This window comes from Salvelinus namaycush, chromosome 1, assembly GCF_016432855.1.
Source record: "Salvelinus namaycush isolate Seneca chromosome 1, SaNama_1.0, whole genome shotgun sequence".
Classification (NCBI taxonomy): domain Eukaryota; kingdom Metazoa; phylum Chordata; class Actinopteri; order Salmoniformes; family Salmonidae; genus Salvelinus; species Salvelinus namaycush.
The window spans coordinates 3,821,588-3,893,676 of NC_052307.1; the positions used below are offsets into that span (position 1 = coordinate 3,821,588).

At 42.4% G+C, this 72,089-nt stretch overlaps 2 protein-coding genes across 3 annotated transcripts in view; both read right to left on the reverse strand.

The window, feature by feature from the left end:
• Positions 1–2,703, reverse strand: part of LOC120065265 (scaffold attachment factor B2-like) — a 16,177-nt gene extending 13,474 nt beyond the window's left edge. For both annotated transcript variants that reach the window (XR_005478736.1, XM_039016528.1), the window contains exons 1-2: positions 2,551–2,703; positions 2,350–2,376 (exon numbers count right to left, since the gene is read on the reverse strand). Coding sequence is in view for 1 of the 2 variants with exons in the window: in XM_039016528.1 (XP_038872456.1) it covers positions 2,350–2,371 (22 nt within the window). In the remaining variant the exon portion in view is untranslated. The remainder of the gene's footprint in view (positions 1–2,349; positions 2,377–2,550) is intronic.
• A 23,679-nt stretch (positions 2,704–26,382) lies between these two features.
• On the reverse strand, positions 26,383–57,698 carry LOC120050119 (trichohyalin-like). Its single transcript, XM_038996771.1, has 6 exons — positions 57,677–57,698; positions 55,278–55,607; positions 27,118–27,645; positions 26,864–26,932; positions 26,663–26,737; positions 26,383–26,390 (listed from the first exon to the last, which is right to left on the reverse strand). The coding sequence occupies exons 1-6, from the start codon at positions 57,696–57,698 to the stop codon at positions 26,383–26,385; spliced, it is 1,032 nt and encodes a 343-aa protein (XP_038852699.1).
• Positions 57,699–72,089: the final 14,391 nt, after the last annotated feature.

Sequence of the window (72,089 nt, forward strand, 5' to 3'; positions counted from 1 at the left end):
ACACCCCAGCCCTGTTACCCCCATGCCCTAACCCTAACACCCACATGCCAATACCCTCGAATCTATACAATCAAGTACAGATACAGGCATATCCTGGCCCTAAATGACCTGTGTGTTACTCAAGACCCCAGTTCCTTTGCCAATACACCTCATCCCTGTTACTTTCCTATCTCAGCCCTGTTACCCACTTTCCTTAGGCCTGTATTCCCCAAGTCACCAACAGTAACCTATATCCAGCTATTCACTGCACACCCCAACCCTGTTATCAGCATGTTTTAGTCCTGTGACATCTGACCTGTATACACTAATCATTTCATAGATAAACTAATATTACAGTGGTATAACACATGTGACCCAGCCCCAATCTCTTGTTTCTACCACAAACGTTGTTGCCAGAAAGGATTTGATTGGGCAATAGACGTCCATCCAGCCCCATTACCTGTATGAACCTTGTGTATCCCTACACCCCATTATAAACCATTATAAGCCACTTTTATGTTTACATACCCTACATTACTCATCTCATACGTATATACTGTACTCGATACCATCTACTGCATCTTGCCTATGCCGTTCTGTACCACCACTTATTCATCTATCTTTATGTACATATTCTTTATCCCTTTACACTTGTGTGTATTTATTTTTATTTATTTTTATTTTTTTATTTTTTTTATTTCACCTTTATTTAACCAGGTAGGCTAGTTGAGAACAAGTTCTCATTTGCAACTGCGACCTGGCCAAGATAAAGCATAGCAGTGTGAACAGACAACAACACAGAGTTACACATGGAGTAAACAATAAACAAGTCAATAACATGGTAGAAAAAAAGAGAATCTATATACAATGTGTGCAAAAGGGTAGGCAATAAGTCGAATAATTACAAAGTATAAGGTAGTAGTTGTGGAACTGTTAGGTTAGATTACTCGTTGGTTATTACTGCATTGTCAGAACTAGAAGCACAAGCATTTCGCTACACTCGCATTAACATCTGCTAACCATGTGTATGTGACAATAAAATTTGATTTGATTTGAAATCCATGGGCATACTCGTATAAAACAGGTCTACCCCAGTGTCCAAGCCTCAACATTCATACTAACCAGGTCTACCCCAGTGTCCAAGCCTCAACATTCATACTAACCAGGTCTACCCCAGTGTCCAAGCCTCAACATTCATACTAACCAGGTCTACCCCAGTGTCCAAGCCTCAACATTCATACTAACCAGGTCTACCCCAGTGTCCAAGCCTCAACATTCATACTAACCAGGTCTACCCCAGTGTCCAAGCCTTAACATTCATACTAACCAGGTCTACCCCAGTGTCCAAGCCTCAACATTCATACTAACCAGGTCTACCATTGTGCAAGAGACAGTAAACAAACCTAATAACATTAAATATCACTTCAATTATTATACTAATTCAGTTTATGGGTCTATACACGGCCAATTCCCCCTGAAATAACAACATGTGATGTTTTACAGTAAAAATCTCTGATTTAAACATCAGTAAAGGTAATGGATAATGGTAAAATCATCTGTAACATCAGAACAAGTAAATCCTGAACTGAACTCAACTTAAATCTACCGAAGAAAGAAAAGGATCTGCTATGACTAAATATATAGAATAAATTAGAGGCACTGTATTTTCCCATTAGTCAGACATGTTTGGCAGGTAGCCTAGCACTTAAGAGCATTGGGCCAGTAACCAAAACGTCGCTGGTTTGAATCCCTGAGGAAACTAGAAAAACATTTGTTGATATGCCCTTGAGCAAGACACTTAATCCTAATTGCTCTGGATACATATTTTATATATTTAACGAGGCAAGTCAGTTCAGAACAAATTCTTATTTAGAATGACAGCCAACCCCAGACGATGCTGGACCAATTGTGCTCCCCCCTTTGGGACTCCCAATCATGGGCGGTTGTGATACAGCCTGGAATTGAACCAGAGTCTGTAGAGATTCTTCTTGCACTGAGATGCAGTGCCTTAAACCGCTGCGCCACTCAGGAGCCCAACTTATTTGTTGATATGTACAACTTTAACTTCTCTAGAGCCAGTAAAGTACAAAAGGTTTATTTTCTTCCATATTGTGTCCGACTGGATTAAATGTGTTCTATAATAAAGAGATGTTTGGAGGGAGAGGTCACTGTGGAGCAGTAGAGCTGTTTCTCACAGACACAAACTCAGCTACAACTCCTCATGTTACAAACACATTTCATCCAGACACACATTTACACATGAAGAGAAATAAAACCACAAACACATTTCATTTTCAATAGTTGGTTTAGTTCTGTTCTCCCAAATACATGAAGGAAAAGTTCATCATTAATTATAGCATGGTGACTTACTATGAACTCTGGACTCTGCCATTTTAACTGCAATAAAAAGAGAAAACATTCATATTTACATCATTACCATTCACCAAATTCTCTCTTTTGCTCAATCACACTGATACAAACATCACTTCCTCTTTCTCCAGTCCTCATTGTTTTAAAACAGGACTGTTGTGTCTAGTTTGGAAAGTGAAATATACTGACATCTCCTCTTACCTTTACTGGTCTTCACGTCCTCCACTTCACATTCAAAATAGTTGATTTAAATCCACAACAACTCTAATAGTAACTATATGTGCATATCTACACGTTTTTACAGAACAATCTACACCTCAGGTCTATACTGAGACACAACTTTCACCTTCACCTTTGCACATGTACTTGGAGTAAACTCCTCCCCCCAGCCTCTCTGGTTAATAGAAAACCCAGTCACAAAGTCCAAATTGTCTATAGGCCTATCGTAACATGTCATTAAAACAGAAATGTACATTTCTGATCTTAGTTTAAGGTTAGGCATAACGTTAGCAGTGTGGTTTAGGGTTAAAATCAGATTGTAATACTGTAGCTCAGTTGGTAGAACATAGCGCTTGCAATGCCTGAGCTGTGGTTTCAATTACTAAAAAAGTAAGAAAATGGACTCAGTACAGAGAATCTGGTAAAATGTAAAAATGGGCGGGGTTTGTGACTTTGTTAACTAGTGCCCAACATTAGAGGGTTTATGCTATCATACAGCATGGTGCCGTCTTCTATCATCATATTTTAGTTTATCATCTCTAAAGTTCTTAAAACTGTTTCAATTCAAATCAGAAGACCGATCCAGCCAGCAGATGGTAGTGATGTTCTTTAATTATAGTCATATTATCCTGAGCTGTAAAGATTTAACAGTGTCTATCAATATTAGCTTCTCTTATCTCTTTGGACCCATTCACATGAGTAAATGAGTGAAATTGCTTCCATGACAAAAAGTCTCAATGCTTTTCCATCCCCTCCTAACAAAATAAATGTAGCTGACTGGTGGTCATTTACTGTCTGAGAAGAGAGTATCATTGCCACCTGCTGGGCAATGTTGGAAACTGCAGTGAATTTACAAATCAGAAAGTCAGACATACCATATACGGGACTGGGAGTAAAGGCTGAGTTTGGGTTAGGGTGTGCAGGGGACAGAGCTGGGGGTAAAGACTGAGTTTGGGTTAGGGTGTTTAGGGGACAGGGCTGGGGGTAAAGGCTGAGTTTGGGTTAGGGTGTGCAGGGGACAGGGCTGGGGGTAAAGGCTGAGTTTGGGTTAGGGTGTGCAGGGGACAGGGCTGGGGGTAAAGGCTGAGTTTGGGTTAGGGTGTGCAGGGGACAGGGCTGGGGGTAAAGGCTGAGTTTGGGTTAGGGTGTGCAGGGGACAGGGCTGGGGGTAAAGGCTGAGTTTGGGTTAGGGTTAAAGTGGACAGGGCTGGGGGTAAAGGCTGAGTTTGGGTTAGGGTGTGCAGGGGACAGGGCTGGGGGTAAAGGCTGAGTTTGGGTTAGGGTGTGTAGGGGACAGGGCTGGGGGTAAAGGCTGAGTTTATGGGAGGCTGAGTTAAGGCGTCTGCATGCTTCCCAGCCAAAACAATCTGAAGAGTTCTTCCATATTTATGACGATTGTAGTGGCTTCCTTTCCTCTTGACCAGAACCACTGCTCAAGCCTGAAGCGAGGTTGTTTCAGACACATACAGTCCACATTCGAAGTTCCCACTCCCGAGTCTAGCTTGGACTCCCCCTCCCCCGAAGGCCCAACTTCCTGCCTTTATCCTGTCACTAACACACTGACCACAGTACAATGAATGGTCAAGAGGGGGAGCTAAAAACTAAGGTGCACTTATAACAAAGGAATATATCTCAATCAGGTCAATATAAATCATCAAGGTGCCTGATATTTCATCATAAACATTCATATTTCATATATTTACACACACGTACATGGAGCTCTGTATGTTCTGTCTTTTATACAAATATGTCCACATCGGCTCTAACATACCGGCCCCTAATTGTTAACTGCACTGAATACATAACAGTTACTTAATATTCCAAAAATAGAGCCAATTCACAAAACATTCTATACCAGAGCACTATTACGGTTCATGGCTACACCACCGTTCAAAAGTTTGGGGTCACATAGAAATGTCCTTGTTTTTGAAAGAAAAGCATTTTTTTTGTCCATTCAAATAACACCAAATTGAAAAGAAATACAGTGTAGACATTGTTAATGCTGGAAATGACTATTGTAGCCGGAAATGGCTGATTTTTTAAAATGGAATATCTACATAGGCGTACAGAGACCCATTATCAGCAACCATCATTCCTGTGTTCCAATCGTACATTGTGTTAGCTAATCCAAGTTTATCATTTTAGAAATGCTATTTGATCATTAGAAAACCCTTTTGCAATTGTGTTAGCACAGCTGAAAAATGTTGTTCTGATTAAAGAAGCAGTAAAACTGGCCTTCTTTAGACTAGTTGAGTATTACATTTACATTTAAGTCATTTAGCAGACGCTCTTATCCAGAGCGACTTACAAGTTGGTGCATTCACCTTATGATGTCCAGTGGAACAACCACTTTACAATAGTGCATCTAACTCTAAGGGAGGGGGGGGGGGGGGGGGTTAGAGGGATTACTTTATCCTATCCTAGGTATTCCTTAAAGAGGTGGGGTTTCAGGTGTCTCCGGAAGGTGGTGATTGATTCCGCTGACCTGGCGTCGTGGGGGAGTTTGTTCCACCATTGGGGTGCCAGAGCAGCGAACAGTTTTGACTGGGCTGAGCGGGAGCTGTACTTCCTCAGAGGTAGGGAGGCGAGCAGGCCAGAGGTGGATGAACGCAGTGCCCTTGTTTGGGTGTAGGGCCTGATCAGAGCCTGAAGGTACGGAGGTGCCGTTCCCCTCACAGCTCCGTAGGCAAGCACCATGGTCTTGTAGCGGATGCGAGCTTCAACTGGAAGCCAGTGGAGAGAGCGGGGGAGCGAGGTGACGTGAGAGAACTTGGGAAGGTTGAACACCAGACGGGCTGCGGCGTTCTGGATGAGTTGTAGGGGTTTAATCGCACAGGCAGGGAGCCCAGCCAACAGCGAGTTGCAGTAATCCAGACGGGAGATGACAAGTGCCTGGATTAGGACCTGCGCCGCTTCCTGTGTGAGGCAGGGTTGTACTCTGCGAATGTTGTAGAGCATGAACCTACAGGAACGGGTCACCGCCTTGATGTTGGTTGAGAACGACAGGGTGTTGTCCAGGATCACGCCAAGGTTCTTAGCGCTCTGGGAGGAGGACACAATGGAGTTGTCAACCGTGATGGCAAGATCATGGAACGGGCAGTCCTTCCCCGGGAGGAAGAGCAGCTCCGTCTTGCCGAGGTTCAGCTTGAGGTGGTGATCCGTCATCCACACTGATATGTCTGCCAGACATGCAGAGATGCGATTCGCCACCTGGTTATCAGAAGGGGGAAAGGAGAAGATTAATTGTGTGTCGTCTGCATAGCAATGATAGGAGAGACCATGTGAGGATATGACAGAGCCAAGTGACTTGGTGTATAGCGAGAATAGGAGAGGGCCTAGAACAGAGCCCTGGGGGACACCAGTGGTGAGAGCACGTGGTGCGGAGACAGATTCTCGCCACGCCACCTGGTAGGAGCGACCTGTCAGGTAGGACGCAATCCAAGCGTGGGCCGCGCCGGAGATACCCAACTCGGAGAGGGTGTAGAGGAGGATCTGATGGTTCACAGTATCAAAGGCAGCCGATAGGTCTAGAAGGATGAGAGCAGAGGAGAGAGAGTTAGCTTTAGCAGTGCGGAGCGCCTCCGTGACACAGAGAAGAGCAGTCTCAGTTGAATGACTAGTCTTGAAACCTGACTGATTTGGATCAAGAAGGTCATTCTGAGAGAGATAGCAGGAGAGCTGGCCAAGGACGGCACGTTCAAGAGTTTTGGAGAGAAAAGAAAGAAGGGATACTGGTCTGTAGTTGTTGACATCAGAGGGATCGAGTGTAGGTTTTTTCAGAAGGGGTGCAACTCTCGCTCTCTTGAAGGCGGAAGGGACGTAGCCAGCGGTCAAGGATGAGTTGATGAGCGAGGTGAGGTAAGGGAGAAGGTCTCTGGAAATGGTCTGGAGAAGAGAGGAGGGGATAGGGTCAAGCGGGCAGGTTCTGGAGCATCAGCATTTGTGGGTTCGATTACAGGCTCAAAATGGCCAGAAACAAAGTACTTTCTTCTGAAACTCGTCAGTCTATTCTGGATCTGAGAAATGAAGGCTATTCCATGTGAGAAATTGCAAAGAAACTGAAGATCTTGTACAACTCTGTGTACTTCACAGAACAGCGCAAACTGTCTCTAACCAGAATAGAAAGAGTGGGAGGCTCCGGTGCACAACTGAGCAAGAGGACAAGTACATTAGAGTGTCTAGTTTGAGAAACAAATGCCTCACAAGTCCTCAACTGGCAGCTTCACCCCGGGATGCTGGCCTTCTAGGCAGAGTTGCAAAGAAAAAGCCATATCACTGTCCAGTATTTGTGTTCTTTTGCCCATCTTAATATTTTCTTTTTATTGGCCAGTCTGAGATATAGATTTTTCTTTGCAACTCTGCCTAGAAGGCCAGCATCCCGGAGTCGGCTCTTCACTGTTGACGTTGAGACTGGTGTTTTGCGGGTACTATTAACTTCTTATGGCTGCAGGGGCAGTATTGAGTAGCTTGGATGAAAGGTGCCCATTTCAAACGGCCTGCTCCTTAGTTATAGTTCCTAATATTTGCATATTATTATTAATATTGGATAGAAAACACTCCAAAGTTTCTAAAACTGAATTATTTCTCTGAGATTAACAGAACTCATATTGGCAGGCAAAATCCTGAGTTGAAATCAAACCGGAAGTCAGAAATCTGAGATTGTCTGTATTCAACAGAGTCTCAAAAGAATTCCAAATGACGTATGGCAGGGGTTGCACTGCCTAGGGGTTCCACTAGATGTCAGCAATAAATAGAAATTCCAGTGAGACTTCTATGGTGTTCTGGGAGAGAATGAGAGCAGAATCAGTCAGGTGTCCATCAAGCACCCATTTCCTGATCATGCATTTTCTTCATGCAAGTCACTTGCGTTCCATGGCTCACGCAGACACGAAGGAATACTCCGGTTGGAACTTTATTGAAGCTATATGTTAAAAACATCCTAATGATTGATTCAGTACTTAGTTTGAAATGTTTCTTCGACCGGTAATATCACATTTTGAAGTTTTTGTCCGATATGAAGCTGACCAGAATTAGCATTTGGATATGTTTACCAAACGCGCTAACAATTGGACATAAATAACAGATTTTTTCGAACAAAACAAACATTTATTGTGGACCTGGAGTTTCTGCTAAGCCTTCTGATCGAAACCAACAAAGGTAATCAAATATTTATAATATATTTTGTTGTTTATAGTGACGCTATCTGTGCAGCTGTGACATGCTAATTTGAGCGCCGTCTCAGATTATAGCGTGCAGTTATTTTTCCTTAAAGTTTTTTTAAAATCTGACATTGCGGTTGCATTAAGAAGAGGTATATCTATAACTCAATGTGTATATCATCTATATTTATGATGAGTATTCATGTTGAAACGACGGGCTATGCAAAGTGACTTGATGTTTTTGCATTTAGTGATTCTTGTAGCCTCAATGTAAACTCAGATTTTTTTATATAAATATGAATTGAATCAAACAAAACACGCATGTTTTGTGTAACATGAAGTCCTATGAGTGTCATCTGATGAAAATAATCGAAGGTTAGTGAATCATTTTATCTCTATTCTGGTTTTTGTGATGCTATCATTAGCTGGGAAAAATGCTATGATTATTTTTAGTTTTGTGGTGACCTAACATAATCGTTTGTAGTGCTTTCGCTGAAAAGCCTATTTGAAATCGGACAGTTTGGTGGGATTAACAACATGATTACCTTTAAAATTATATAAGACACATGTATGTTTGAGGAATTTTAATTATGAGATTTATGGTTTTTGAATTTGGCGCCCTGCACTTGGACTGGCTGTTGTCATATTGATCCCGACTTAGGGCTTGCAGCCATAAAAATAAAGCTGCCGGTTGAGGACATTTCTAAGTGACCCCAAACTTTTAAACGGTAGTGTATATACAAATATACAAGGTCCCATATAGGACAAGAGTCCATTGATCTCAGTCTCAGAGTTCAAGTGTTCAACATCCAAAAATGTCAAGAGTTTGTCATCCAAGAATCAGAGGTGGACTTGACTCAAAGATGGATCACTGTGTGTGTGTGTGTGTGTGTGTGTGTGTGCGAGTGCGTGCGTGCGTGCGTCTCACTCAGCTGCCTCCAGGAGCAGACATAGTTTATTGATAGGTCCCTGTAAGATGTTGATCTTGGTCTTTAACCATGACGCTCCGGACAAGACCTTTGACCCCTGGAAAAGCCTCCACCACATGCCCCATTAGCCAAGAGTTCCTTGGGGCGGTGTCATCGACGATGACCACACGGTCACCAGTACTGAGGTTTCTCTTAGTTTTTGTTCCACTTCTTCCTCTCCTGCATGTGGAATATACTCCTGTATCCATCTCTTCCAGATGAGGTCAGTGATATATTGTACTTGCTTCCATCTCCTTCATGAGTATAGATCTCCTCTCTGGAATAGTCCTGGTGGCAGGACTGGCTTTGTTTTCAGATGAAGCAGATGGTTAGCAGTCAGGGATTCTAGATCATTATGGTCATTTGTTACAGTTACAGTGATTGGTCTGTTGTTCATGATCACCTCGACTTCTGCAAAGCCTCATCATCCAGTACTTGCTCTTTAGGGACTGAATAGAGGATATTTTTCCACCAGTCGGATCAACCTCTCCCACACCATACCCCCCCATGAATGATCATGTCACTCCTTCCTTCAGTAATTCATTTTGAATCTTGTGTTCCAGCTCTTTCAGAGCTTCTTCTAGCGCTCTGTGTGTTCCAACAAAGTTGGTGCCATTGTCTGTTCTGACACTTGTTACTGGGCCCCTTCAACAGATGAACCTGCGCAGGGCATTGAGGCAGGAATCAGTATCTAGATAACTAGCAAATTCTAGATGGACAGCTCAACTCACAAGGCAAGTAAAGATCACACCATACCGCTTCACATGAACGTGGCCTCGCTTCACCTCTATGGGGCCGAAGTAATCTATGCCCACATGGGTGAAAGGCAGCAAATCAGGTGACACCCGATCTTGTGGAAGGTCGACCATCTTCTGTTCTCTAGCTTGCATCGCCTGCAGAAGACACAGCTCTTAAGGATCTTCCTTGCTAAGAGGTTGGCACAGGGTATCCAATATCACTGGTGAAGTCTGGAAAGCATGTGACCTCTCCCAGAGGAGCCAACCTGCTCATGGATGTGGAGTAAGATCAGTCTGGAGATGTGGGAGTCTTTGGGCAGGATCATAAGATTATTTAGTTCTGTAAACATAGCAGCTTTGCTTAACCTTCCTCCCACACTCACGCTTTTCCAAACGTCAGTTTGAACTTGCCAATTTGTTCCTTCAGTGAGTTTGTTTATCTCTGATCTGATCCGGGATCAGTTTGTGAGAACTGGCTTTTCTGGCTTAAAACATGTTTGGGATAGGGGGCAGCATTTTCACTTTGGATGAATCGCGTGCCCATAGTGAACTGCCTCCTACTCTGTCCCAGATGCTAATAACACTCTGAAGTTTCTAAAACTGTTTGAATTATGTCTGTGAGTATAACAGAACTCATATGGCAGGCTAACTTCCAAACAGGAAGTGAGAATTCTGAGAAGGGTCGATGTTAAAGTCATCGCCTATTCAATTCCCTGTAATATATGGATCTGTTTCCACTTTCTACGCCTTCCACTAGATGTCAACAGTATGTAGAACGTGGAATGAAGCCTCTAGTGTGATGTGGGGCCGGATGGCAGCTATTTGAGTCAGTGGTCTGGCAGAATGCTAGTTCCTGGTCACGCGCGCTAGTCATGAAATGGCCATATGTTCCATTATGTATACAGACATGAAGAAATGCTCCGGTTGGAACGTTATTGGATATATATGATGACAACATCCTGAAGATTGATTCTCTACTTAATTTGACCAGTTTAATCGACTGGAATATAGCTTTTTGAAGTTTTCGTCCGAGTTCGCCTGGACCGGCGCCAGAGTTTGGACATGTGAACTAAAAGTGCTAGCAAAAGTAGCTAATTGGTCATAAGTAATGGACATTATCGAACAAAACAACGATTTATTGTGGAACTAGGATTCCTGGCACTGCATTCTGATGAAAGATCATCAAAGGTAAGGGGATATTTATGATGTCATTTCATATTTCTGTTGACTCCAACATGGCGGAGAAATGTTGTGTATTTCTGAGCGACGTCTCAGATTATTACACGTTTTTTTTAAATCTGACACAGCGGTTACATTAAGAACCAGTGTATCTTAAATTATATGTAAAACATGTATCTTTCATCAAAGTTTATGATGAGTATTTCTGTTATTTGACTTGGCTCTCTATAATTACACCGGATATTTTGGAGGCATTTCTGAACATGGTGCCAATGTAAACCGAGATTTGTGGATATAAATATGCACATTATTGAACAAAACAAATGTATTGTGTAACATGATGTCCTATGAGTGTCATCTGTTGAAGATTATCAAAGTTTAGTGATTAATTTTATCTCTATTTCTGCTTTTGTGTGACTATCTTTGGCTGGGAAAAATGGCTGTATGTTTTTTGGATTTGGTGGTGATCTAACATAAATATATGTTGTGTTTTCGCTGTAAAACATTTTAAAAATCGGACACGATGGGGAGATTAACAAGATGTTTATATTTCATTTGCTGTATTGGACTTGTTAATGTGTGAAAGTTACATATTTCCAAATAATATTTTTGAATTTCGCGCGCTGCCTTTTCAACGGAATGTTGTGGGTGTTCCGCTAGCGGAACCCCTGGGCTGGAAAGGTTAACTGTAGAAGAAGTCTCTTCAGTTTCAGCATCCAGGCAACTGCTTTCTTCAAGCTGTTCCATGTTGAATAGTACTCAGTTTGCTGGTCGGACTCTTTTCATCCACACTTGTACTGTTAACGATGATGTCCTTTCTCAACTCTGGATCATCCGGAGGGATGAAGCCAAGCTCCTCGGGGTCTTTCCGCCATTGCGTTTCTGCTTTCTTCAGGAATTCTGGACCTTTGAGCCATCTCTTTGAGTTCAGGAAAGTTTCAGCATGTAACCATCGAGGCGTCGTCGGCTGGGCTGTGTTGGGAGTTCAAATACCTCCACTGTTTTGCTTTCGACAGGTCACGGATCACAGAAACCCTATTAGCCACAAAGGTATGGAATCTCTTGGTATCGTTGCGGATGTATTTTAGCACAGACTGGCTGTCTTTCCAGAAAGTTGACTCCTCAAGTTCAGTCTGGAGCTCCAACCTTAACATCCTGTCCACTCGCACCTCCAATGTTGCTGCATCAAGTTCCAGTCTGGGGATCGTCATCTGCTTGATGTGGAGTCACTCTTGATTTCCCCAGTATGATTGGGATGTGGACCTTTTCCATACTGTTTGTGAACCTAAGGTACCCTTGCCGTGCCATAACCTTGTTCACTTGCATCACCGAAGTGATGCAGCTCTTGACTTGACCAAAGTTCTCAGGCATCATACACCTGTCAATCTGGAATCTGGACAGCTGGTCCAGCTCAGAGCCATTTATTCCATGAAACAGAGTGTTCTTTGGGGATGACTTCGGCCCTTCCACACTTTAGCCTGCAGAGTTCTTGAAGAATTTGCTTTGCCTTTAATATGAATGGGGCGAGGAAACCTAATGGATCATAAACAGAGCTGACAGTTGAGAGAATACCTCTTCTTGTAAGGGGTCTGTTCTTGATAGTGACTCGGAAGGTAACCGCATCACTTTCAAATGTTCCATCGGATTCCAAGTGCTTTTTCAACAGGCAGCTTTTCTCTGTCCAGGTCCAGTACTTTTATCTGCTTGGCTGTGTGTTCATCAGGGATAGAAGCCAGCACAGCGCGACTGTTGCTGACCCACTTGATCAACTTGAACCCACCCGGAGAGCACACATCTGAGGGTTTTCTGTGAGAGCTGTGGCTTGTTCTTCTGTGGCCACTGATTTGAGGCAGTCATCAACATAGAAGTTTGACTTGACTGTTTGATTCACATCTTCATCGTACTTCTCACAGTTGTCTTCTGCAATCTTTCACAGCGCAAAGTTTGCATAACTTGGAGAGGATATAGCACCCAAAAGATACCGTCATTCTGGCCACCGTAGGAATCACAGGAAGTCTAAGTCATCTTCATGGACATGTACTTGATGGAACATTCCTTCGATGTCGGACATCATGGCAATGTGCTCTTGCAGAAATCTTAGCAAGACTCCTAAGAGCGTGTTTGCCAGGTCAGGGCCTTGAAGGAGTTCCCTGTTGAGAGATGTGCCTTTATATGATGAACAGTCCAACACCACTCGTGTTGTTCCTTTGTTCTTATGGTGAACGCCATGGTGTGGTATGTACCATACCTTGCCTTTCTCTCTGAGGAGCTGTTCTTATGGTGAACGCCATGGTGTGGTATGTACCATACCTTGCCTTTCTCTCTGAGGAGCTGTTCTTATGGTGAACGCCATGGTGTGGTATGTACCGTACCTTGCCTTTCTCTCTGAAGAGCTGTTCTTATGGTGAACGCCATGGTGTGGTATGTACCATACCTTGCCTTTCTCTCTGAGGAGCTGTTCTTATGGTGAACGCCATGGTGTGGTATGTACCATACCTTGCCTTTCTCTCTGAGGAGCTGTTCTTATGGTGAACGCCATGGTGTGGTATGTACCATACCTTGCCTTTCTCTCTGAGGAGCTGTTCTTGTGGTACCTTCTCAAGAATGAAGAAACACATAGATTAACACAGACTGGCTTCTATTTACTAGCTTTACTTGAATTGGCACAATTGCACCATCTGTACCGACCTCGGTATCTTCACCAGTTTCCAGTGAAACAAGAGCACTGCTGACAGTCTCCTCCCACTTTACTGCTACACCACTCATATCCTCCTTCAGAGGTCTACTTCTCTCTCTTCCTTCAATGTGCAGGATAGTGGGGTGCTTTCTTTGACAGCTCTGACAGGTCATCTTTCTTTTCATTCTTTGCATTCCTCTCATCAGAGAGGCCAAAACAAAGACCTCTTGATCTTAGAAACTCAACCTTGGATTTGTGTGGCTGTACCTTCACCTGTTGGCAGTCGACCAATAAATGTTCAACAACACAAAATACACATGATACTGGGAGCATCAGAAGGGCGGGAGCATCAGAAGGGCAGGTGTCTGGTCTATTTACTACTGGGAGCATCAGAAGGGCAGGTGTCTGGTCTCTTTACTACTGGGAGCATCAGAAGGGCAGGCGTCTGGTCTCTTTACTTTGAATGTTTGTTCTTTTAGAGGTTTTTCACAGTCGCAATCTGACACTTCATCTACTGCAGTGGCAAAGCTGCTTCCCCTACTCTCGGCCTTGAGCTGCTGTTTAGAGTCTGCTGCTGTTTTTTTATTTATTTTAAAAGCCTTTTGTTGGACAGGGGATGTTGAATATCTCCATACAACAGATCCTGCAATATTTTGGCATGTGAGGGAAGATTTAGCTCTTCCATGTTCTGTAGGTCTTGCATAGCGTTACAGCAACCTCGAAGATAGAGTGCATAGCCACCAGTCCCTTTCCATCATCCGGTTTGATGTATGCAGTGGTGACTTTGATTTCATTGACAAAGTGTTCCTTTAACAACCTCTTAGCCTCCGCGTTGCCTCTTCTGGCTTCCATATGCAGACAACTACGGACCAGATCCTTGGGCTGACCAAAGGTGTACTGTTCCAGGTAATAGAGCCTATCCTGGTGACTGCTGACCAGAGGTGTACTGTTCCAGGTAATAGAGCCTATCCTGGTGGCTGCTGTCCAGAGGTGTACTGTTCCAGGTAATAGAGCCTATCCTGGTGACTGCTGACCAGAGGTGTACTGTTCCAGGTAATAGAGCCTATCCTGGTGGCTGCTGACCAGAGGTGTACTGTTCCAGGTAATAGAGCCTATCCTGGTGACTGCTGACCAGAGGTGTACTGTTCCAGGTAACAGAGCCTATCCTGGTGACTGCTGACCAGAGGTGTACTGTTCCAGGTAATAGAGCCTATCCTGGTGACTGCTGACCAGAGGTGTACTGTTCCAGGTAATAGAGCCTATCCTGGTGACTGCTGACCAGAGGTGTACTGTTCCAGGTAATAGAGCCTATCCTGGTGACTGCTGACCAGAGGTGTACTGTTCCAGGTAATAGAGCCTATCCTGACCAGAGGTGTACTGTTCCAGGTAATAGAGCCTATCCTGGTGACTGCTGACCAGAGGTGTACTGTTCCAGGTAATAGAGCCTATCCTGGTGACTGCTGACCAGAGGTGTACTGTTCCAGGTAATAGAGTCTATCCTGGTGACTGCTGACCAGAGGCGTACTGTTCCAGGTAATAGAGCCTATCCTGGTGACTGCTGACCAGAGGTGTACTGTTCCAGGTAATAGAGCCTATCCTGGTGACTGCTGACCAGAGGTGTACTGTTCCAGGTAATAGAGCCTATCCTGGTGACTGCTGACCAGAGGTGTACTGTTCCAGGTAATAGAGCCTATCCTGGTGACTGCTGTCCAGAGGTGTACTGTTCCAGGTAATAGAGCCTATCCTGGTGACTGCTGACCAGAGGTGTACTGTTCCAGGTAATAGAGCCTATCCTGGTGACTGCTGACCAGAGGTGTACTGTTCCAGGTAATAGAGCCTATCCTGGTGACTGCTGACCAGAGGTGTACTGTTCCAGGTAATAGAGCCTATCCTGGTGGCTGCTGACCAGAGGTGTACTGTTCCAGGTAATAGAGCCTATCCTGGTGACTGCTGACCAGAGGTGTACTGTTCCAGGTAATAGAGCCTATCCTGGATACTGCTGACCAGAGGTGTACTGTTCCAGGTAATAGAGCCTATCCTGGTGACTGCTGACCAGAGGTGTACTGTTCCAGGTGATAGAGCCTATCCTGGTGACTACTGACCAGAGGTGTACTGTTCCAGGTAATAGAGCCTATCCTGGTGACTGCTGACCAGAGGTGTACTGTTCCAGGTAATAGAGCCTATCCTGGTGACTGCTGACCAGAGGTGTACTATTCCAGGTAATAGAGCCTATCCTGGTGGCTGCTGGTCTTCTCTTCTATGCCATGCTCAAATGCACGCATGAATGACCTGAAGTTTAGAGGATCACCGTCATACATAGTTATCTCCCTAACAGGGAGTGTGGCCTGTTTGTGCTGTAGTACAAGGAGGTCAGCAATTTCATTCTGCCTCTGCATGACAGTAGAGGTTATCATGGCTGGTATTATGGCTGATACCCATAGTGTTGATTCTGTGTTGATTGCTAGACCTTGCTGTTGACTGCTGAGGGGTGTGGTTTATGACTGTTTTCTGAATAGGCAAACTCAACAGGTGATGGTTCAGGTTCCTCATAGACCTCAGGTTCCTGGTTCTCAAAACAGGACTTCATTCCATCTTGTTGGCTTAGTAAGTGGGATGCCACGGCATGGGATTGAGAAGTTGACTCAACACTCTCCAGGACCTTCAGTCTGGTATTATATGCTGCTATGTCCGTTTCCAGTTCCATTTTTTCCATTCTAACATTCAGTTGAGCTTTCTCCAGTTCCAATGCATGCTGTAAGGATGCTTGGCGAGCGAGTAGAGCTGCTCGTTCTGCCTCAGCTTTTAGGCGTGCAGAGGACACTGAGGATGATGCAGCCTTAGAATACTTAGTTTTCTTGATATTTTTGACACATTGGAAATGCTGTCATGTGGTTGAATGAGCGTTTGTGGCTCAACTTCAGCATTTTTCCATATTTCCACCTCTTTCAGGAGATGTTCATTAGTCCTCATTCTTGGTTGATAATAGTTAATGCTCTCATGTTCATGTTCCTCCTCTGTGACTAGCTCTAGGACAGATTCGTGAACATTCTGAAAGTAATTTTCCTGTTCCTCCTCTGTGACTAGCTCTAGTACAGATTCATGAGCATTCTGAAATGTTCAGCATCAAAAGCTTCAAGACCCTCATTCACAGCTTCAATATTTCCTCCATCAACTAGAAGGACTTTTATTTAATTAATTGTGTGTGTACACTCTCCAAGTTGGCCTTTCAGGGCTGGGTAGGGTGAATTTCAAATGCTCCTCTGTCCTCTCCAGTGGGGTCTTATTTGGGATTTCATCTTCCATCATTCACTTTTAATTTACGAGGACACAGTTGTAGATTTGATTGTTAAACGCAATGGCCCTTTAGACCTCCATTAATGCTTTAAAGACACAGTCATCCATTTCAGCATATTGACCCATTTAGCATTGAACATGTGGAAGTTCGGCATTTTAAACACACAGTATCTTTAAATCCTTTAGTTGTGTTACATTGTTGCATTGTATTTCCACATTATACCTAATAATAGACATCTGACTAGGCTTCATTTGTCACGGCTGTTGAAAGAACTGGACCAAGGTGCAGCGTGGTGAGCGTACATATTCCTTTTTATTTTGGATGACGCCGACAAAAACAATAAACAATACAAAAACAAGCTTAAGGCTATATTGCCAACAAACAAAGACAACTTCCCACACAGAAAGGAGGGAAAAGGGATACCTAAGTATGGTTCCCTATCAGAGACAACAATAGACAGCTGTCCCTGATTGAGAACCATACCCGGCCAAAACATAGAAACACAAAATCATAGAAAACGAAACCTAGAATGCCCACCCCAAATCACACCCTGACCAAACCAAATAGAGACATTAAAAGACTCTCTAAGGTCAGGGCGTGACAACATTGTTGCATTGTAATTCCACATTATAACTAATAATAGACATAAGACTAGGCTACATTGTTGCATTGTATTTCCACATTATCTCTAATATTATATTTCTGACTTGGCTACATTGTTGCATTGTATTTCCACATTATAACTAATAATATACATCTGACTTGGCTACATTGTTGCATTGTATTTCCACATTGTAACTAATAATATACATCTGACTAGGCTACATTGTTGCATTGTATTTCCACATTGTAACTAATAATAGACATCTGACTAGACTACATTGATGCAGAGGATCTCAGTGTTTCCCAAACTCAAACTTCATCATTGTTTTCACAACGCTGTGTTTTGAATTCCATTCCCAAGTTTATCAAACATTCCAATTATAAGCACATTTGTGCTTCCATAATATACTTGATCAAACTATGGCATAAGGAGACGACAAGCGGATAAGAGGCAATCCGTAATTTCGATGAAGACAAAAATGAGCGAGCTAGGACGGACGTAGTCGATATATAAAATGACGCCGATAGAGAGGGCAGCCGTGCTTCTAGCCCCGAGGAAACTTTGCAGTATTATTTCTTACATTGTTAGCCCAGACATTTTAGTGTGTTATTACATACAGCCGGGAAGAAGAAGGGCGGGGGTGTATGTTTCATGATTAACTACACATGGTGTGATTGTGATAACATAAAGGAACTCAAGTCTGAGGTCGACCAAGTGAGGGGGGGCCGTCCCCCAGAGAAGGGCTCCAAACCACAGCAACCAGGGGGCGCCAATATATCCATCCAGCTCCCTTCCCCCGGGATATGGGGGGAGCGGGCCAGAGATCTGAGGCTGACCCAGGGGTAGACCCCCACCCTGGGTCACCAGAGGGTGCCATTACATCCACCTAGCTCCCTATAGAGGGCCAGAGAGGGATGGGGCTTACCCATGGAAAGGAGGGCCGACCCCCTGCCCTCGACCCCCTAGGCGGCGCCACTACATCCACCCTGCTCTCTTCACCAGGAAGAGAGGGATGGACAAACCCAGGGAGGGGGGCCGACCACCAGAGAGAGGGCCCGGCCCTTGCCCGTGGCAACCAGGGGGTGCTACTAAATTCACCCAGGGAGGGCTGGGCCCGACAGCTCCATGTTCCTTCCAGCTATACAGAGAAATAGTAATGGCATATTTCTGTAGGCACTAACTCCGCCATGATTCGTTTGACAGCCTATGGGGTAATGAATGGCGTTTTTGTAGTTTTTTTTTTATTATCGCCGAAAATGAGTTATTTGGTAAATACAGGCTCAGGAAATGTTATCCACTTTGTTCTATGAGATAATCTTCATCAGCTAACGTCACATTTTGTGATTTCTTTAATAATTTCTGCACATAAAGCACATAAAGGCTTCATAATTGATAAAGGTCATGTTAAATGACTGATATTTTCTCATAGAAGGAAACCTATCAGATCTCCTCAGTCCGTCTTAACTTCAGACATTATTTTGGGTGTTTTGTCATATTTCTACCATTATTACATTTACATTTTAGTAATTTAGCAGACGCTCTGGTAATATTTTACTAAATACATATACTGGGACATCTTTTAACACTTTCCTCACAGTAACATACATGTTCAGTCTTTATTAGTCTTATTAAACCAATTATTTATTCATTTCTGCCCTGAGAAATATATTCAGTTCCTCCACATTGAAATGAATGGCGGCCAATTTTAAAATAGGTTGTTGTGACTGATTTTACACTGAATACATGACGACTCTATGAAACTTTTCAAATGGGTCTCCTTGTTCTGTGGGGAGTTTGTTGTAGTTATCATCTATGGTACGATGTGATAATAAAACACATCCCAATGCTGCCCATTCTGTCTCATCAATATACCCCACAATGCATACAGGTTTGACCTTTGACCCCCCCAAGGTGGACCCATGGAGATGTCATTAACATTCCAATTATTTTATACTTAATTTCAAACCTCATACCTTATTTCATACCTCAAGTTAATAACATATCAGTTTCCTTATTTAACAAAGATTGTTCCCTGATAATACATTAATTTATATTTTCTGGATATCAACAGATTTGCTTCTGAAGTAACAAGCTGTAAATCCATGTGAAAACAAATCCCCTCCAAGAGTGTATTTTGTTACAAAATACAGCACTGAAGCAGAGAACATTAAAATAATAATTCAAAATAATTGGGGAATAATCCAAAGTGATACGCTACTACGCCAAGTCTTTCCTGAGCCACCAGTCGTCATAAGCTTTCTTTGGGACTGGGGGGCAGTGTTGAGTAGCTTGGATAAAAAGGTGCCCAGAGTAAACTGCCTGCTACTCAGGCCTAAAAGCTAGAATATGCATATAATTAGTAGATTTGGATAGAAAACACTCTGAAGTTTCTAAAACGGTTTAAATGATGTCTGTGAGTATAACAGAACTCATATGGCAGGCAAAAACCTGAGAAAAAATCCAACCAGGAAGTGGGAATCTGAGGTTTGTAGTTTTTGTCATTGCCTATCAAATATACAGTGTCTATGGGGTCATATTGCACTTCCTAAGGCTTCCACTAGATGTCAACAGTCTTTTTAGAACCTTGTTTGAGGCTTCTACTATGAAGGGGGAGAGAAAGAGAGCTGTTTCAACCAGGTGTCTGCATTGAGCTGATCACGCGCGCGTCCGTGAGAGGTAGCTGCGTTCCCTTTCATTTCTAAAGACAAAGAAATTCTCTGGTTGGAACATTATTGAAGATTTATGAATAAAACATCCTAACGATTGATGCTATACATCGTTTGACATGTTTCTACGAACTGTAACGGAACTTTTTTACTTTTTGTCTGGACCTAGTGCTCGCGCCTCATGAATTTGGATTTGTGAACTAAACGCGTGAACAAAAATGAGGTATTTGGACATAAATGATGGACTTTATCGAACAAAACAAACATTTATTGTGGAACTGGGATTCCTGGGAGTGCATTCTGATGAAGATTATCAAAGGTAAGTGAATATTTATAATGCTATTTCTGACTTCTGTTGACTCCACAACATGGCGCGTATCTGTATGGCTTGTTTTTGTGTCTGAGCGCTGTACTCAGATTATTGCATGGTGTGCTTTTTCCGTAAAGTTTTTTTGAAATCTGACACAGCGGTTGCATTGAGAAGTGGATCTAAAATCCCATGCATAACACTTGTATCTTTTAGCAATGTTTATTATGAGTATTTCTGTAAATTGATGTGGCTCTCTGCAAAATCACCAAATGTTTTGGAACTACTGAACATAACGCACCAATGTATACGGAGATTTTTGGACATAAATATGAACTTTATCGAACAAAACATACATGTATTGTGTAACATGAAGTCCTATGAGTGTCATCTGATGAAGATCATCAAAGGTTAGTGATTCATTTTATCTCTATTTCCGCTTTTTGTGACACCTCTCTTTGGCTGGAAAAATGGCTGTGTTTTTCTGTGACTAGGTGCAGACCTAACATAATCGTTTGGTGTGCTTTCGTCGTAAAGCCTTTTTGAAAACGGACACTGTGGCTGGATTTACAACAATTTTATCTTTAAAAGGGTTTATAATACTTGTATATTTGAGGAATTTTAATTATGGGATTTCTGTTGTTTTGAATTTGGCGCCCTGCAATTTCACTGGCTATTGGCGAGGTGGGATGCTACCGTCCCACATATCCCAGAGATTAAGAGATGTCCTACCCTAAATTACAAATTAGTCTACAGTTATCTTCCGGGTGACTCTCAAAAACTTGGCTTGACCACAAACCCAAGGGCTCTTTTAAATGTAACTAGTGCAACCATTGCAGAAATATTGCACAGAAAAAGTATTTTGTTGACACAGCTTCCAAAATGGAGTATTACATCAAGCATTTCATTAACTGCAAAACCACTCATGTCATCTATAGATTGGAATGTCCACAGTGCAAGGTGTTCTACATTGGAAGGATGAAGAGACGCCTTCAAGACCGCTTAGCGGAACACAAGGACGCCAAACGGGTAGGCAATGAAGACTACCCCATGGCAAGGCACTACAAGTCCTTACACCATGGCAACCCTGCCTCCCTACAAGCTATGGGTATTGATCATGTTCCGGCCTCTATTAGAAAAGGGGAGCGTCTTAAACAGTTTTTGGATTTACAAACTACAGGCCACTAAATACCCTGGTCTAAATGAAGACATGGATTTACAAACTACAGGCCACTAAATACCCTGGTTTAAATGAAGACATGGATTTACAAACTACAGGCCATTAAATACCCTGGTCTAAATGAAGATATGGATTTACAAACTACAGGCCACTAAATACCCTGGTTTAAATGAAGACATGGATTACAAACTACAGGCCACTAAATACCCTGGTTTAAATGAAGATATGGATTTACAAACTACATGCCACTAAATACCCTAGATTAATTAAATGAAGATATGGATTTACAAACTACAGGCCACTAAATACCCTGGTTTAAATGAAGACATGGATTACAAACTACAGGCCACTAAATACCCTGGTTTAATTGAAGATATGGATTACAAACTACAGGCCACTAAATACCCTGGTCTAAATGAAGACATGGATTACAAACTACAGGCCACTAAGTACCCTGGTTTAAATGAAGATATGGATTTACAAACTACAGGCCACTAAATACCCTGGTTTAAATGAAGATATGGATTTACAAACTACAGGCCAATAAGTACCCTGGTTTAAATGAAGATATGGATTTACAAACTACAGGCCACTAAATACCCTGGTTTAAATGAAGATATGGATTTACAAACTACAGGCCACTAAATACCCTGGTTTAAATGAAGATATGGATTTACAAACTACAGGCCACTAAATACCCTGGTTTAAATGAAGATATGGATTTACAAACTACAGGCCACTAAGTACCCTGGTTTAAATGAAGATATGGATTTACAAACTACAGGCCACTAAATACCCTGGTTTAAATGAAGATATGGATTCCTCACCCTTCCTGTAGGGTTGTGATTGGTCCATTTGCTTCAATCTAGTGGACATTTTGCTCAATTGCCCTCAGCTATGTTTAGACTGTTGTTGTTCATGTTTGCTGTGTTCTATGGAATATATTGCGTACTTATTCTTGACACTTCTCCCAGTCATATCTAAGTGTTCTGATACTTCTAGCTTGGAGTTGTATTTTTATGGTAACATAGCTACAGTATTTCACTTTTTAATGTGTTTAGTATTGCTTACTAGTTGGCCATGCAGCCGAAACGTGTCAGATTTTTTAAAACCTTGTTTCTATTGAACATGCCATAACAAATAAAGGCATTTTAATTCATTATATGAAGAGTGCCTTGGTCCTCCTTTCTTTTTGATGACCAATTCACCCCTTTTACCAAAGAGCACCTTCTGTCTACCAAAATGTACTATTGTGTACCTTAGTAGCGCTTCCCTTCCTCCTCTTTCTACTGTAGAGATATGTTTAAGGTTTCAACTTGAAACATTACATCATAACAACAGCAGTATCCTGATGAACTTTGATTGATGAAGGTCAGCAAATAGAAAACAACAGTGTGACTGTGGTAAAATAATAACACTCCTATGTTTCTCTCACAGTGGAGGAAAATACAGTGGGATTCTCTCTAACTAGTCTCCTCTCTAACCCCTACACAAAACAGTTGTCTCTCTAACTAGTCTCCTCTCTAACCCCTACACAAAACAGTTGTCTCTAACTGGTCTCCTCTCTAACCCCTACACAAAACAGTTGTCTCTCTAACTAGTCTCCTCTCTAACCCCTACACAAAACAGTTGTCTCTCTAACTAGTCTCCTCTCTAACCCCTACACAAAACAGTTGTCTCTCTAACTGGTCTCCTCTCTAACCCCTACACAAAACAGTTGTCTCTCTAACTAGTCTCCTCTCTAACCCCTACACAAAACAGTTGTCTCTCTAACTAGTCTCCTCTCTAACCCCTACACAAAACAGTTGTCTCTCTAACTAGTCTCCTCTCTAACCCCTACACAAAACAGTTGTCTCTCTAACAGGTCTCCTCTCTAACCCCTACACAAAACAGTTGTCTCTCTAACTAGTATCCTCTCTAACCCCTACACACAACAGTTGTCTCTAACTAGTCTCCTCTCTAACCACTACACAAAACAGTTGTCTCTCTAACTAGTCTCCTCTCTAACCCCTACACAAAACAGTTGTCTCTCTAACTAGTCTCCTCTCTAACCCCTACACAAAACAGTTGTCTCTAACTAGTCTCCTCTCTAACCCCTACACAAAACAGTTGTCTCTCTAACTGGTCTCCTCTCTAACCACTACACAAAACAGTTGTCTCTCTAACTGGTCTCCTCTCTAACCACTACACAAAACAGTTGTCTCTCTAACTGGTCTCCTCTCTAACCACTACACAAAACAGTTGTCTCTCTAACTAGTCTCCTCTCTAACCCCTACACAAAACAGTTGTCTCTAACTAGTCTCCTCTCTAACCACTACACAAAACAGTTGTCTCTCTAACTAGTCTCCTCTCTAACCCCTACACAAAACAGTTGTCTCTCTAACTAGTCTCCTCTCTAACCCCTACACAAAACAGTTGTCTCTAACTAGTCTCCTCTCTAACCCCTACACAAAACAGTTGTCTCTCTAACTGGTCTCCTCTCTAACCACTACACAAAACAGTTGTCTCTCTAACTAGTCTCCTCTCTAACCACTACACAAAACAGTTGTCTCTAACTAGTCTCCTCTCTAACCCCTACACAAAACAGTTGTCTCTCTAACTAGTCTCCTCTCTAACCCCTACACAAAACAGTTGTCTCTCTAACTAGTCTCCTCTCTAACCCCTACACAAAACAGTTGTCTCTCTAACTGGTCTCCTCTCTAACCACTACACAAAACAGTTGTCTCTAACGGGTCTCCTCTATAACCCCTACACAAAACAGTTGTCTCTCTAACTGGTCTCCTCTCTAACCACTACACAAAACAGTTGTCTCTAACGGGTCTCCTCTCTAACCACTACACAAAACAGTTGTCTCTCTAACTAGTCTCCTCTCTAACCCCAACACAAAACAGTTTTCTCTCTAACTAATCTCCTCTCTAACCACTACACAAAACAGTTGTCTCAACAGCAACAGAACAATAATCTAATGCATTACTCATCAATTCACTGTAGACATACACTGTGTGTACAAAACATGAAGGCCACTTGATCTTTCCATGATATAGACTGACCAGGTGAATCCAGGTGAAAGCTATGATCCCTTATTCATGTCACTTGTTAAATCCACTTTAATCAGTGTAGATGAAGGGGAGGAGGAAGGTTAAATAAGGATGTTGAGACATGAATTGTGTATGTGTGCCATTCAAAGGGTGAATGGGCAAGATACAATATATAAATGCCTTTGAACAGGGTATGGTAACGGGTGCATGGAGCACTGGCTTGTGTAAAGAACTGCAACACTGCTGGGTTTCCTGTGTGTATCAAGAATGGTCCACCACCCAAAGGACATCCAGACAACTTGACAACTGTGGGAAGCATTGGAATCAACATGGTACAGCATCCGTGTGGAAGGCTTTCGACACTGTGTAGAGTCCATGCTGTTTGGAGTGTAACTCAGTATTAGGAAGGTGTTCTTAATGTTTTGTCCACTCGGTGTATATTTAAAGTTTCAACATGAAACAATTTGATAAAGAACAGGAAGTAGTGTATGGTAAATACAGCATGGTTCTCTCTGTTCAATAGTAGACCTCCTCAAACACTGAGTAAAAGTCTCACTCAGATACAGCATGGTTCTCTCTGTTCAATAGTAGACCTCCTCAAACACTGAGTAAAAGTCTCACTCAGATACAGTATGGTTCTCTCTGTTCAATAGTAGACCTCCTCAAACACTGAGTAAAAGTCTCACTCAGATCTTTAGAGTTCTCAGTCTCTGACTCCGCCCACTGACCTCCTGACCCCCCACAACCCTCTCCATTCTAAAAGGCTGCAGTGCAAAGGTCAATAATCTACGTTGGTTTGGAATTCTGTTTTACGTCTCATCAAGATCTTTACAGACCTCCCTCCCCTCCTCTAGACACTGTAGACTGGACCAGACATTATTCTGACCTGTTTTCCCCATGACCACCATGATCCATGGTCACTCACCACGGTACAGTGGACAGTAGACCTGGTCTGGTTCTACACATAGACGGTGATGGTGAATCATGTCAGATTGTGGAGAAGCCAACTTGATGAGTTTCTCCCGACCCAGCCCATCAACCCTATCAGTGCCCTCTGACCTCTCCCCTCTCCTTCCAGTCTCTTCTGCAACACTGAGTGAGCTTCACTGACCTCTTTCAAGTTCTGTCTCAGTCTCTCCACCTCTCTCCTTCATCTGTCTATCCTTCTCCTCCATCTGTCTATTCTTCTCCTTCGTCTGTCTATTCTTCTCCTCCATCTGTCTGCTGAACTCCCTCTGCATCTTTGTCTGTGAGATCATCATGTTCCTCTGTAACTCAGGTAGGACTATCTTCATCAGGTTTCTCTCTGCTTCAACTGTGGCCTCTCCTTCATAGTTCTCCATCATCTCCTCTATCTCCTGTCTGTGTCTCTCCTCCATCTCCCTCCTCTCATTATCTGTCTTCTCTCTAAATCTCTCCATCTTTCTCTCCATCTCCTCCCTCCTATCAGACTCCCTCTTCAGCTCCCTCTCCAGCTCTCTTTTCGTCTCTTTTCGTCTCCTCATCCCTCTCTTCTTTCACCCGTCTCTCCAGTTCTGTTATTTGGGAGACACTGGGGAGTCTGGACTGCTGCTCTCTCCTCCCACTGCAACACAACACACAGCACTGATCAACACACTGACTCTCTGGAGGATGTACAACAGAGTCAAATATAATATAATCTACATCCATAACTCACTATCTGGAGGATGTACAACAGAGTCAAATATAATATAATCTACATCCATAACTCACTATCTGGAGGATGTACAACAGAGTCAAATATAATATAATCTACATCCATAACTCACTATCTGGAGGATGTACAACAGAGTCAAATATAATATAATCTACATCCATAACTCACTATCTGGAGGATGTACAACAGAGTCAAATATAATATAATCTACATCCATAACTCACTATATGTTGGAGGTAACATCATGCTGTTTGTCCTCCTCAGTGGAAGTGTGGGGTCTGTATCTGAGGTCTCTCCTCCCACTGTAACACAACATAGAGAACTGGTCAACATACTGACTCATCAGAGACACATTTAAAACATAGTATAAACAAACTACAAATACATTACACATCATAGTGAAATATAGATTATTGGAGAAAATAGAGAATATCAAGATTGATGACAGTTCGAGACAACATATATAACTTACTAAGTGAAGGATGGTCCACTATAGACTAGAAACAGTAGGAGACAACAGGACAATATTGATAACTCACTAAGTGAAGGATGGTCCACTATAGACTAGAAACAGTAGGAGACAACAGGACAATATTGATAACTCACTGTCTGGAGGAAGCTTCATGCTCTGTCTCCTCCTGACTGGGAGTATGGAACCTGTATCTGACGTCTCTCCAGGTTCTAAAATAATAGAACAACCATTTAGAATGGGAACATTTACCTCAGTGACACATGAAGGCACATAGACCTACTGAAGGGGAGTTCTGGGTTTCTATTGAAATGTTAAGTATCACATATCTCACTCACCAGTCATCTGGGCTGAGATCTCTCTTCTCAGTCTCTCTACCTCAGTCTTCACATCACATATCTGTTGAGCTGAAATAACAAAGGAGGACTAGGATCTGAATTCTGTGTTAAAGACTTTAGACAGAAATATGATGCAGAGGGAAAGTATGAAGTGATGGACAACAATATTCACAACTCAGTGGAGAGTCGACAATAACCAGAGAATTGAGGAAAGTACAGAAGACTAAATGTATTAATGGTTGGACTAATCTTACTCAGTTTAGCATTTTCATTGTTGACATCCTCCAGCTGTTTGTCTCTTTCCTTTAACTGCTTCTCTCTCTCCTCTAGTAGGTTATCTTTCTTTTCTAGTTCCTGTCTCCTCTCTTTTAGTTCGTTTTCTTTTCCCTCCAGTACTTTATCTCTCTCTTCCAGCTGTTTATCTTTCTCTTCTAGTAGTCTGTCCTTCTCTCCCAGTTTGTGTCTGTCCTCTAGTTGAAGGTATTTTTCCTGCAGTAGGACTCTGAAGTTCTCTACTTGGCTGTTCTTGTCCTGCAGGTTCTTTCTCAGTGCCTCTAGTTGAATGTCTCTATCCTTTAGTTGCTTGTCTTTCTCTTCCAGTTGGTTTTCTTTCTCTTGTAATATTTTCTCCCTCTGTCCCATTATCTGGTTCTTCTCCTCCAGTAGTCTCTCTTTCTCTCTCACTTCCTGGGTCATATCATCCAGTTGTGTGTCTTTCTCCTCTAGTTGGTTCATCATCTCCTGTCTTAATTTCTCTTTTAATTCTTTTTCCATCTTCAACTCTGACAGAAAGCAATTAACAATAGGTTAATAGGTTGTTTGAAAATGTCATTTATTAATTCATTCAATAGTTTGCCTATAAAGACATTATCATTTGATGGAGGTGGTACAATTATTAGTAATTATTTCCTCCAGTCAACAGTTATCTGAGCTGAACCAATCATCAACTGGTCTATTGACTATTTGATACATTACAAATGAATTAGTCTGAAAAACTGAATGACATCACTCATGTTCCCTGATTCAATCCTCTCTCCTCCAGACTCTCTCATACTTATCAAGCTCACCAGCTGATGCCTCCTTCTTCAGCTTGTCCTCCTGGGTCTTATGTTGTAAATACAGTGAACCTGATTCTATGGTGTAAAACAGAGAGGTGAATTCTGTGTGGTAGACTACATCACTATATACAGAACCAACAGAACCAATCATATTTCTCCTGTGACTAAAGCCTCTCTAATGTAGTGACTGTGGGCACCAATGATATCTGGTTAACTTCATAAATAATGTTGTTTTGTTATTGTCCTATCTCTGATCAAATGATTATGTTCATTGTTAGTGATAACCAGCATTGGGCTCTATGGCAGATACAGGATATTGTGTCAGGAGGCAGGGTTCTATGGAATATACATTCAGTAGAATTTGAAGAACATCTGACATCATAATCCAACCTACCTTGAGAACATTTGGGGAGAGTATTGATAAATGTAAAGAAACTGATTTAATTTGTAGCCTTGAAGAAGACACACTGCTGTTCACAAGGCCTGTACTTCTTTATAGTATCAGATTAACTGTAACGAATCTCTAGCTCTTCCTCGGGCGAGGAGAGGAGAGAGGGATCAGAAGACCAATGTGCAGCGAGGTATGATGACATAATGAGTTTTAATAAAGTAAGACGAAACACAAACACTTTAACAGACTACAAAACAAATAAACGATGTAGACAGACCTGACTTGAGAACTTACAATAGACGAAGAACGCACGAACAGGAACAGACTACGAACAGGAACAGACTACATACATGAACGACAAACGAAACAGTCCCGTGTGGTAGACATACGGACACGGAAGACAACCACCCACAACAAACAATGTGAAACAACCTCCCTATATATGGTTCTCAATCAGAGGAAAACGTAAAACACCTGCCTCTGATTGAGAGCCATACAAGGTCAATTAAACCTGACACTTAACATAGAACAAACACAGACTGCCCACCCAGCTCACGTCCTGACCCACTAAACACAACTATACAAAAGGAAAACAAGGTCAGGAACGTGACATTAACACGCTGGTCTGTTCTTTGTCTTGTGTTATTGGTTGTCAATAAACAAAACAGACAAATAAGTAATTACTCACCACCTCCTGATCATCCATTATCCAAGATGGAGAGTCATGAAAAATGATCATGTAAAACAGAATGCACTAGTTTTATTGTCCATTGAATTTCAGTCTCATTATATAATTTTATTAAATACCATACATCATTTTGGAATGACTGTTCATCACATTCATTACTAATGTACATCTAGGGAAAGGGATGTAAGCAGTGCTACTATTATAACAGTCTAAATATCACAGAATGATTCATACTAGGACATCAAACTGAATTCAAGCTGATTCCATGTTCATTTTGATGTGTGAAATGTTGACCTCTATGCCAGATATATAGTGGGAGGGCTATGTGAAATGTTGACCTCTATGCCAGATATATTGTGGGAGGACTATGTGAAATGTTGACCTCTATGCCAGATATATTGTGGGAGGACTATGTGAAATGTTGACCTCTATGGCAGATATATTGTGGGAGGGCCATGATAAATAAATTCTGGATAATTTGAAGAACATCTATACATCTTAATCCAACCTACCTTGAGAACATTTGGGGAGAGTATTGATAAATGTAAAGAAACTGATTTAATTTGTAGCCTTGAAGAAGACACACTGCTGTTCACAAGGCCTGTAGTTCTTATAGTATCAGATTAACACTCTGGTCTGTTCTTTGTCTTGTGTTATTGGTTGTCAATAAACAAAACAGAAAAATTTGTAATTACTCACCAAATGCTGATCATCCATTATACAAGATGGAGAGTCATGAATAATGATCATGTAAAACAGAATGCATTAGTTATTATTGTTCACTGAATTTCTGTCTCATTACATATTTTAAGGAAATACCATACATCATATTGAAATGACTGTTCATCACATTCATTACTAATGTACATCTAGGGAAAGGGATGTAAGCAGCACTACTATGTGAGCAGTCTGAGAATGACTGAATGCTTCATAATAAGACATCAAGCTAAATTCAAGCTGATACTATTTTAATTTCGGTGTGTGAAATATTGACGTCCATGGCAGATATATTGTGGGAGGATTATGTGAAATATTAACCTCTACGGCAGATATATTGTGGGAGATCTATGACTTGAAAATTCTGGATAATTTGAAGAACATCTATACATCTTAATCCAACCCTCCTTGAGAACATTTGGGGAGAGTTTTGATAAATGTAAAGAAACTGATTTAATTTGTAGCCTTGAAGAAGACACACTGTGTAACGGCTGTCGTCTTCCTCCTCGTCTGAGGAGGAGATGTTTGAAGGATCAGAGGACCAATGCGCAGCGTGGTAATTGTTCATCTTATTTAATGAAGTGAACAACTCAAAATACAAAAACAACAAAGTGAAAACCGAAACAGTTCTATGTGGTGCAGACACACAAACACTGAAGACAACCACCCACAAAACCCAACAGAAAACAGGCTACCTAAATATGGTTCCCAATCAGGGACAACGATTGACAGCTGCCTCTGATTGAGAACCATATCAGGCCAAACACAGAAATACAACACAGAAACACATAACATAGATTACCCACCCAACTCACGCCCTGACCACACTAAAACAAAGAAAATACAAAAGAACTATGGTCAGAACGTGAAAGTACCCCCCCCCCCCCCCCCCCCCAAGGTGCGGACTCTGGCCGCAAAAACCTGAACCTATAGGGGAGGGCCTGGGTGGGCATCTGTCCGCGGTGGCGGCTCTGGCGCAGGACGTGGACCCCACTCCACCATAGTCTTTGTCCGCTTTAGTGGCCTCCAAGGAACGGCGACCCTCGCCGCCGACCCTGGCCTGGGAACCCTAATAACCGGGCCCACAGGACTGAGGGACACCTCTGGACTGAAAAAAACTCCTCCAGACTGAGGGGCAGCTTAGGACTGAGGGGTAGCTCAGGACTGAGGGGTAGCTCAGGACTGAGGGGTAGCTCAGGACTGAGGGGTAGCTCAGGACTGAGGGGTAGCTCAGGACTGAGGGGTAGCTCAGGACTGAGGGGTAGCTCAGGACTGAGGGGTAGCTCAGGACTGAGGGGTAGCTCAGGACTGAGGGGTAGCTCATGACTGAGGGGTAGCTCATGACTGAGGGGTAGCTCATGACTGAGAGGTAGCTCATGACAGAGAGGTAGCTCGTGACTGAGAGGTAGCTCGTGACTGAGAGGTAGCTCATGACTGAGAGGTAGCTCATGACAGAGGTAGCTACGGACTGAGGGGCAGCTCCGGACTGAAGAGCAGCTCCGGACTGAAGGGCAGCTCCGGACTGAAGAGCAGCTCCGGACTGAAGAGCAGCTCCGGACTGAAGAGCAGCTCCGGACTGGCGGGTGGCTCTGGCAGCTCCGAACTGGCTGGCTGCTCTGGCGGCTCCTGACTGGCGGGCGGCTCCTGACTGGCGGGCGGCTCTGGCGGCTCCTGACTGGCGGGCGGCTCTGGCGGCTCCTGACTGGCGGGCGGCTCCTGACTGGCGGGCGGCTCTGGCGGCTCCTGACTGGCGGGCGGCTCTGGCGGCTCCTGACTGGCGGGCGGCTCTGGCGGCTCCTGACTGGCGGGCGGCTTTGGCGGCTCCTGACTGACGGACGGCTCTGGCGGCTCAGGACAGACGGGCGGCTCTGACGGCTCAGGACAGACGGGCGGCTCAGACGGCGCTGGACAGACGGGCGGCTCAGACGGCGCTGGACAGACGGGCGGCTCAGACGGCGCTGGACAGACGGGCGGCTCAGACGGCGCTGGACAGACGGGCGGCTCAGACGGCGCTGGACAGACGGGCGGCTCAGACGGCACTGGACAGACGGGCGGCTCAGACGGCGCTGGACAGACGGGCGGCTCAGGCGGCGCTGGACAGACGGGCGGCTCAGGCGGCGCTGGACAGACGGGCAGCTCAGGCGGCGCTGGACAGACGGGCAGCTCAGGCGGCGCTGGACAGACGGGCAGCTCAGGCGGCGCTGGACAGACGGGAGACTCTGGCCTGCTGAGGCGCACAGTAGGCCTGGTACGTGGTGCCGGAACTGGTGGTACCGGGCTGGGGACACGCACCACTGGGCGAGTGCGGGGAGCAGGAACAGGGCATACTAGACCATGGAGACGCACAGTAGGCTTGGTGCGTGGTGCCGGAACTGGTGGTACCGGACTGGGGACACGCACCACTGGGCGAGTGCGGGGAGGAGGAACAGGGCGTACTGGACTCTGGAGACGCACAGGAAGCCTGGTGCGTGGTGTTGGCACTGGTGGTACTGGGCTGGTGCGAGGGGCTGCCACAGGCGAACTGGTGCGTGGAGAAGGCACCGGATAGACCGGACCGTGGAGGCGCACTACAGGTCTCGAGCACCGAGCCTGCCCAACCCTACCTGGCTGAATGCTCCCCGTAGCCAGGCTAGTGCGGCGAGGTGGAATAGCCCGCACTGGGCTGTGCTGGCGAACCGGGGACACCATGCGTAGGGATGGTGCCATGTACACCGGCCCGAGGAGACGCACTGGAGACCAGATGCGTAGAGCCGGCTTCATGGCACCTGGCTCGATGCCCACTCTAGCCCGGCCGATACGAGGTGCTGCTATGTACCGCACCGGGCTATGCCTGCCTACCGGGGACACCGTGCGCATCTCTGCATAACACGGTGCCTGCCCGGTCGCTCTCTCTCCACGGTAAGCACGGGGAGTTGGCTCAGGTCTCCTACCTGGCTTAGCCACACTCCCCGTGTGCCACCCCCAATACATTTTTGACGCTGCCTCTCTGGCTTCCAGCCGCGCTTTCGTGCAGCCTCCTCATACCACCGCCTCTCCGCTTTCGCTGCCTCCAGCTCAGCTTTGGCGCGGCGATACTCAACAGCCTGTGCCCAGGGTCCCTTGCCGTCCAGAATCTCCTCCCAAGTCCATTTCTCCAGATATCGCTGGTTCTCCTGCTGCTGCCCGTTACCACAATGCTTGGTCCTTTTTTGGTGGGTGGTTCTGTAACGGCTGTCGTCTTCCTCCTCGTCTGAGGAGGAGAAGTTTGAAGGATCAGAGGACCAATGTGCAGCGTGGTAATTGTTCATCTTATATAATGAAGTGAACAACTCAAAATACAAAAACAAATAAGTGAAAACCAAAACAGTTCTATCTGGTGCAGACACACAAAGACTGAAGACAACCACCCACAAAACCCAACAGAAAACAGGCTACCTAAATATGGTTCCCAATCAGGGACAACGATTGACAGCTGCCTCTGATTGAGAACCATATCAGGCCAAACACAGAAATACAACACAGAAACACAAAACATAGATTACCCACCCAACTCACGCCCTGACCACACTAAAACAAAAAAATACAAAAGAACTATGTTCAGAACGTGACACACTGCTGTTCACAAGGCCTGTAGATTTTATAGTATCAGATTAACACTCTGGTCTCTTCTTTGTGTTGTGTTAATGGTTGTCAATAAACGAAACAGACAAATAAGTAATTACTCACCTAATACTGATCATCAATTATCCAAGATGGAGAGTCATGAATAATGATCATGTAAAACAGAATGCATTAGTTATTATTGTTCATTTAATTTCAGATTCATTAAATAATTTAATGAAATACCATACATCATATTGGAATGACTATTCATCACAATCATTACTAATGTACATCTAGGGAAAGGGATGTAAGCAGTGCTACTATTGGAACAGTCTAAACATCACAGAATGATTCATACTAGGAAATCAAAATGAATTCAAGCTGATTCCATGTTCATTTTGATGTGTGAAATGTTGACCTCTATGCCAGATATATTGTGGGAGGGCTATGTGAAATATTGAGCTCTATGGCAGATATATTGTAGGAGGACTATGTGAAATATTGACCTCTATGCCAGATATATTGTGGGAGGACTATGTGAAATGTTGAGCTCTATGGCAGATATATTGTGGGAGGGCTATGTGAAATATTGACCTCTATAGCAGATATATTGTGGGAGAACTATGTGAAATATTGACCTCTATGGCAGATATATTGTGGGAGGACTATGTGAAATATTGACCTCTATAGCAGATATATTGTGGGAGGACTATGTGAAATATTGACCCCTATGGCAGATATATTGTGGGAGAACTATGTGAAATATTGACCCCTATGGCAGATATATTGTGGGAGAACTATGTGAAATATTGACCTCTATAGCAGATATATTGTGGGAGAACTATGTGAAATATTGACCTCTATGGCAGATATATTGTGGGAGGACTATGTGAAATATTGACCTCTATAGCAGATATATTGTGGGAGGACTATGTGAAATATTGACCCCTATGGCAGATATATTGTGGGAGAACTATGTGAAATATTGACCTCTATAGCAGATAAATTGTGGGATGGCTATGTGAAATGTTGACCTCTATGTCAGATATATTGTGGGAGGACTATGTGAAATATTGACCTCTAAGGCAGATATATTGTGGGAGGATTATGTGAAATATTAACCTCTAAGGCAGATATATTGTGGGAGGATTATGTGAAATATAACCTCTACGGCAGATATTTTGTGGGAGGTCTATGACTTGAAAATTTTTGATAATTTGAAGAACATCCATGCATCTTAATCCAACCCTCCTTGAGAACATTTGGGGAGAGTTTTGATTAATGTAAAGAAACTGATTTAATTTGTAGCCTTGAAGAATACACACTGCTGTTCACAAGGCCTGTACTTCTTTATAGTATCAGATTAACACTCTGGTCTGTTCTTTGTCTTGTGTTATTGGTTGTCAATAAACAAAACAGACAAATAAGTAATTACTCACATGGTCCTGATCATCCATTATCCAAGATGGAGAGTCATGAATAATGATCATGTAAAACAGAATGCATTAGTTATTATTGTCCATTGAATTTCAGTCTCATTACATAATTTAATTAAATACCATACATCATATAGGAATGACTGTTCATCACATTCATTACTAATGTACATCTAGGGAAAGGGATGTAAGCAGTGCTAATATTGGAACAGTCTAAACATCACAGAATGATTCATACTAGGAAATCAAAATGAATTCAAGCTGATTCCATGTTCATTTTGATGTGTGAAATATTGACCTCTATGCCAGATAAATTGTTGGAGGGCTATGTGAAATATTGACCTCTATGCCAGATATATTGTGGGAGGACTATGTGAAATATTGACCCGTATGGCAGATATATTGTGGGAGGACTATGTGAAATATTGATCTCTATGGCAGATATACTGATGGAGGGCTTTGTAAAAGGGAAAGGAAAGGGGGATACCTAGTCAGTTGTCCAACTGAATGTATTCAACTGAAATGTGTCTTCCGCATTTAACTCAACCCCTCTGATATATAGATAAATTGTGGGATGGCTATGTGAAATGTTGACCTTTATGTCAGATATATTGTGGGAGGACAATGTGAAATGTAGACCTCCTCTGCAGATATTTTGTGGGAGGACTATGACTTGAAAATTCTGGATAATTTGAAGAACATCTATACATCATAATCCAACCTACCTTGAGAACATTTGGGGAAAGTATTGATAAATGTAAAGAAACTGATTTAATTCGTAGCCTTGAAGAAGACTGTCACGTTCCTGACCTGTTTTATGTTATTTTTGTATGTGTTTAGTTGGTCAGGGCGTGAGTTGGGGTGGGCATTCTATGTTTTGTGTTTCTATGTTTAGGTTGTTGGTAATTAGCCTTATATGGTTCTCAATCAGGGACAGGTGTTTGACGTTTTCCTCTGATTGAGAACCATATAAAGGTAGGCGTTTCACACTGTTTGTTTGTGGGTGATTGTCTTCAGTGTCTGTGTCTGTGCACCACACGGGACTGTTTCGGTTTGTTCGTTCGTTTTATGTAGTCTGTTCCTGTTCATGCGTTCTTCGTGTATATGTAAGTTCGTTTGTTCAGGTCTGTTGACTTCGTTTTGTTATTTTGTAAGTTATTCAAGTGTTCTTCGTGTTTCGTCTTTAATTTAATAAATTCATTATGGCATCATACCTCGCTGCACATTGGTCTTCAGATCCCTTTCTCCTCTCCTCGTCCGAGGAGGAGGAAGAGCTAGAGAATCGTTACAGAATCACCCACCAACCAAAGACCAAGCGGCGTGGGAGAGCGCAACAACGAAACCAGGACTCGTGGACATGGGAGGAAATATTGGACGGTAAAGGACCCTGGGCTCAACCAGGAGAATATCGCCGCCCCAAAGCTGAGCTGGAGGTAGCGAAAGCAGAGAGGCGGCGATATGAGGAGCTAGCGCGGAAGCAGGAAAAAGATCTGGGCTACACTACGTGGGAGGAGATCGACAGGTGGTCGATCGACCCAGGGCGAGTGCCGGAGCCCGCCTGGGATTCTCTGGCGCAGTGCGAGGAGGGATACCGGCGAATGGAGGCAGCACGACGACGCGGTAGGAAGCCTGTGAGTAAACCCCAAAAATTTCTTGGGGGGTGGCTAGAAGGGAGAGTGGCAAAGTCAGGTAGGAGACCTGCGCCCACTCCCTGTACTTACCGTGGAGAGCGAGAGTACGGGCAGACACCGTGTTACGCAGTAGAGCGCACGGTGTCTCCTGTACGTGTGCATAGCCCGGTGCGGGTTATTCCACCTCCCCGCACTGGCAGGGCTAGATTGAGTATTGAGCCGGATGTCATGAAGCCGGCCCTACATATCTGGCCACCAGTGCGTCTCCTCGGGCAGGCTTACATGGCACCAGCCTTACGCATGGTGTCCCCGGTTCGCCTACATAGCCCGGTGCGGGTTATTCCACCTCCCCGCACTGGTCAGGCGACGGGGAGCATACAACCAGGTAAGGTTGGGCAGGCTCAGTGCTCAAGGGAGCCAGTACGCCTGCATGGTCCGGTATTTCCGGCGCCACCTCCCCGCCCCAACCCAGTACCACCAGTGCCTACACCACGCACCAGGCTTCCAGTGCGTATCCAGAGCCCTGTTCCTCCTCCACGCACTAGCCCTATGGTGTGTGTCTCCAGCCCAGTGCCTCCAGTCCCGGCGCCACGCACCAAGCCTCCTGTGCGTCTCCAGAGCCCTGTGCGCACTGTTCCTTCTCCCCGCACTCACCCTGAGGTGTGCCCTCAGCCCGGTACCTCCAGTTCCGGTACCACGCACCAGGCCTATAGTGCGCATCGAGAGTCCAGTGTGCCCTGTTGTTGTTCCCCGCACTAGCCTGAGGGTGCGTGTCCTTAGCCCGGTACCTCCAGTTCCGGCACCACGCACCAGGCCTACAGTGCGTCTCAGCCGGCCAGAGTCTGCCGTCTGCCCAACGGCGCCTGAACTGCCCGTCTGCCAAGCGGCGCCTGAACTGCCCGTCTGCCAAGCGGCGCCTGAACTGCCCGTCTGCCAAGCGGCGCCTGAACTGCCCGTCTGCCAAGCGGCGCCTGAACTGCCCGTCTGCCAAGCGGCGCCTGAACTGCCCGTCTGCCAAGCGGCGCCTGAACTGCCCGTCTGCCCAGCGGCGCCTGAACTGCCCGTCTGCCCAACGCTGTCTGAACTGTCCGTCTGCCAAGCGCCGCATGAACTGCCCGTCTGTATTGAGCCTTCAAAGCCGCCCGTCTGCCATGAGCCTGCAAAGCCGCCCGTCTGCCATGAGCCTACAGAGCCGTCCGCCAGACAGGAGCCGCTAGAGCCTTCCGCCAGACAGGAGCCGCTAGAGCCTTCCGCCAGACCGGATCAGCCAGAGCCTTCCGCCAGACCGGATCAGCCAGAGCCTTCCGCCAGACCGGAGCAGCCAGAGCCTTCCGCCAGACCGGAGCAGCCAGAGCCTTCCGCCAGACCGGATCAGCCAGAGCCTTCCGCCAGACCGGATCAGCCAGAGCCTTCTGCCAGACCGGATCAGCCAGAGCCTTCCGCCAGACCGGATCAGCCAGAGCCTTCCGCCAGACCGGATCAGCCAGAGCCTTCCGCCAGACCGGATCAGCCAAAGCCTTCCGCCAGACCGGATCAGCCAGAGCCTTCCGCCAGCCAAGACCAGCCAGAGCCGTCAGCGAGCCATGACCAGCCAGAGCCGTCAGCGAGCCATGACCAGCCAGAGCCGTCAGCGAGCCAGGATCCGCCAGAGCCGTCATCCAGCCAGGATCCGCCAGCCAGCCAGGATCCGCCAGAGCCAGCCAGCCAGGATCCGCCAGAGCCAGCCAGCCAGGATCCGCCAGAGCCAGCCAGCCAGGATCCGCCAGAGCCAGCCAGCCAGGATCCGCCAGAGCCAGCCAGCCAGGATCCGCCAGAGCCAGCCAGCCAGGATCCGCCAGTCAGTCCGGAGCTGCCGTCCCTCAGTCCGGAGCTGCCCCTTATCCTGGTGCTGCCCCTTATCCTGGTGCTGCCCCTTATCCTGGTGCTGCCCCTTATCCTGGTGCTGCCCCTTATCCTGGTGCTGCCCCTTATCCTGGTGCTGCCCCTTAGTCCGGTGCTGCCCCTTAGTCCGGTGCTGCCCCTTAGTCCGGTGCTGCCCCTTAATCCAGTGGGGTTAATTTGGAGGGTGGCCATTTGGAGGAGGCTACGAAAGCGGGTAGTGACTATGGTGGGGTGGGAACCACGCCCAGAGCCTGAGGCGCCACCGTGGACAGATGCCCACCCAGACCCTCCCCTAGACTTTTGGTGGTGCGTCCGGAGTTCGCACCTTGAGGGGGGGGGGGTTCTGTCACGTTCCTGACCTGTTTTATGTTATTTTTGTATGTGTTTAGTTGGTCAGGGCGTGAGTTGGGGTGGGCATTCTATGTTTTGTGTTTCTATGTTTAGGTTGTTGGTAATTAGCCTTATATGGTTCTCAATCAGGGACAGGTGTTTGACGTTTTCCTCTGATTGAGAACCATATAAAGGTAGGCGTTTCACACTGTTTGTTTGTGGGTGATTGTCTTCCGTGTCTGTGTCTGTGCACCACACGGGACTGTTTCGGTTTGTTCGTTCGTTTTATGTAGTCTGTTCCTGTTCATACGTTCTTCGTGTATATGTAAGTTCGTTTGTTCAGGTCTGTTGACTTCGTTTTGTTATTTTGTAAGTTATTCAAGTGTTCTTCGTGTTTAGTCTTTAATTTAATAAATTCATTATGGCATCATACCTCGCTGCACATTGGTCTTCAGATCCCTTTCTCCTCTCCTCGTCCGAGGAGGAGGAAGAGCTAGAGAATCGTTACAAAGACACACTGCTGTTCCTAAGGCCTGTAGTTTTTATAGTATCAGATTAACACTCTGGTCTGTTCTTTGTCTTGTGTTATTGGTTGTCAATAAACAAAACAGAAAAATAAGTAGTTACTCACCAAATGCTGATCATCCATTATCCAAGATGGAGAGTCATGAATAATGATCATGTAAAACAGAATACATTAGTTATTATTGTTCATTGAATTTCAGTCTCATTACATAATTTAATGAAATAACATACATCATATTGGAATGACTGTTCATCACATTCAGTACTAATGTACATCTAGGGAAAGGGATGTAAGCAGCACTACTATGTGAGCAGTCTGAGAATGACTGAATGCTTCATAATAAGACATCAAGCTGAATTCAAGCTGATTCTATTTTAATTTTGGTGTGTGAAATGTTGAGCTATATGGCAGATATATTGTGGGAGATTTATGGCTTTGCTCCTGATCATCCATTATCCAAGATGTAGAGGAATGAATATTGATAATGTAGAACAAAATGTATGAGTTATTACAGTTACATTCAATCTAATTTCAGTCTCATTACATTATTCAATCAAATACCATACATCATATTGATATGACTGTTCATCACGTTCATTACTAATGTATATCTAGGGAAAGGGATGTAAGCAGTGCTACTATTGGAACAGTCTAAACATCACATAATACTTAACACTAGGACATCAAACTAAATTCAAGCCGATTCAATTTTTATTTTGGTGTGAAATATTGACCTCTATGCCAGATATATTGTGGGAGGACTATGTGAAATATTGACCTCTATGGCAGATATACTGATGGAGGGCTTTGTAAAAGGGAAAGGAAAGGGGGATATCTAGTCAGTTGTCCAACTGAATGTATTCAACTGAAATGAGTCTTCCGCATTTCACTCAACCCCTCTGAAATTGTGAGCTCTATAGCAGATATATTGTAGGAGGACTATGTGAAATGTTGACCTGCATGGCAGATATTTTGTGGGAGATCTATGATATGAAAAATTAGGATAATTTGAAGAACATCAATTCAATTCCCACGGGGGGACCAGGGTTCAATTCCCACGGGGGGACCAGGATGAATATGTATGAACGTTCCAATTTGTAAGTCGCTCTGGATAAGAGCGTCTGCTAAATGACTTAAATGTAAATGTAAATCTATACATCTTAATCCAATTTACCTTGAGAACATTTGGGGAGAGTATTGATAAATGTAAAGAAACTGATTTAATTTGTAGCCTTGAAGAAGACACACTGCTGTTCACAAGGCCTGTAGTTTTTATAGTATCAGATTAACACTCTGGTCTGTTCTTTGTCTAGTGTTATTGGTTGTCAATAAACAAAACAGACAAATAAGTAATTACTCACCTGAAGCTATTCATCCATTATCCAAGATGGAGAGTGATGAATAATGATCATGTAAAACAGAATGCATTAGTTATTATTGTTCATTGATTTTCTGTCTCATTACAAAATGTAATGAAATACCATACATCATATTGGAATGACTGTTCATCAGATTCATTACTAATGTACATCTAGGGAAAGGGATGTAAGCAGTGCTACTATTGGAACAGTCTAAACATCACAGAATGCTTCATACTAGGACATCAAACTGAATTCAAGCTGATTCCATGTTCATTTTGGTGTGTGAAATGTTGAGCTCTATAGCAGATATATTGTGGGAGGGCCATGGTAAATACATTCAGTAGAATTTGAAGAACATCTGACATCTTAATCCAACCTACCTTGAGAACATTTGGGGAGAGTATTGATAAATGTAAAGAAACTGATTTAATTTGTAGCCTTGAAGAAGACACACTGCTGTTCACAAGGCCTGTAGTTTTTATAGTATCAGATTAACACTCTGGTCTGTTCTTTGTCTTGTGTTATTGGTTGTCAATAAACAAAACAGACAAAACAGTAATTTCCCACCACCTACTGATCATCCATTATCCAAGATGGATAGTCATGAATAATGATCATGTAAAACAGAATGTATTAGTTATTATTGTTCATTGAATTTCTGTCTCATTACATAATTGAAAGAAATATCATATATCATATTGGAATGACTGTTCATCACATGCATTACTAATGTACATCTAGGGAAAGGGATGTAAGCAGCACTACTATGTGAGCAGTCTGAGAATGACTGAATGCTTCATAATAAGACATCAAGCTAAATTCAAGCTTATTCTATTTTAATTTTGGTGTGTGAAATATTGACCTCTATGCCAGATATACTGATGGAGGACTATGTAAAAGGGAAAGGAAAGAGAGATACCTAGTCAGTTGTCCAACTGAATGTATTCAACTGAAATGTGTCTTCCGCATTTAACTCAACCCCTCTGAAATGTTGAGCTCCATAGCAGATATATTGTGGGAGAACTATGTGAAATGTTGAGCTCTATGACAGATATTTTGTGGGAGATCTATGACTTGAAAATTCTGGATAATTTGAAGAACATCTATACATCTTTATCCAACCTACCTTGAGAACAATTGGAGAGAGTATTGATAAATGTAAAGAAACTGAATTAACACCCATAGCAAGGACGTTAAAATTCAAATCTCTCCCGCTCTCACTCGAGACCCTATCCAGGGCCCGCTTGATCAAGAAACAAGCCCACGGGCTTTGTCTATAGACTCTGATACAAAGGTTGCGAAGAAAAAGGTCAAACGCTTCGTTAAAGCCAAGCCCACTCAAAATCGGAAAAGTCGATCTGCTTCCACCTTGAACAGAAATGACACATCACGTCGTGGCGAACGACCACTCCACTTTGTGGGGAATTTGTCCACTAAACACGAATCTAAACGCCCGTACCTGGAAACAGTCCTGGAGGACTGCTTAACTTGTCATGCGCTAATTGATTCGAGTGCGACAATATCACTCATCTCTCAAACATTGTTCGATGATCTCAAAAGGGCTTTGAAGCCAACTAAACGTTGGTTAAAAGTGGAGCGATGCGACACTACCCTTCGAGGGGTCACTCAGACTACCTCGCCTCTCACATTGAGAGTCATGCTGAAACTACCCTTCAAGGACGTATCGCTCATTCACCCTGTGTTTGTTACCAGCCTCGAAACTGTACCCCTGCTACTGGGAGCAGACTTGATGGATCGGTTACTCCCATTGATGGATTGGAAAACCCACCAGGTATGGTCACAGGCTACCGTGCCTTCTCCACCGACTACACTGTCTTTCCCTAACGCTAGCTGCAACGCAGTCAGTCACGAGGGGTATCTGTCAAAAGCACCCCTTGGGAAAAAGACGTTTAGAAACCTCTCGGGGCAGAATCCGATCCAAGGAGATATTACGATATCTCGACACATTCCATCAGCCAATCTGATTGACCATTCTTTTCATGATTTCGAGCCAGCTGTCTCTGTGAATGAGCAACTTCCCTCCTCCTTGCAGTCATGCAATACGGTAGTTGAGATTAACTTCTCTTGCCCTTCGGACACTTCCGCAAGCACTGCGGCCGTCGCAGCAAGAAAAACACTGATGCGCAGAGTATACTCTGCTTCCGATGACACACCTTCCGCTTTGTGGGGGACTGTCAACCCTTACAATGACACTAATGGCGTCAGTCCAGCAACTGACCCAATGACTCCCACTGGTGAAAGACTTTGAGATATCACAGACCGATATCCTCGTCTCAGTTTGCAGGTACTGAAGAGGTTGCCACACGCGGACGCGGTGGTGACTGACAGACCTCGACAGCCACTGAGGGTGTTGAAGCACAAACACCAGGAGATTTGGTTGAAAAGTTACAGCCATTCTCATAATAACGCGGCCACTGACAACTCGTACATAGGGTCCGAACCTTTCTTTTGTGCCTTGGATACCAACACCACATGCTGGTGGGGGGTTCCCGGGACACAACGGGGGGGAATAGTAGCCCAGACCCATGATGAGCCTTATCGAGGCCGGTGGGGGGGTTGAGACTATGGACAACACCGTACGAGGCCGCCAGAGTAGAAATCAAATCTAGTTGTAAACTCCCCTTTGAGAACAGTGAGGAGCAGACAGGCCCCTAGACGGGGATTATCTTAGAACACATCTAAGATAGTACTGAGGTGTACCACACTGGTCGTAAAGGAAGTCCAGTGGACTTGTCCACCTCCAAAACAAATGGCAACAATAATCATTCCTTGCCATGTGTAGTAGTCACTACAAGACAACTAGGAAAATGCTCTAATCATGTATTCCTGTAGGATAACATTTCAGAATAAATCGGTAGGACAACTGGACCCCTTGAGTACCAGTACCAATACCACAGTCAGTCCAGCAACACTCAGTAAGAGGATTAGTAACCTCACAAGTTAAATTGCTTTTGATAACAGCGACATAGGAGTCAGAGTGCAACACGGGGAAGGGAATCTCCATTGCACTCTTCCAATGGTTACACACGCCACTAATAAATAGAACCCTCCGTTCAGGAGAAAAGTTATTAGAAGTCATGAACCATGATCACACCACGTATGACTGGTCCAATACTTAGAGAGTACTTCCGTCATGAGGTTAGCTCCTCCGTGGATAACATAGCTATGAAGTAGACTTCTTCATACCTACCGCCACTACAATAGTGGAAGACAGTGACTGGTAGTAAAACCACTACAGACTCCCTCACACCAATTCTGACTGACCTCCAGGCATTGACCTGAAAATTACCTGACTACATCAGACTCATTCTGAACAAGTTGTAATCTGCTAGGATACTTGGTTTCCTTCCCTTGACAGGTGCGCTTGTGTAAGCATAAACGCACATGCACAACGGAACATCCAATTAGGATTTATGCTAGGATCACTTAAGGGTCCAAGCAAAATACCAGCCTTAGTAAAGTTGAACATTTATTTTGAGGCCTTTAACTCTACAGCTACAGCACTCACCAGTTTTCTTCTCAGAAGTCCGTAGGTCATCCCTGTAGACTGCCCAAAACTAGTGCCTTACAGCTGTAGACTTATCATATAGTTATCAACTTAGGATAGTACCCTAAGCAACACCCCGCAAATTAAGAAAGCCCTAAATATGACATTAGACAGTGCCATGATAGGGTCATTTTGCCAAGACCATGGACGTAGATGGAATACAGTCCAATTAGATGATTAAGGTGGCATAACTATATTTTGTTTTGTTTATGCTTTCATTCATTTTGTTTCATTTTCTTCGGCACGTAGAAAGTGATAGAGCCATAAACAACTTCCCCATACAACTATCAGTTAGTGCCACAACGCTGCTCATTTGGGAGGAAATGTAATGATATATTTCATGAGTGTGTGCGTTGTTAACATCTGCCTAAGTTACTGCCCAGATCTTCCTGTCTGGACGACCAGACGACGGGTCCGGAACGGCGCTCCCAATCCGGACATCCGCTGCCCAGCCATGGAGCGGACTTCTTCATTTGCAGACACCCTAACCGGGTCGACCACCAGAGGGGGGACTGCAACGGCGCTCCCAATCTGGACATCTGCTGTCCAGCCATGGAGCGGACTTCATTCGCAGAAACCCTACCCGGGTCGACCACCAGATGGGGACCACGACGATGGTCCACAAACAGGACAACCCACGGTAATTTTTATGTTGGTTTGCAAAATGCAGTTTATTCGCAAGATTGAACCCAACATGGGGGGACTGTCATGACGTTGGCCTGGGGGTAGGTTTATGACAGTCATAAATACCTCTTTCCCCCTTTTTCCTCTCTCTACCCTACTGATGTTACATTTGAAAACCCCTTGGTTAACATAGAGATTCTGGGAACATCAGAAGGTGGGGGGAAATGAACTATATTCTGGTAATCCGACCAGTTGAACATATACGGTGGTACTTAATGAATATGATTTCAGTTCGGTTGTCATCTGAGACATTCTCATCAATGATAAGATGACATAAACTCTACAGTGGAAAGTCTACACATCACAGTTATCGGATTCACATGGAATTGTTGTTCAATTTAAATGTTTGAATATGAAATTATTCGTGATGGGATGAAATGTGATTTTAGCTTCTAAAATGTGAGAATTGGGTTTTCATGAGTGAATTAGGCCCGACTCAGCGGCCCGCCCACGTGAAGAGACATAGGTTGTAAACTATGAAACACACCCCTTTTCTCCCTCCACTATATAAGCCCTTGACGAAAATGTAACCTCCTGTTCCAAGTCCGTGAGGTCTGCAGCCTCTGCGTTAAAAGGACGAACATGTCAACTACAGAACTAAGCCAACCTCAGAGTGAGCTTTGGTTGCGAATGGTATGAACTTTGAACTCTAATTCACTACAGAAGTGATACCTCCTAGCCGTTGAGTTAGCAACAGCAGCTGCAAACGAGGGATAGGAAAGGACAGACAGAGTATCCCATCTACCACACAACGACGTTACTACAACGTATCCAGTGACCACCAGAGACATTCTTCAAAGGACAAAGGACTCTGTTGGGCAACACGGCCTTCAATCTACCACCAACCTACCGAAGCGCAGCTCAGAGTAAATATGTATTGCATTTTCCTTTTCCAAATGGGCGGTAATTTAGAATGCATAAGATACTGTATTTACGATAGCACAGCTTCTACCTTTGTCCCTCAGTCTTCCCGCTCTTTCATTCAAACCCAGCCCCTTTTCTTTTGTGTAACCAGCTGTCATATCTGTTCCGCCCGCTAGGGACGTTTTCCTTTATGACGTAATTTGTAATCAAAGTATGATTCATTCTTTGTATATGTAATTCTGTGTGATTAGTTAGGTATTTAGTAAATAAAGAATTAAACCAAATTTTGTATTGATGATTCAACTTGTTAGCCAGGGTTCGTGAAGATAACCAAGAATTTACAACTTTCAGATGAGACTGAATTAAGGTGACGATTAATATTGACTGCTATTGATGTAAAATATTACTAGGTCTTTAAGAGTTTATTCAGAAGATAACAGCTCTATAAATATTATTTCGTGGTGCCCCGACTCTCTAGTTAATTACATTTACATGATTAGCTCAATCAGGTAATATTAATTACGGAGAAAGGATTTTATAGAATAGCATGTCATATCACTTAATCCGGCATAGCCAAAGTCACGACAGTAATTACTCACCCCATCCTGATCATCCATTATCCAAGATGGAGGGTCATGAATAATGATCATGTAAAACAGAATGCATTAGTAATTATTGTTCATTGAATTTCTGTCTCATTCCATAATTTAATGAAATACCATACATCATATTGGAATGACTGTTCATCACATTCCTTACTAATGTACATCTAGGGAAAGGGATGTAAGCAGCACTACTATGTGAGCAGTCTGAGAATGACTGAATGCTTCATAATAAGACATCAAGCTAAATTCAAGCTGATTCTATTTTCATTTCGGTGTGTGAAATATTGATGTCCATGGCAGATATATTGTGGGAGGATTATGTGAAATATTAACCTCTACGGCAGATATTATGTGGGAGATCTATGACTTGAAAATTCTGGATGATTTGAAGAACATCTATACATCTTAATCCAACCTACCTTGAGAACATTTGGGGAGAGTATTGATAAATGTAAAGAAACTGATTTAATTTGTAGCCTTGAAAAAGACACACTGCTGTTCACAAGGCCTGTCGTTTTTATAGTATCAGATTAACACGCTGGTCTGTTCTTTGTCTTGTGTTATTGGTTGTCAATAAACAAAACAGACAAATAAGTAATTACTCACCTGATCCTGATCATCCATTATCCAAGATGGAGAGTCATGAATAATGATCATGTAAAACAGAATGCATTAGTTATTATTGTTCATTGAATTTCTGTCTCATTACATAATTTAATTAAATACCATACATCATATAGGAATGACTGTTCATCACATTCATCACTAATGTACATCTAGGGAAAGGGATGTAAGCAGTGCTAATATTGGAACAGTCTAAACATCACAGAATGATTCATACTAGGAAATCAAAATGAATTCAAGCTGATTCCATGTTCATTTTGATGTGTGAAATGTTGACCTCTATGCCAGATATATTGTGGGAGGACTATGTGAAATATTGACCTCTATGGCAGATATATTGTGGGAGAACTATGTGAAATATTGACCTCTATGGCAGATATACTGATGGAGGGCTTTGTAAAAGGGAAAGGGAAGGGGGATACCTAGTCAGTTGTCCAACTGAATGTATTCAACTGAAATGTGTCTTCCGCATTTAACTCAACCCCTCTGAAATGTTGACCTCTATAGCAGATATATTGTGGGAGAACTATGTGAAATGTTGAGCTCTATGACAGATATTTTGTGGGAGATCTATGACTTGAAAATTCTGGATAATTTGAAGAACATCTATACATCTTTATCCAACCTACCTGTCACGCCCTGGCCTTAGTTATCTTTGTTTTCTTTATTATTTTTGTTAGGTATGGGTGTGACATGGGGGAAGTTTGTGTGTTTTTGTCTAGTCCGGGGTGTTTGTATTGTCTAGGGGGTTTTGTAGAGTTCATGGGGTTCTGTTCAGTGTAGGTGTTTATGTAAGTCTATGGTTGCCTGGATTGGTTCTCAATTAGAGACAGCTGTCTATCGTTGTCTCTGATTGGGAGCCATATTTTAGGCAACCATAGGCATTAGGTTGGTTGTGGGTAATTGTCTATGTTTTGACGTTAGTTGCTTGTGTCTGCACTTTCATTTGATAGCTTCACGGTCGTTTGTTGTTTTGTCTAGTTTGTATTAGTGTTCGTGTTCGTTTCTTCTTCTATTAAAAAGAAGATGTATTTATATCACGCTGCGCCTTGGTCCTCTCTTGCACCTAACGATGACCGTGACACTACCTTGAGAACATTTTGGGAGAGTACTGATACATGTAAAGAAATTGATTTAACTTGTAGCCTTGAAGAAGACACACTGCTGTTCACAAGGCCTGTAGTTTTTATAGTATCAGATTAACACTGGTCTGTTCTTTGTCTTGTGTTATTGGTTGTCAATAAACAAAACAGACAAATAAGTAATTACTCACCTAATACTGATCATTCATTATCCAAGATGGAGAGTCATGAATAATGATCATGTAAAACAGAATGCATTAGTTATTATTGTTAATTGAATTTCAGTCTCATTAAATCATTTAATGAAATACCATACATTATATTGGAATGACTGTTCATCACAATCATTACTAATGTACATCTAGGGAAAGGGATGTAAGCAGTGCTACTAATGGAACAGTCTAAACATCACAGAATGCTTCATACTAGGACATCAAACTGAAATCAAGCCAATTCCATGTTAATTTTGGTGTGTGAAATGTTAAGCTCTATAGCAGATATATTGTGAGAGGGCCATGGTAAATAAATGCTGTATAATTTGAAGAACATCTATACATCTCAATCCAACCTACCTTGAGAACATTTCGGGAGAGTATTGATAAATGTAAAGAAACTGATTTAATTTGTAGCCTTGAAGAAGACACACTGCTGTTCACAAGGCCTGTAGTTTTTATAGTATCAGATTAACACTCTGGTCTGTTCTTTGTCTTGTGTTATTGGTTGTCAATAAACAAAACAGACAAATAAGTAATTACTCACCCAAACCTGACATTCCATTATCCAAGATGGAGAGTCATGAATAATGATGATGTAAAACAGAATGCATTAGTTATTATTGTTCATTGAATTTCTGTCTCATTACATAATTTAATTAAATACCATACATCATATTGACTGTTCATCACATTCATTACTAATGTACATCTAGGGAAAGGGATGTAAGCAGTGCTACTATTGGAACAGTCTAAACATCACAGAATGCTTCATACTAGGACATCAAACTGAATTCAAGCTGATTCTATGTTCATTTTGGAGTGTGATAAATTGAGCTCTATGGCAGATATATTGTGGGAGAACTTTGTAAAAGGGAAAGGAAAGGGGGATACCTAGTCAGTTGTCCAACTGAATGTATTCAACTGAAATGTGTCTTCCGCATTTCACTCAACCCCTCTGAAATGTTGAGCTCTATAGCAGATATATTGTGGGAGATCTGTGATATGAGATTTCTGGATAATTTGAAGAACATCTATACATCATAATCCAACCTACCTTGAGAACATTTGGGGAGAGAATTGATAAATGTAAAGAAACTGATTTATTTTGTAGCCTTGAAGAAGACTCTGCTGTTCACAAGGCCTGTAGTTTTTATAGTATCAGATTAACACTCTGGTCTGTTATTTGTCTTGTGATTTTGGTAGTCAATAAACAAAACAGAAAAATAAGTAATTACTCACGTTGTACTGATCATCCATTATCCAAGATGGAGAGTCATGAATAATGATCATGTAAAACAGAATCAATTAGTTATAATTGTTCATTGAATTTCTGTCTCATTACATAATTTAATGAAATACCATACATCATATTGGAATGACTGTTCATCACATTCATTACTAATGTATATCTAGGGAAAGGGATGTAAGCAGTGCTACTATTGGAACAGTCTAAACATCACAGAATGATTCATACTGGGACATGAAAATGAATTCAAGCTAATTGTATGTTAAATTTGGAGAGTGATAAATTGAGCTCTATGGCAGATATATTTTGGGAGGACTATGTGAAATGTTGACCTCTTTGGCAGATATATTGTGGGAGGACTATGTGAATGTTGACTATGTGAAATGTTGACCTCTTTGGAAGATATATTGTGGGAGAACTATGTGAAATGTTGATCTCTTTGGCAGATTATATAGAGGCAGGACTATGGGAAATGTTGACCTGAATGGCAGATATGTTGTGGGAGATCTATGATATGAAAATTCTGGATAATTTGATGAACATCTATACATCTTAATCCAACCTACCTTGAGAACATTTGGGGAGAGAATTGATAAATGTAAAGAAACTGATTTAATTTGTAGCCTTGAAGAAGACACACTGCTGTTCACAAGGCCTGTAGTTTTTATAGTATCAGATTAACACTCTGGTCTGGTCTTTGTCTCGTGTTATTGGTTGTCAATAAACAAAACAGACAAATAAGTAATTACTCACGTTGATCTGATCATCCATTATCCAAGATGGAGAGTCATGATTAATGATCATGTAAAACAGAATGCATTAGTTATTATTATTCATTGAATTTCTGTCTCATTACATAATTTAATGAAATTGTCATGTTTTGTCATTGATCATCATGTCTTGTCCCTGTGCTTCCCTCTGCTGGTCTTATTAGGTTCTTTCCCTCTTTCTATCCCTCTCTCTCCCCCTCCCTCTCTCCCTCTCTCGCTCTCTCTCTCTATCGTTCCGTTCCTGCTCCCAGCTGTTTCTCATTCTCCTAACGACCTCATTTACTCTTTCACACCTGTCCCCTATTTTGCCCTCTGATTAGAGTCCCTATTTCTCCCTCTGTTTTCCGCTTCTGTCCTTGTCGGATTCTTGTTTGATGTTTGCTGTTCTGTGTCCTTGTTCCGCCCTGTCGTGTTTTTGCCTTCTTCAGATGCTGCGTGTGAGCAGGTGTCTATGTCAGCTACGGCCTGTGCCTTCCTGAAGCGACCTGCAGTCTGTGGTCGCGTCTCCAGTCGTTCCTCTCTACTGACGAGAGGATTTCAGTTTCCTGTTTTGGATTTACCTTTGATAATATCCAGGAGAATTATTGTTTGTTTAAGACTGGAATAAAGACTCTGTTTCTATTACGTCGCTTTTGGGTCCTCATTCACCAGCATAACAGAAATACCATACATCATATTGGAATGACTGTTCATCACATTCATTACTAATGTACATCTAGGGAAAGGGATGTAAGCAGTACTACTATTGGAACAGTCTAAACATCACAGAATGATTCATACTAGGACAACAAACTGAATTCAAACTGATTACATGTTAATTTTGGAGTGTGAAATGTTGAGCTCTATGGCAGATATATTGTGGGAGGACTATGTGAAATATTGACCTCTATGGCAGATATATTGTGGGAGAACTATGTGAAATGTTGAACTCTATGGCAGATATATTGTGGGAGAACTATGTGAAATGTTGACCTCTATGGCAGATATATTGTGGGAGAACTATGTGAAATATTGACCTCAATGGCAGACATACTGATGGAGGGCTTTGTAAAAGGGAAAGGAAAGGGGGATACCTAGTCAGTTGTCCAACTGAATGTATTCAACTGAAATGTGTCTTCCGCATTTAACTCAACCCCTCTGAAATGTTGACCTCTATAGCAGATATATTGTGGGAGAACTATGTGAAATGTTGACCTCTTTGGCAGATATTTTGTGTGAGATCTATGATATGAAAATTCTGGATAATTTGAAGAACATCTATACATCTTAATCCAACCTACCTTGACAACATTTGGGGAGAGTATTGATAATTGTAAAGAAACTGATTTAATTTGTAGCCTTGAAGACACACTGCTGTTCACAAGGCCTGTACTTCTTTATAGTATCAGATGAACACTCTGGTCTGTTCTTTGTCTTGTGTTATTGGTAGTAAATAAACAAAACAGACAAATAAGTAATTACTCACGTGAAACTGATCATCCATTATCCAAGATGGAGAGACATGAATAATGATCATGTAAAACAGAATGCATTAGTTATAATTATTAATTGAATTTCTGCCTCATTACAACATTTTATGAAATACCATACATCATATTGGAATGACTGTTCATCACATTCATTACTAATGTACATCTAGGGAAAGGAATGTAAGCAGTACTACTATTGGAACAGTCTAAACATCACAGAATGATTCATACTAGGACAACAAACTGAATTCAAACTGATTACATGTTAATTTTGGAGTGTGAAATGTTGAGCTCTATAGCAGATATATTGTGGAAGGAATATGTGAAATGTTGACCTCTATAGCAGATATATTGTGGGAGAACTATGTGAAATGTTGACCTCTTTGGCAGATATATTGTGGGAGGACTATGTGAATGTTGACTATGTGAAATGTTGACCTCTTTGGAAGATATATTGTGGGAGAACTATGTGAAATGTTGATCTCTTTGGCAGATTATATAGAGGCAGGACTATGGGAAATGTTGACCTGAATGGCAGATATGTTGTGGGAGATCTATGATATGAAAATTCTGGATAATTTGATGAACATCTATACATCTTAATCCAACCTACCTTGAGAACATTTGGGGAGAGAATTGATAAATGTAAAGAAACTGATTTAATTTGTAGCCTTGAAGAAGACACACTGCTATTCACAAGGCCTGTAGTTTTTATAGTATCATTTTAACACTCTGGTCTGTTCTTTGTCTTGTGTTATTGGTTGTCAATAAACAAAACAGACAAATAAGTAATTAGTCACCTTGTACTGATCATCCATTATCCAAGATGGAGAGACATGAATAATGATCATGTAAAACAGAATGCATTAGTTATAATTATTAATTGAATTTCTGCCTCATTACAACATTTTATGAAATACCATACATCATATTGGAATGACTGTTCATCACATTCATTACTAATGTACATCTAGGGAAAGGAATGTAAGCAGTACTACTATTGGAACAGTCTAAACATCACAGAATGATTCATACTAGGACAACAAACTGAATTCAAACTGATTACATGTTAATTTTGGAGTGTGAAATGTTGAGCTCTATAGCAGATATATTGTGGAAGGAATATGTGAAATGTTGACCTCTATAGCAGATATATTGTGGGAGAACTATGTGAAATGTTGACCTCTTTGGCAGATATATTGTGGGAGGACTTTGTGAAATGTTGACCTCTATAGCAGATATATTGTGGGAGAACTATGTGAAATGTTGACCTCTTTGGCAGATATATTGTGGGAGAACTATGTGAAATGTTGATCTCTTTGGCAGATTATATAGAGGGAGGACTATGGGAAATGTTGACCTGAATGGCAGATATGTTGTGGGAGATCTATGATATGAAAATTCTGGATAATTTGATGAACATCTATACATCTTAATCCAACCTACCTTGAGAACATTTGGGGAGAGAACTGATAAATGTAAAGAAACTGATTTAATTTGTAGCCTTGAAGAAGGCACACTGCTATTCACAAGGCCTGTAGTTTTTATAGTATAACTTTAACACTCTGGTCTGTTCTTTGTCTTGTGTTATTGGTTGTCAATAAACAAAACAGACAAATAAGTAATTAGTCACCTTGTACTGATCATCCATTATCCAAGATGGAGAGACATGAATAATGATCATGTAAAACAGAATGCATTAGTTATAATTATTAATTGAATTTCTGCCTCATTACAACATTTTATGAAATACCATACATCATATTGGAATGACTGTTCATCACATTCATTACTAATGTACATCTAGGGAAAGGGGTGTAAGCAGTACTACTATTGGAACAGTCTAAACATCACAGAATGATTCATACTAGGACAACAAACTGAATTCAAACTGATTACATGTTAATTTTGGAGTGTGAAATGTTGAGCTCTATAGCAGATATATTGTGGAAGGAATATGTGAAATGTTGACCTCTATAGCAGATATATTGTGGGAGAACTATGTGAAATGTTGACCTCTTTGGCAGATATATTGTGGGAGGACTTTGTGAAATGTTGACCTCTATAGCAGATATATTGTGGGAGAACTATGTGAAATGTTGACCTCTTTGGCAGATATATTGTGGGAGAACTATGTGAAATGTTGATCTCTTTGGCAGATTATATAGAGGGAGGACTATGGGAAATGTTGACCTGAATGGCAGATATGTTGTGGGAGATCTATGATATGAAAATTCTGGATAATTTGATGAACATCTATACATCTTAATCCAACCTACCTTGAGAACATTTGGGGAGAGAATTGATAAATGTAAAGAAACTGATTTAATTTGTAGCTTTGAAGAAGACACACTGCTATTCACAAGGCCTGTAGTTTTTATAGTATCAGATTAACACTCTGGTCTGTTCTTTGTCGTGTGTTATTGGTTGTCAATAAACAAAACAGACAAATAAGTAATTAGTCACCTTGTACTGATCATCCATTATCCAAGAAGGAGAGTCATGAATAATGATCATGTAAAACAGAATGCATTAGTTATTATTGTTCATTGAATTTCTGTCTCATTACATAATTGAATGAAATACCACACATCATATTGGAATGACTGTTCATCACATTCATTACTAATGTACATCTAGGGAAAGGGGTGTAAGCAGCACTACTATGTGAGCAGTCTGAGAATGACTGAATGCTTCATAATAAGACATCAAGCTAAATTCAAGCTGATTCTATTTTAATTTTGGTGTGTGAATTGTTGAGCTCTATGGCAGATATATTGTGGGAGAACTATGTGAAATATTGACCTCTATGGCAGATATGTTGTGGGAGGACTATGTGAAATATTGACCTCTATGGCAGACATACTGATGGAGGGCTTTGTAAAAGGGAAAGGAAAGAGAGATACCTAGTCAGTTGTCCAGCTGAATGTATTCAACTGAAATGTGTCTTCCGCATTTCACTCAACCCCTCTGAAATGTTGACCTCTATGGCAGATATTTTGTGGGAGATCTATGATATGAAAATTCTGGATAATTTGAAGAACATCTATACATCTTAATCCAACCTATCTTGAGAACATTTGGGGAGAGTATTGATTAATGTAAAGAAACTGATTTAATTTGTAGCCTTGAAGAAGACACACTGCTGTTCACAAGGCCTGTCGTTTTTATAGTATCAGATTAACACTCTGGTCTGTTCTTTGTCTTGTGTTATTGGTTGTCAATAAACAAAACAGACAAAACAGTAATTACTCACCACCTCCTGATCATCCATTATCCAAGATGGAGAGACATGAATAATGATCATGTAAAACAGAATGTATTAGTCATTATCATTACCTTCAAATCACCATCTGTCACATTATCCTCTCATATACCATAGTGATGTGGTATACATCAGAGGGGAATGAGTGTTCATCACATTCATTACTAATGACAATCAAGGGACGTGACAGTAATGTTGGAATGGTTCTAATGCTTTAGGACCAGCTCAAAGCTCAGAGTGATGGTAATATGCATTGTAACTAGTTGATATTCAGAATGAATCTAGTCTATTCATCTGTAACTCCTACTATGAACTCCTACCTACATGAGAAAGTACAAGTGTTCTGTACAGGGAAAGAGACTGGTTGTTATTGTTGTTGTTTAGGTGTTTAGAAACATTACTGGACTTCTAGAACACTTACCTCTGACCCTTAAACCCACTGCAGCCTCCTCCTTCTGTTCTCCATGGATGACCTGACATACGTAGTCTCCTGTATCTGACCTCCTGAAGTCTCTCAGCCTCAGAGACACGTTGCCTCTCTCCAGCTCCTGGGTGATCAGACTCACTCTGCCCTCATAGCCACTAGTCTCTGTCACCTGGCCATTCTGATACAGGTAAATACACTCTGTCCCTTTAAACCACCTGATCGTCGTGGCAACAGCACTGGTGTCAGGTGAGAGGTGACAGGGTAGGGTGACCTCTTCACCAACATCAGCCCTCACATTGTCTTCTGAGGTGAGTTTAAACTGATCTGTTCAGAAAGAGAGAACATTTCATGTTTAATGACATCATCTGTGTCAGGAACACAAATCCTCTCAGTACATTTATAAACACAGCTGAATTAAAAACTACAATAGACATACAACAACCAGGACCATGTCAATTCTAAAATACAACCCCCACAATCCCAGACAGACATATTCATTTGAAGGAAAGTATATATGTTAAAGAAGAATGTGATGCTACAATCTAGAATGATATTATCCCATTTGTTCCCACATCTTTCCCAGACATGCCACTATGCTAATCTTATGCCACTAGTAAGCCTAACATGTCATCCATTTAGATTTTTTATTTTTATTTAAAAGTATATTTTATTCTTGGTCACAATTGTGACAGAGTGCTCTGTCTATAATAACATGAACAGATATTTACCCCTATTCCTCAACCTCAATATCTATATACCTCAGTCCACTTACCCACACACCTAAACTCAATGACCCACACACCCCAGCCCTGCTACCCCCATGCCCTAACCCTAACACCCATGACAATACCCTCAAATCTATACACTCAAGTACAGATACAGGCATATCCTGGCCCTAAATGACCTGTGTGTTACTCAAGACCCCAGTTCCTTTGCCAATACACCTCATCCCTGTTACTTTCCTATCTCAGTCCTGTTACCCACTTTCCTTAGGCCTGTATTCCCCAAGTCACCAACAGTAACCTATATCCAGCTATTCACTGCACACCACAACCCTGTTATCGGCATGTTTTAGTCCTGTGACCTCTGACCTGTATACACTAATCATTTCATAGATAAACTAATATTACAGTGGTATAACACATGTGACCCAGCCCCAATCTCTTGTTTCTACCACAAACGTTGTTGCCAGAAAGGATTTGATTGGGCAATAGACGTCCATCCAGCCCCATTACCTGTATGAACCTTGTGTATCCCTACACCCCATTATAAACCAGGGAAATCCATGGGCATACTCATATAAAACAGGTCTACCCCAGTGTCCAAGCCTCAACATTCATACTAACCAGGTCTACCCCAGTGTCCAAGCCTCAACATTCATACTAACCAGGTCTACCATTGTGCAAGAGACACTAAACAAACCTAATCACATTAAATATCATTTCAATTATTATACTAATTCAGTTTATGGGTCTATACATGGCCAATTCCCCCTGAAATAACAAAATATGATGTTTTACAGTAAGTATCTCTGATTTAAACATCAGTAAAGGTAATCGATAATGGTAAAATCATCTGTAACATCATTTAGAACAAGTAAATCCTGAACCGAACTCAACTTAAATCTACTGAAGAAAGAAAAGGATCTGCTATGACTAAATATATAGAATAAATTAGAGGCACTGTATTTTCCCATTAGTCAGACATGTTTGGCAGGTAGCCTAACACTTAAGAGCATTGGGCCAGTAACCGAAACGTCGCTGGTTTGAATCCCTGAGGAAACTAGGAAAACATTTGTTGATATGCCCTTGAGCAAGGCACTTAATCCTAATTGCTCTGGATACATATTTTATATATTTAACGAGGCAAGTCAGTTCAGAACAAATTCTTATTTAGAATGACAGCCAACCCCGAACGATGCTGGACCAATTGTGCTCCCCCCTTTGGGACTCCCAATCATGGGCGGTTGTGATACAGCCTGGAATTGAACCAGAGTCTGTAGAGATTCTTCTTGCTCTGAGATGCAGTGCCTTAAACCGCTGCGCCACTCAGGAGCCCAACTTATTCGTTGATATGTACAACTTTAACTTCTCTAGAGCCAGTAAAGTACAAAAGGTTGATTTTCTTCCATATTGTGTCCGACTGGATTAAATGGGTTCTATAATAAAGAGATGTTTGGAGGGAGAGGTCACTGTGGAGCAGTAGAGCTGTTTCTCACAGACACAAACTCAGCTACAACTCCTCATGTTACAAACACATTTCATCCAGACACACATTTACACATAAAGACAAATAAAACCACAAACACATTTCATTTTCAATAGTTGGTTTAGTTCTGTTCTCCCAAATACATGAAGGAAAAGTTCATCATTAATTATAGCATGGTAACTTACTATGAACTCTGGACTCTGCCATTTTAACTGCAATAAAAAGAGAAAACATTCATATTTACATCATTACCATTCACCAAATTCTCTCTTTTGCTCAATCGCACAGATACAAACATCACTTCCTCTTTCTCCAGTCCTCATTGTTTTAAAACAGGACTGTTGTGTCTAGTTTGGAAAGTGAAATATACTGAGATCTCCTCTTACCTTTACTGGTCTTCACGTCCTCCACTTCACATTCAAAATAGTTGATTTAAATCCACAACCACTCTAATAGTCACTATATGTGCATTTCTACACGTTTTACAGAACAATCTACACCTCAGGCCTATACTGAGACACAACTTTCACTTTCACCTGTGCACAGGTACTTGGAGTAAACTCCTCCCCCCAGCCTCTCTGGTTATTAGAAAACCCAGTCACAAAGTCTAAATTGTCTACAGGCCTATCGTAACATGTCATGAAAACAAAAATGTACATTTCTGATCTTAATTTAGGTTTAAGGTTAGGCATAAGGTTAGCAGTGTGTAGAATGGGGTTCAAATCAGAAGACCGATCCAGCCAGCAGATGGTAGTGATGTTCTTTAATTATAGTCATATTATCCTGAGCTGTAAAGATTTAACAGTGCCTATCAATATTAGCTTCTCTTATCTCTTTGGACCCATTCACATGTGTAAATGAGTGAAATTGCTTCCATGACAAATAGTCTCAATGCCTTTCCATCCCCTCCTAACAAAATAAATGTAGCTGTCTGGTGGTCATTTACTGTCTGAGAAGAGAGTATCATTGCTACCTGCTAGTCAATGTTGAGAACTGCGGTGAATTAAGGCTCAAAACTAAGGTCCACTTATAACAAAGGAATATATCTCAATCAGGTCAATATAAATCATCAAGGTACCTGATATTTCATCATATACATTCATATTTCATATATTTACACCTACATGGAGCTCTGTATGTTCTGTCTTTCATACAAATATGTCCACATCGGCTCTAACAACGATGTTTTGTGATGTTAATTTTTTTGTCGTTTTGGATTTCTAAATAAAATAAAATAAATGGGATTAACGATCTCCCTCAAACCCGCGACATTCAAAAAATAGCATTTAGACATATTGTAGCGACCCGCACAGACAGCTGTGTGTTATGTGTTAGGCTAGTAGGTGGTTGTGTTGTACTGACCAGTACCCAGTGTACGCGGGGTTCGACATGCCAATCAAACTGCTATCTGCCAATCACGGGAATGCCTGGAATGTTCTGATGCCGGGCATCCTGGCGGTTGGCGGAATGGCATGGAGGGGGGTTGGGCAGGGGGATGGAGCATTGGAAGTTAAGACCAGGTTTCGCCTTTGTTCTCTCTCTTACGTCTGGGCTTCCCAAGAGAAGGTCACGATTGGCTTGTGGGTTATCTGTCATTTATTTGGCGTGGGCTACGGCCCAAACAGTAGCCTGTGTAAAGTTGGTTTAATAAACCGTCAATTCGCAAACTCAAGCCTCTGTCTGGACAATTGTTAATTTATGATCTAGTCAGGTCATTACAATATTTTGGGGGGGTTTCATTTGTTGTGTATATTTTTGGTATAGAGATGTAGTCTAGTGTTAACTGACAAATGTTAAGGTTGTTTTGAAATGCAAGTTTATCAGTTTAAAAGACTAATTGATCATTAGAAAACCTTTTTGCAATTATGTACAACGCTGTGTACTACTCCCTTCACAGAACAGTGCAAACAGGCTCTAACCAGAATGGAAAGAGGAGTGGGAGGCCCCGGTGCACAACTGAGCAAGAGGACAAGTACATTAGAGTGTCTAGTTTGAGAAACAGACTCCTCACAAGTCCTCAACTGGCAGCTTCATTAAATAGTGTGCGCAAAACACCAGTCTCAACGTCAAGGCGACCCCGGGATACTGGCCTTCTAGGCAGAGTTGCTAAGAAAAAGCCATATCTCTGTCCAGTGTCTGTGTTCTTTTGCCCATCTTAATATTTTATTTTTATTGGCCAGTCTTGGTGGGGGGAAATATCTTCATTATTTGGAAACTTTTGTGAGTGTAATGTTTACTGTTGTAACGGCTGTCTAATTCCGCCTCCTCGGATGAGGAGGAGGAGTAAGGGTCGGACCAAAATGCAGCGTTGAATGTAGACATAATGATTTATTAAATGAAAACGAAACACGAAGAACACTTGAGAAATTACAAAACAACAAAACGACGTAGACAGACCTGAACTTGAGAACTTACATAGACACGAAGAACGCACGAACAGGAACAGGAACAGACTACATACACGAACGACAAACGAAACAGTCCCGTGTGGTGCGACATACACAGACACGGAAGACAATCACCCACCAACAAACAGTGTGAACAGCCTACCTTAATATGGTTCTCAATCAGAGGAAACGTAAAACACCTGCCCCCTAATTGAGAACCATATCAGGCAACACATTGCACCCAACATAGAAACACAAAACATAGAATGCCCACCCAGCTCACGTCCTGACCAACTAAACAGAGTTAAATAAAGGAAAATAAGGTCAGGAACGTGACAACTGTTCATTTTTTATTGTTTATTTCACTTTTGTTTATCTATTTCACTTGCTTTGGGGATGTAAACAAATGTTTCCCATGACAATAAAGCCGTCCGTCGTTAATTGTAGACCAAGGTGCAGCGTGGTAGGCGTACATTTTCTTTTAATATTAAATGTTCCACCAAAAACAATAAACAACTCAACGAACGTAAAGCTAGGAGTGCAACAACTGGCAGCTTCATTAAATAATACCCGCAAAACACCAGTCTCAACGTCAACAGTGAAGAGGCGTCCCCGGGATACTGGCCTTCTAGGCAGAGTTGCTAAGAAAAAGCCATATCTCTGTCCAGTGTCTGTGTTCTTTTGCCCATCTTAATATTTAATTTTTATTGGCCAGTCTTGAGATATGGCTTTTTCTTGTTCACTCTTTGCAACTGTATACTTGTTTTGTTCAATTAGCTTAAAATGTAGTCTTAGTGTAACAGTTTAACTTTACGGCGTCCCCTCGCCCCGACACAGTCGCCCACGAAGCATCGTTACCCATCGCTCCACAAAGCCCGCGGCCCTTGCAGAGCAAGGGGAACTACTACTTCAAGGTCCCAAAGCGAGTGACACGCTATTAGCGCGCACCACCGCTAACTAGCTAGCCATTTCACATCCGTTACACTAGTATGACTATTTTCATCAAGTTTCTACTGTGACATTCTGCACAATGCTGTGTCATGTGGTAGCCACCTGGCAAAAGTGTTTAACCCTGTGCATCCTCAAACCCAAACCAGTATTTTCTGACCCAGCTGTAGATGTGCAGTAAAGCAGCAATTCACTAGAATAGGTGTCATTTTCTGCAACGGAATTCAATGTAAATAGAGATTATTTTGTCATGTTTTTGATTTTGAGTACAAAATATACAAGTGATGCTAGATCTTATGTTTTACAAGTAGATATTTAAAGTTGCATTTGATTTCAACTGTTTGTTTTTAAGTTAATTGCCTGAATTACCACAAGTCATGTTTGTTAACAGCTGATCTGCCGTTCTCTATCTAGACAATATTACCATGTTGTCTTAGAAGGTTACTGGTGATTTGTCATTAACTATTTCTCATTGAGCCCCATTCAGTGAAACAGTTCATTCAGCCTCATTTACTGCCTTTTTAAAAAACATAGCTGATATGGCTGACTTGCTTAAACAAATGTGGTTTCTACTGACAATGGAGATGTACAAACTATGGCATAAGGGGACGACAAGCGGATAAAAGGCAATCCGTATTTTCGATTAAGACATTAATGAGCGAGCTAGGACGGACGTAGTCAATATATAAAATGGCGCCAATAGAGGGCAGCCGTGCTTCTAGCCCCGAGGCAACTTTGCAGTGTTATTTCTTACATTGTTAGTGTAACAGTATAGCTTCTGTTCCTCTCCTCACCCCTACCTGGGCTCGAACCAAGGACCCTGCACACACAGACAACTGCCTCCCACGAAGCATCGTTACCCATCGCTCCACTAAAGCCGTGGCACTTGCAGTGCAAGGGGAACAACTACTTTGAGGTCTCAGAGCGAGTGATGTCACCGATTGAAACGCTATTAGCGCGCACCTCGCTAACTAGCTAGCCATTTCACATCGGTTACACTGGCAAAGACATTTTTGTGTGTTATTACATACAGCCGGGAAGAAGGGCGGGGGTGTGTTTCATGATAACATCAAGGAACTCAAGTCCTTTTGTTCACCCGACTTAGAATACCTCACAATCAAATGCCGACCGTATTACCTCCCAAGAGAATTATCTTTGGTTATAGTCACAGCCGTGCATGTTCCCCCTGTTACACCTGTCCAGTGTGCATTCACAGGTGATTAGAATGCTTGTTATGGTCATTTTTACATGCCTTCATTACACCTTTTCAGCCTATTGGGTAAGGAATGGACTTTTTTTTGGGGGGGGGGGGGGGTAATTGCCAAAAACAACTTATTTGGTAGCTAACGTCACATTTTGTGATTTTTAAAAGCATTTATGTATTGAAAAAAAGCACATCAAGGCTTCATAATTCCTAAAGTTATTTTCTTATTTGAATTAGCTATCCATAATTTTTCCTTGTCTGAAGTATCAAGCTCTAAGTCCATGTGAAAACAAAATTATGACATTTTCCATCTACCAGATGATATTGTTTTGGTTAAAGTACCTTCTCCAAAACCCCATTTGTTTGATAAATAAATTAAAGCAATAATTGTCACTATACTTTTCAAACCACAAAGGCGGAATTAAAATGTTTTCTAAAAAGGAATTTATAAACTGTTAAGGAAGCAGCGGAGGAAGGACCAGGATGCAACATGGAAAATGTCTGCCATCTCTTATTTCAGCTCATGAAACATGAGCCCAAACACTTTACATGAAAACTGAGACGTCACCGCTCAAATTGGTAATCCAATGTTTTGAGAATAGCTGGCAAGCCGTCTGTCCGGTACATAACATGCAAATACCTAATGTTATCTTAAAGCTACCTCTGCACCGTTTCTTTTGTCATTGATAGGCTGTACATCTACCTACTTATTCCCTGACATTGTCCAAGTTCTGATTTCTCATTAATTCTCCCTTCCTCCTCCAATGTATTCCATATTGCCCACTTCCTCACTAGACAGTAGCAACAAACTATTAGAAACAAAATAAACTAAAACAATTCTGTATTTATTTCAGATGTAACAATGGTTCATGAAGCAAACATTGTATGACTTGGTGAAGGTGTGGTAGACAGAAGTTGTCCGTTTTCCTCCCCTTCCTTCATCCATGGTGCTCGTTCAACATGGCATTTGGAGATTCCTGTGAACACCAACAGTCATAAACATGTCATTCTGAACAGCAACATCTTCCAAACAAGAATTTTCGACCAGTTGACAATTCAACAGAATTCAGTCTTGTTCATGTTGATTATTGGTACATCATGAGACAGATACCAAGTCATGGTATATCAGACCATATACCACGGGTATGAGTCAATATTACTTGTTTACTGTTGTACTTACATTTGTAACCAGTTTTTAATAGCACTAAGGCACCTTGGGGGTTTGTGGTATATGGCCAATATACCACGGCTAAGGGCTGTATCTAGGCACTCTGCGTTGTGTCGTGCTTAATATCAGCCCTTAGCCTTGGTATATTCTTCACATACAACAAACCCCTGATGTGCCTTATTGCTTAAATATAACACAGATACAGATTATGAGCATGTGAGGTTTCAGATAATAATGTTGCTACTACCAGCTTGCTCTCTCCCTGCTTTTCCTGAACATGTTCATCTGATATAGCTAGTTGTTATTGTTCTAGCTTGCTCTTCCAACACAGGCTTTTGTCCTCCTCTTCAGATGCTTGACTACCTGATCATCATGTTGTGGCTGTAACATGGACATTCCATCAGAACAACTAAACACTCTTAGAAAAAAGGGTTCTTCAGCTGTCCCCATAGTAGAACCCTTTTTGGGTCGAGGTAGAACCATTTTGGGTTCCATGTAGAACACTGTGGAAAGGGTTCTACATGGAACCCAAAAGGGTTCTACTTGGAACCCAAAAGGGTTCTACTTGGAACCCAAAAGGGTTCTACTTGGAACCAAAAGGGTTCTACTTGGAACCAAAAGGGTTCTTCAAAAAGTTACCAGGGGATATAGGCTACCATCATCTATCCAAGCAAACCATGGCACAGTTGAATTACAATCATCAACCCAGATTTTAGTCAGTAGCCTTTGCCTATTGAAACGATAAGTCAATCTCGCAAATAGACCATTTCTAATGTTTGTAGTCTTGACCTCTGGCGCATAATAAGGGCAGAATTGCCAGAAAACGTTCCTTTTTTGAAGTTCCTCCAAGTGTTTCTTGCTCAGAGATTTCGAGATCCTCTGTCCAACTTTCATCACTCAAACTCTCCTGACGGATTTATCAATAGTTAGACACATACGTCAAAGGGATTTATTTACAATTATAAACCGGGTTCGAGCCCTGAATGCTGATTGGCTGAAAACCACAGTATATTATTCTGTATACCAGGGGTATGATAATTTTTTTTAATTTTATATATTGTTCTAATTACGTTGGTAACCAGTTCATAATAGCAATACGGCAACCAATAAGGCCCCCAGGGGGTGTGTGGTATATGTGTCACGTTCCTGACCTGTTTTCCTTGTTTTTGTATGTGTTTAGTTGGTCAGGGCGTGAGTTGAGGTGGGCATTCTATGTTATGTGTTTCTATGTTGGGTTAAATGTGTTGCCTGATATGGTTCTCAATTAGAGGCAGGTGTTTGACGTTTCCTCTGATTGAGAACCATATTAAGGTAGGCTGTTCTCACTGTTTGTTTGTGGGTGATTGTTCCTGTGTCTGTGGCACCACACGGGACTGTTTCGTTCGTTTGGTTAGTCTGTTCTTCGTGTTTATGTAAGTTCACATGTTCAGGTCTGTCTACGTCGTTTTGTATTTTCCAAGTGTTTTTCGTATTCGTCTTGTTTAAATAAATTTCGTTATGTCTGCATACAACGCTGCATTTTGGTCTGATCCCTACTCCTTCTCCTCATCCGAGGAGGAGGAATTAGACGAACGTTACAATATGGCCAATAAACCACGACTCACAGCTGTATCCAGACAGCGTTGCATCAAGCTTAAGAACAGCCCTTAGCCGTGGTATATTGTCCATATACCATATCCCCTCGTGGCTTATTGCTTAATCACAGCAGTCGAACGAGTTAAATCTACATCCATTGATAGAAAATGATCTGGCGAATTTAATAAGGGCGAATGATCTTTTCTCTTGCAACATATTGAAATGTGTTTATAACTTCATGTCATAGTTTGCAATAATTAGGTGGCAGCATGCACCTTTAACGTTGGTTTGCGGACCATAGAAGAAGAACCACCATTATATCATAGAAGAAGATTGAGAAACTGGCTAACCAACTAACTAGCTAATCAACTATCATTTCAATATTGAAGTAAGTAGTTATCTGGTCTTCTGTTATTAAAGCAGGCTATTGATGAGGCAAGCTAGGTGAATGTCAGCTAGCTAGGAAGCTAATGTTAGCTAGCTAATGTTTAGCCATGTGGTTTAACCAAAGCCAAAGCTTCTGTCTATTGGTTCGAAACTAAGATGTTTATATACTGAATGTATGTGATAGTCATTGCTAAACCATACAGTAAGAGTAGTGTAGGTAAGGGTGAACCTATAGGAGGCTGGCATTCCACAAGGTGGGTTGGGCATGAACTGACAGCATGCTGTTCAGTACTGAGCCATGCTGACTGACAAGTGGCGTGGATTGATTGGTACAGGGCAATTACACGCTAACGGATGCTGAGGCAAATATTTTTCAATCGTCCTTGTGCATAGAGTTCTATGGTTTGTTTCACTTTTAAATAATTTGTTTTTGTTTGACATACATTTGTAAATGCCCTACAACTCGGCTCAGTCCCACATCTTCTCACTTATTTGGCTAAATACTGAACTATAGTTGCCTCTTTTGATACAGCCACAGCAGTCTGTAAATGGACTGTTACCTTGAAGGCAACATTAAGATGTTAAAACATTTCAACTCCAGTTGTGTGTATAAGGTAGTTGTTGTGAAATTGTTATATTACTTGTTAGATATTACTGTACGGTCGGAACTAGAAGCACAAGCATTTCGCTACACTCGCATTAACATCTGCTAACCATGTGACATGTGACCATTAACATCTGCATGTGTATGTGACCAATAAAATGTGATGTGATTTGTCTGTGACATCATTTCCTGACATCTTGTTTTCCTCTCTCTCTCTCTCTCCAGTTGTTCTCAGGAGACAGGCTAGTGTGTCTAGAGAGAACACATTTGACCAGGTGGAGTCAGGCTTCTACTTCATCGCCCTGGACCACTACACCAACGAGGCAGAGGACCTCAAGTTTGGACCAGTGAGTCACCAACCCATCTTATGCCTAACACAACTCAGCACATAAAGTATGTATTGCTTCACCTTCCTCAATCTCCAGTGCCATACTTTTGTTAACCTTTTTTTTGACCAATGTCTATGGACTGTACAAGGATTTTAATTAGGGACGTGGACTCTAAATCTTATTCCATCTCCTGTATTGTTCTGCCCTCTCTATATGTAACAGTATAACTTTAAACCGTCCCCTCGCCCCGACACGGGCGCGAACCAGGGACCCTCTGCACACATCAACAACAGTCACCCACGAAGCGTCGTTACCCATCGCTCCACAAAAGCCACGGCCCTTGCTAAGCAAGGGGCAACACTACTTCTAGGTTTCAGAGCAAGTGACGTAACTGATTGAAACGCTAGTAGCGCGTACCCGCTAACTAGCTAGCCATTTCACATCCGTTACATATAGATGATGCTGGTTCCCCACTGTAAAAACCTGGAGATGTTCCCTGGTTCTGAGGGAGGTGACGTGGACACCAACAGTGTCTGGGATACCTTCCAGCGCTACCTCTGTCTGGACAACAGCCAAGAAATCTGGTCAAGAAATCTGCCGCAGCTTCATCTTTAGTGTTTCAGCTCTTCTGCACCTTGGGGCTAAAGGTTACAGCACCACACTCCCAACAGTATGCTGTACCTGGGAGCTAAAGATTACAGCACCACACTCCCAACAGTATGCTGTACCTGGGGGCTAAAGGTTACAGCACCACACTCCCAACAGTATGCTGTACCTGGGGGCTACAGGTTACAGCACCACACTCCATAACTACAAATAATTTGTGCACTGCAAATTGACCGCAAGAAGCCAAAACAGATATAATATTTGATTAAAACAATCACTTCAAACCTTGCTTACCTTTGTATACGATCACATACCTTCGGAAAGTATTCAGACCCCTTTCCACATTTTGTTAATTTACAGCTTTATTCTAAAATTGATAAAAAAAACAAATATTACCCTCATCAATCTACACACAATAATACCTCATAATGACAAAGCAAAAACAGTTTTTTAGAAATGAATAAAAAATAAATTAAATATCACATTTACATAAGTATTCAGACCCTTTACTCAGTACTTTGTTGAAGCACCTTTGGCAGCGATTACTGCATTGAGGCTTCTTGGGTATGACGCTACAAGCTTGGCACACCTGTATTTGGGGAGTTTCTCCCATTCCTTTCTGCAGATCATCTCAAGCTCTGTCAGGTTGGATGGGGAACGTTGCTGCACAGCTATTTTCAGGTCTCTCCAGAGATGATAGATCGGGTCCAAGTCCGGGCTCTGGCTGGGCCACTCAAGTACATTCAGAGACTTGTCCCGAAGCCACTCCTGCGTTGTCTTGGCTGTGTGCTTAGGGTCGTTGCCTTGTTCGAAGGTGAACTTTCACCCCCGTCTGAGGTCCTGAGCGCTCTGGAGCAGGTTTTCATCAAGAATCTCTTTGTACTTCGCTCCGTTCATCTTTCCCTCGATCCTGACTAGTCTTCCAGTCCATGCTACTGAAAAACATCCCCACCTCATGATGCTGCCACCACCATTCCTCACCGTAGGGATGGTGCCAGGTTTCCTCCAGACGTGACGCTTGGCATTCAGGCCAAAGAGTTCAATCTTGGTTTCATCAGACCAGAGAATCTTGTTTCTCATGGTCTGAGAGTCCTTTAGGTGCCTATTGGCGAACTCCAAGCAGGCTGTCATGTGCCTTTTACTGAGGAGTGGCTTCCATCTGGCTACTCTACCATAAAGGCCTGATTGGTTGAGTGCTGCAGAGATGGTTGTCCTTCTGGAAGGTTCTCCCATCTCCACAGAGGACTCTAGAGCTCTGACAGAGTGACCATTGGGTTCTTAGTCACCTCCCAGACCAAGGCCCTTCTCCCCTGATTGCTCAGCTTGGCCGGGCGGCCAGCTCTTGGACGAGTCTTGGTGGTCCCAAACTTCTTCCATTTAAGAATTATGGAGGCCACTGTGTTCTTCAGGACTTTCAATGCTGCAGAAATGTTTTGGTACACTTCCACCTTCCCCAGACCTGTCTCGGAGCTCTAAGGACATTTCCTTTGACCTCATGGTTTTTGCTCTGACATGCACTGTCAACTGTGGGACCTTATATAGACAGGTGTGTGCCTTTCCAAATCATGTCCAATCAATTGAATTTCCCACAGGTGGACTCCAATCAAGTTGTAGAAAAATGATGCACCTGAGCTCAATTTATAAGTATTTATTTTAACAAATTTTGTCCTGCTCAGAAAGCTAAAATCATTTGGCCCGCGGACTGCCAGTTGGGGAACCCTGACCTATGCGGTTTGAATCCTGAATTACTAATTGTATTCAATAAAACTTTCAAAGCCAAATTCCAATACCAAATGTAAATCATTTGATATTATGTAATTGATTGACAATGGTAGTTCCCAATTACTATAAAACAAATCTGTTTTGGTGAATGCATGGTGTTGTTTTGTCCTCAGTCTTCCTTTGAATAGTGGTTAGTGTTGGGCCAGTGATTGAATCCCCAAGCTGACAAGGGGAAAATGTGTCATTCTGTCCCTGAACAAGGCAGTTAGCCCACTGTTCCTAGTCTCATTGTAAATAAGAATTTGTTCTTAACTGACTTGCCTAGTTAAAAGGTTAAAAAATAAATGTACTGGATGAACTGCAGCAAGTTCTCACCTTTGTGTCTTCAAAAAATTCAAAATGTGCTGTATGTGTGTCCTTGGGCTTCATACCCTAAATATTGGCTCCTACCTGCAATTTGTGCACTGATTTTATGGTGTTTGTTAGAGCTGACTGTCTGCTTTTCGTTTATCAGGAGGGGATGGAAGGGGGGTGGAGCCAGTGATGCCAATTTAGCAATTTTGTTCCTATATTTAGCAACTTTTCAGACTACCCTGGTAACTTTTTATTTCAAACAGCACCTAGCAACAAATTTAGCTACTTTAAAAAATTTGTTTGGAACTTTTAGCAACTTTTGAAAATGACACAAAAACGATTTTCCCATTTAGCGTGGGATACGGCCAAACTGTTGAGTTTTGTTAATAAACCGGGAATTCGCAAACGCAATCCTCTTGTCTGGACATTTGTTAATTTATGATCTAGCCAGGTCATTACAGTAATAAGCTAGCTAACAGTCAACTCACGGTGTAGTATACTTATTATAATGTAGTTTCCAATACATTTTGTTATTAAGCTGTTTGCCTAGCTAGCTAGACGGCTCTGCACAGTGAGTCGCAAAGCCAATCAGGACACTGGACTGGCCGATGGCAGTAATTTGTCAGTTCGTCCCTCACTCCAGTGAAGAGACCAATCTAAGGTTTCTAGACACGCACCCGCCTTTAAGCCCGCCCCCCATCAACCGGATATCCAAACCCAAAGATGCCAAGACTTGAGAGAAAGCAATTTGAGAAATTGAGAGCGAAAACTTGACAATAACAAGTGACTATTGCTGGTGGACAATTTAATACGTTAAAAATATTTTGTTTATACGTTTGAATCACGTTTTTTTTCTTACAGTTCTATATGTACTGTTTAAATAAAGGTTAAATTAAAAAAATACAAAATGTACTGTTTAAGACATTTTTTTTTTTGATCTGTGACAAAAGGATGTTCTGCTCGCTCAAACTCACACTTGCAAGCGTTCAAGTACAATTTGTGCTCTTGACTGGCCTGTGCACTTCGCGGGACCCAGCCTCTACTCACTCGACCATTTTCTTCTTCTCTCAACTCAGCGTTTGCTCGAGCAATGACGTTTCATCTTTCTAGTGCTCGTTCGACTTTTGAATCAGATTTGACACCATTACTGATCCGGGCTGGTCAATGTTAAGAGATTTGCACTTGACAACAGTACTCTCTGGTGCTTGATTAAAGCGTTGCACAATACAGATGACCATTACCCTTGACAGCCAGCAGAGGGCGCTAACATACTGCCACTAAATCATACGTTATTTGTTACATGCGCCGAATACAACAGGTGTAGTAGACCTTACAGTGAAATGCTTACGTACAAGCTATTTACTAAAATAAACTGAAGTAAAATAAATACAAATACAATTTAAAAAAATAGATGTAAGAACTATGCTGAACAACAATATAAACGCAACATGTAAAGTGTTGGTCCCATGTTTCATGAGCTGAAATAAAAGATCCCAGAAATGTTTCATACTCACAAATAGCTTATTTCTCTCAAATGTTGTGCACTAATGTGTTTACATCCTTGTTAGTAAGCATTTCTCCTTTAACAAGATAATCCATCCACCAGACAGGTGTGGCATATCAAGAAGCTGATTAAACAGCATGATCATTAAACAGGTGCACCTTTTGCTGGGGACAATAAAAGGCCACTCTAAAATGTGCCGTTTTGTCACACAACACAATGCCACAGATGTCTCAAGTTTTGAGGGAGTGTGCAATTGGCATGCTGACTGCAGGAATGTCCACCAGAGCTGTTGCCAGATAATTGAATGTTCATTTCTGTACCATAAGTCGCCTCCAACGTCATTTTAGAGAATTTTGCAGTACGTCCAACTGGCCACACAACCGCAGACCACATGTAACCACGCCAGCCCAGGACCTCCACATCCGGCTTCTTCACCTGTGGGGGGTCGTCTGAGACCAGCCAGCTGGACAGCTGATGAAACTGTGGGTTTGCACAACCAAATCATTTCTGCACAAACTGTCAGAAACCGTCTCAGGGAAGCTCATCTGCGTGCTCCTTGTCCTCACCAGGGTCTTGGGCTGACTGCAGTTCGGCGTCGTAACCGACTTCAGTGGGCAAATACACACCTTTGATGGCCACTGGCCTCGCTGGAGAAGTGTGCTCTTCACGGATTCATCCCAGTATCAACTGTATCAGGCAGATGGCAGATGGCGAGCGGTTTGCTGATGTCAACGTTGTGAACAGAGTGACCCATGGTGGTGGTGGGGTTATGGTATGGGCAGGCATAAGTTACGGACAACAAATACAATTGCATTTTATCAATGGCAATTTGAATGCACAGAGATACCGTGATGAGATCCTGAGGCCCATTGTCGTGCCATTCATCCACCGCCATCACCTCATGTTGCAGCATGATAATGCACAGCCCCATGTCGCAAGGATCTGTACACAATTCCTGGAAGCTGAAAATGTCCCAGTTCTTCCATGGCCTGCATACTCACCACACAAGTCACCCATTGAGCATGTTTGGGATGCTCTGGATTGATGTGTACAACAGAGTTTTCCAGTTCCTGCCAATATCCAGCAACTTCGAAACAGCCATTGAAGAGGAGTGGGACAACATTACACAGGCCACAATCAACAGCCTGATCAACTCTAAGCGAGGGAGATGTGTCGCGCTGCATGAGGCAAATGGTGGGCACACTAGATACTGATTGATTTTCTGATCCACGCCCCTACCTTTTATTAAGGTATCTGTTACCAACAAATGCATATCTGTATTCCCAGTCATGTGAAATCCATAGATTAGGACCTAATGAATTTATTTCAATTGACTGATTTCCATATATGAACTGTATCTCAGCAAAAATCTTTTAAATTGTTGCATGTTGTGTTTATATTTTTGTTCAGTGTAATAGCTTGCTCAGCTAACACAAATTAATGTCCATGTGTGGGCGTAATTACCATAATACAGGAAGCAGTTTGACCTGAGTGACAATGATATCTCGGTTGACAACAGGTAAACCGATCTTATACAGAATAATACACCTGTCAAAATTAGGGAGGGAGGGAGATGGAGGCAGGCGGGGAGGGAGGCAGGGAGGCATGGAGACGGAGGCAGGAGGGAGACGGAGGCAGGTAGGGAGGAAGGGAGGGAGATGGAGGCAGGGAGGGAGGCAGGCAGGCAGGGAGGGTGGGAGACGGAGGCAGGCAGGGAGGGAAGGAGGGAGACGGAGGCAGGGAGGGGAAACGCAGGCAAGGAGGGAGACGGAGGCAGGGAGGGAGACAGAGGCAGGCAGGGAAACGCAGG

Coding starts and splice junctions, on each gene's coding strand:
- LOC120050119 (XM_038996771.1), bottom strand. CDS start 57,698: ATGGCAGAGTCCAGAGTTCATA. Junction 55,608..57,676: donor GGCAGAGTCCAGAGTTCATA/GTAAGTTACCAT, acceptor CTTTCTGAACAG/ATCAGTTTAAACTCACCTCA. Junction 27,646..55,277: donor AGTGGGTTTAAGGGTCAGAG/GTAAGTGTTCTA, acceptor GCTTTCTGTCAG/AGTTGAAGATGGAAAAAGAA.